General features: G+C 35.7%; 1 long non-coding RNA gene across 1 annotated transcript; it reads right to left on the bottom strand.

Annotated features, from left to right (window-relative positions):
- Positions 1-37,411: 37,411 nt before the first annotated feature.
- LOC143646223 (uncharacterized) lies at positions 37,412-42,379 on the bottom strand. Its single transcript, XR_013157396.1, has 3 exons — positions 42,278-42,379; positions 40,758-40,820; positions 37,412-37,514 (listed from the first exon to the last, which is right to left on the bottom strand). It is a non-coding gene; the product is annotated as an uncharacterized LOC143646223 (long non-coding RNA).
- Positions 42,380-72,089: the final 29,710 nt, after the last annotated feature.

Below are 72,089 nucleotides of genomic sequence, written 5' to 3'. Positions count from 1 at the left end.
ACCATCATTGCATATCAGGGATAGATCCCACTTGATCATGGTGTATAATTCTTTTAATGTGCTCTTGAATTCAGTCAGAATTTTTTTTTTGAGGATTTTGCATCTATATTCATGAGGGATATTGGTTTGTAATTTTATCTTCTGGTTGTATCTTCATCTGTCCTTGGTATTATGCTGATGTTAGCCTTGCAGAATGAGTTAGGGTGTGCCCCCTTCTCTTCAAAATTTTGGAAGTGTTTAAGAAGGATTGAGTAAATTCTTCCTGGATTTACCAGAGCAGCAATCTGGTCCTAGTTTTTCTTTGTTTGGAGGTTACTGATTACTGATTCAATAGCTTTTCTTGTTTTTGACCTGCTGAGAGCTTCTCTTTCTCTTTGAGTCAAGTGTAAATTGTTTGTGTTTCCAGAAAGATGTCCATCTCATCCAGTTTCTCCAATTTTTAGACATAGGATTGTTCATAGTATCTTCTTGCAATCCCTTTATTTCTGTGGGGTTCATATTAATGCCTTTCATTTCTGATTTTAGTTATTGGTGGCTTCTTTCTTCTTTATCTGTCTAGCTAATGTTATAAATTGTATTTCTCTTTTCAGAGTACTTACTTTTGTTTTTTAATTCTCTATTTCATTTATTTCAGCTCTAATCTTTGATATTTTCTTCCTTCTGCCAAATTTGTGTTTAGTTTGCCACCTTTTTCTATTTCCTCCTGTTCTAGTTTGCTAGCTGCTGGAATGCAATATACCAGAAACAAGATGGCTTTTAAAAAAGGGAATTTAATAAGTTGCTAGTTTATAGTTCTAAGGCTGAGAAAATGTCCCAATTAAAACAAGTCTATAGAAATGTCTAATCAAAGGCATCCAGAGAAAGATACCTTGGTTCAAGAAGGCCAATGAAGTTGAGGGTTTCTCTCTCAAGTGGAATGGCACATGGCAAGCACAGTCAGAGTTTCTCTCTTACCTGGAAGGGCACATGGCAAACATGGCATCATCTGCTAGCTTCTCCTGGCTTTTGGTTTCATGAAGCTCCCTGAGAGGGGTTTTCCTTCTTCATCTCCAAAGGTCGCTGGCTAGTGGACTCTGCTTCGTGGTTCTACAGCATTCTTTGCTCTTTCCAAATCTCTTATTCTCCAAAATGTTTCCTCTTTTATAGGACTCTAATAAACCAATCAACACCCACCCATATGGGTGGAGACATGTCATCACCTAATCCAGTTTAACAACCACTCTTGACTAAATCACATCATCCAGGGAGATGATCTGATTACATTTTCAAACATACAGTATTGAATAGGGATTATTCTACCTTTATGAAATGGGATTTTGATTAAAACATGGATTTTCTAGGGGCCATACTTCCTTTCAAACCAGCACACCTCCATATGTGAGTTTATGTCTGTTATTAGAAAACTTTCTTTTTTTTATTGCAAGTATAAAGAGCTATAGATTTTCCTCTCAACACTGCTTTTGCTGCCTGTCATGATCAGCTTCATGTGCCAACTTGGCCAAGTGGTGGTACCTGTTTTTCTGGTTGGGCGAGTGCTGGCCTGTCTGTTGCAATGAGGACATTTCATAGAATTAGATCATGATCATGTCAGCTGCATCCACAGCTGATTCCATTTGTAATCAGCCAAGGGGAGTGTCTTCTGCAATGAGTGATGCTCACTCTAATCACTGGAAGCCTTCTAAGGAGGATTCAGAAGAGACAGGCTCTCTTCCTGCTTCAGCTGGCGAGCCTCTTCTGTGGAGTTCGTCCAGATTCCATCAGAATCCTCGGCTTCACAGCCTGCCCTGTGGATTTCGGACTCTGCGTTCCTGCGGTCACGTGAGACACTTTTATAAATTTTATATTTGTGAGTGTTCCCTGTTGATTCTGTTTCTCTAGAGAACCCTAATGAATACACTGCCTAACATAAGCTTCAGTATGTTATGTTTTCATTTTCTTTGTTCTCAAGATATTTCTTCATCTCCTTTGTGATCTTGTCTTTGATTCGTTGGTTGTTTAAATGTAGGTTGCTTAGTTTCCACTTTTTTTTTAAAATTTTCCTATTCTCCCTCTGTTACTAATTTCTAAGTCATTCCATTGTGGTTGCAGAAGATGCATAGTATGATTCCTATATTTTATAATTTTTTGAGACTTGTCATCTGATTTTGTCATATTATCTCTCCTGGAGAATGATTCATGTTTCCTAGAAATGAACGCGTAGTCTGCTGCTGTGAAGTGAAGTGTTCTACATATGTCTGTTAGGTCAGTTGGTTTGTAGTATCATTCAAGTCTGCAATTTCTTTATTGGTCTTCTGTCTATATGTTCCATCTATTATTGAAAGTGGTATGCTGAAGTCTCCTATTATTAAAATTGCACTTTCTATTCCTCCTTTCAAATCTGTCAATATTTGATTCATATATTCGGGGACTCTGCCTTTAGGTACATATATATTTTTAACTGTTATGTACATTTGTTGAATTGACACCTTTATCACTATATAGTGTCCTTCTTTTTCCATGTAACAGTTTTTCACTTAAAATCTAATTTATTCTATGTTATCATAGCTGCTCCAGGTTTTTCTTTGGTTACTATTTGCGTTTTGCGTGATATATATTTTTTCTATCCTTCACTTTAAAATTACTTGTGACTTTGAATTTAAGGTGAATCTCCTGTAAACAGTTTACATTTGGGTCATGTTTTTTCATTCATTCTGCCAAACTTTACCTTTTGACTGAGAGAGTTTAATATATTTACATTTAAAGTAAGTAAAGATTATGCAGGGCTTTCTTCGGGCATTTTCCTATTTTGTCTTTGTAAGTCTTATACTTCTTTTTTTTTACCTCAATTCTTTTGTAATGCTTACTTTCATATTTATTTCATTTATAAAGTGTATCGTTTTGAGTCTCCCCTCATTTTGCTCTGTGTATATTTTTCAGGTATTATCTTTGTGATTTTTATGGGACTTAAACTAACATCCTAAATATATAAGAATCATATTTTGTTTGATAGCAAATTAAAACATACACTGTTCCTATATCCATAAGATATGCACTGTTCTTATAATCCTATGTCCCTTACCTTTTTGTTGTATATGTTACAGATTCTATCTCTATACATTGCATATTCCACAACCATAGATTTATTATTTCTTTCATGCATTTATATTTTAGAACCTGCAAAATAGGTTACATATCAAATATACAATACATATCAAGTATACAACACAATAGTACTGCACAGTACCATCTAATATTGTATACAAATACAATACAATAGCACTGGCATTTATAATTTCCCATATAGTTATCTTTACTGGAGATATTTATTCATTCATAGGTTTAGGAACTAGGATACCTGACTTTGGACCCCAGCTCTCTTATACCTGTGTAGTTAGTTGAATCATGTACACCCCCCAAAAAGCATATTATTAATCTTAACCCCATTGCCCTGGGTGTAAAATATTTGGAAATAGGACCTTTTGAAGATCTTATTTTACCTTATTTAAGGGTAGGCATCTGTTCTAGTTTGCTAGCTGCCGGAATGCAACACACCAGAGACGAATTGGCTTTTAATAAAAGGGGATTTATTTTGTTGGTTCTTCAGAGGAAAGGCAGCTAACTTTCCACTGAGGTTCTTCCTTACGTGGAAGGCACAGGATGGTCTCTGCTGGTCTTTTCTCCAGGCCCCTGGGTTCCAACAACTTTCCCTGGGGTGACTTCTTTCTGCATCTCCAAAGGCCTGGGCTGAGCCGCTAGTGCTGAGATGAGGAATGCCGAGCTGCTTAGCTGTGCTACATTGCGTTCTCTCATTTAAGCACCAGCCAATTAAGTCAAACGTCACTCATTGCAGCAGACACGCCTCCTAGCCGACTGCAGATGTAATTAGCAACAGATGAGGTTCACGTACCATTGGCTTATGTCCCAGCAACAAGACTAGGTATGCTCACCTGGCCAAGTTGACAACTGAATCCAACTAACACAGCATCTGAATCAGGGTGGGTTTATCCCTTATTACTGGGATCCCTTTTATGTTAAATAGGTGTGGGCAGAGTCTTTCGGAAGGGACAGCACTGGAAGTCGATGGGAATGGGAAGAGAAACAAGAGGAGGACAAGGGCATTGCCATGTGATGGGAGGTAGAGATAGAAGCCAAGGAACCCCAAGAATTTCAAGAAGTTAACACCAATATGCTACAGAATTTGGGGAGAAAGCATAGCCTTGGTAATACCCTGATCTTGGACTTTTAGCTTCTGAAACCATGGAGCATCAATATTTGTTGTGTTAACCGACCCATTGTATGATATTTATCAGACAGCTTAACAAACTAAGAAGAGAATACTCAGCATACTATGGTAGCAAACAAACGAAGTTACTGCCATTATTACCCTCATTTTCAAATTTTTGAACCTGTTAGTAATGTGATCAGGGTTAGGGAAAATAATATCATCTCCATGAGACTAGATATCTGTGTTCCTTGATGTCTTTTAAACACCTAAAACATTGTCTAGCATACATGATGTACTTGATAGCCATTTTGTTGAATGAGTTAAAGAAGGAATAAGTAAATATATTTAAAATATTGGGTATGAGTAAAGAAATAAAAGAGCTAACAACAATTCTTAAGAAGTAATTGGCACAAATGGTTATAGATTCCATTGTAATGTGTTTGGATTTCTTCCTGAAAATTATGAGGACACATTGAATGATTTTAGAATCTGAAAATATATTATCAGATTTTCACTTGGCAATGGTGTAGGGAATGGATGGGAGGCTGAAATAGTAACCAGCATATATTAGATTGTAAATATAATGTAATATATAGGCAGGATCAATTTTTCCTTTGAAAACTCATGTCCTCAAGTAAAATAGGCTAAAAGAAATGTAAACAAGAATCAAAATGTAGGCAGATACTGCATTTCTTCATATTTATTCTCTTCCTACTCATTGGTTCACAGCCTACTTTTTTTTTTTAAAGCCACTGAACTTACAGGATGATGATCATGTTTGACATTACATATGTCATGCTGATACAATCTTACATTATGATAAATGATAAATTGTTTAAGGGAAATTTCATGCTAAACATTTTCATATTTATATGTATGTGACTCATTATTGACAATAAAAATTTGTAATTATTGAGCTGAATTAGCTATCAACACAAGCTTGCATGAACCATTTAACTATCTACTGAGCTATTGTGTCTTCTGTTGCCTATAAAATTATTTCACAACGTTTTATCTTGCCTCACCTATTCTCACAATGTTGCTTTTAATTAAATTTAATTTTTATAATCACATAGACTAGACATTATCACCAACAAAAATGTATTCTTTTCCCATTTTTTTATGTACAACTCTTTAGAATCCACAAATCCATAATTTACCATGACCTTTGAACAACACCAGCATTCAGACAAATGTATTTTTTGCACTAGTTTTGCAAAAAATACATAAGTTATCTTCCACACTCCTGGATTCCGTATGGTTTAAAAAACATTGAACCATGATTTCAATATTTGTGGGAGCCTCAGAAGATGAACAAATCTCTTCAGGCTCTGTCAACTGAAAAGTGGGATTAACATTGAAGGAAAGGGGTATTACATGGTGCTTGGGTTTGCTCCAGCTGTTGGAATGCAAATACCAGAAATGGATTGAATTTCTTAAAAGGGATTTATTAAGTCAAGTTAAAATTCTAAGGGTAGACAAGTGTCCAAATTTAGGGCATCAACAAGAGAATACCTTTTCAGAAGAAAGATAGCTGGTATTTGGGTGCATTTGTCACATGGGAAGCTTCTCCCTGCTTCTGGTTTCAAACAGCTCTCTCAGCTGCTGTGGGTCCTTCTGGCCTCTCCTGGGGTGTTTTCTCTGAATCGTGTCTGTGTATGAGCTTGTTCCAAAACATTTCCATCTTAAGGGACTCCAGTAAGCTAATTAAGACCCACTTCAATGGGTGGGGTCACATCTCCATGGCAACAACCTAATCAAAAGTCCCCACCATACAATCAGCATGCCCCCCAGACGACGGGATGAAAAGAGCACTGCTTTTCTGGGATGCCTAACAGTTTCAAACCAGTACACATGGCATAAAATATAAAAAAGCAGTTTATAAACTCAAACGTGTTCTACAAGGAATTGAAATTAACATAAGGTCTGATTTAATTGTGACAAATGGCCTAACAGATTGACTGAAAAAACTAAGATATGAAGGAGGTCTCCCACCCCCACCAACTATTTTGGGGAAAGTTTTGTTCATTGGAGCTTAATGATAACAGATGAAATTCTAGGTTCCCTGAGCAAATATTTCAATAATCATTTATCTGCATTAGCCACTATATAAATTAATAGAGAATCATTAATAACATTGACATTTTAATTTATTTTTACCATGTTCATCACCCAAATAGCTAACTGTTCGTTACTGAAAATAGTACCAATGATCCTAATCTTTAAATAGTTCATTTCTGTTTCTAAAAGTGATTGTGTAGTTACTGTTTCATTTGATACAAACAACATTATTCTGTGTTAATCTCCCTCTTTGCAAACAAGCTGTTTAAAGAGCATATTATTTATTGTTCAGTTCCCTTTATGGTAAGAGGGCGGATTTGAACCCTGTTATTTTTATTTCCAAATATGTAATTTGTAGGTACAGTCATTTGCCCCTCCCCTCAATATTTATTCTTCTTTGTTTTGTTTGTAACAGAACTTCAGGATTTTAGGCTGGGTATATGACCACTTGGAATAAAAACTGCATTTCAAGCTTTCCTTACAATTAGGTCTAAATGCTGGTCAATGGGAGGAACCACACACATCTTAAAAGAGAGCTACACCCATCTTCTCTCCCTTCTCCTCATTGTTCTATGACGGCTAGAATATGGACATGCTGCCTGGAGCTCAAGCAGCCACCACTGACCATGAGACTCAAGCCACAAAGTTGAAGATGGCGAAATAGCAATATAGATGGAATCTGTATCTGATAATCAATATAGAGTTGCCATCTGGCTCTGGGCAGTTAACCCTAGACAATAAGAGAGAGAAATGCTTCTATATTAAAAAACCAAAAGAAAAAGAAAAAATACTTTGCTTCATATGTTCAACTTTAATTTATTACTTCTTTGTGTCTTTCTAGTAAAGGTAAAAATGCTATTATTAATAATTACATTTCAAAACAGATATTAAAGTCTGTATTGGCTATGGTAATTATTTTCATTTGATGTCAAAATATTTCCTACTTATACATAAATACATATTCCTATTAAGATTGTTCAAGAATAGACTGCTGAATCAGACATGAACAAATATTCCTGTCTTGAGACCTGCTTTCTTGTTCTATTGTCAGGTCCAACACCTGAATTTAACGTGCAGCAATAGACACTGATAATGAAATAGCCAAATGGTTTGTTTTTGCCTTTTAAGTGTCTGGCTTGGGTCTTAACAAAATCAAGATTTTGTTAGGCACAATTTTGATTTTAAAAGCCTTATTCATCAAGCAAATTTGTTTCTGGCATGAGACAGCACATTTCTTTTTTTTTGTTTTACCTCATTTGACTGTAGTAAATTACATTTATATTTCTTGGGGATTATAGCTTAGAAACACTAAAGTTCTTACTTTACAAAAGTTTTCTTCTATAAAGCCCACTCTCCATTTACAACTAAATAAAGCAAGACCCTGGTGATTTAGTCAAGCAAGTAATTCAAAGATAGTAGAATACATGAATGATACTTGATCTTTTTGCAAACCCTGGGCTTGCCATAAACTGCTTTTGTATTATTTCATTCCCTCTGAATGCATTAGTGCAGAGTTTATGCATACAAAGGGTCTAGTGCTGCTCTAGGTATTGGATTTGGATAGATGTTTAGGGAGTAGGGAAGAAAACAAATTTTCTATTTTTGTGGAGTTAGCATTACTGCACAAATTCTTGCATTTTGTCAGGCAGGAAAAGAGAGATAGGTTATCAAAGCCTAGAAGAGCACCATTTCTTATTGTACCTTAAGTGATACATGTGTTCTTTTTCTTAGTACAAATAAGAAAATAGTTTACATACTTGGGATATGCAGTAATGTGAGGCTTCAATGAGCCAAGGGAAGGATCATTATAAACACGAAGTCTTGTGATGGCTGGAAAAGGGAAAATAAGGAAATGCGTCATAATGGCTATCAAATATTGAATACAGAAAGATAGAATTATGAGCTGGGTTTGCTTTCAAATACAGCTATTGAATTGAAGAGAACTTTATGTGTAGCAATGGGGAGTAGGGCATATCAGATAGTCAGTGGTCAGCCTCTGAATATAGCTTTGTATAACATGAAACTGTGTCAGACTTAAAATCATTCTGAGAAACCCCCTTCAATGATAAACACACATGAATATGTGCCTGTACGAAAATGATGAAAACTGCCTTCATTTAGAAAGGCTTGCAACCTGGACATGTACTTGCTCTTTTGCTACTTTCTTAAGAAATAAAATTGATCATTTACAGTAGTTGCATTTTAGTAAGAAAATGTCTCTTTATTTCAAAGCTATCTTTAACCTTAATTTCAAAGCTATTTTAACTATTATTTTGCTCTTTCCTTCAATGAGGTCTTTTATCCCTTAATTCTTATTACCCACAAACCCTCTGACAACCTCACTTCTGTCCTATTCAGTTTGTTCTGTGGTGAAATATTCCATCATGTGCTTTCAAAAATCCACGATTCCCTGGTCTCTTTTTCAGTTCAACATATCTCTCTTGTTCCTCACCCAACTCCAGATACGCCATCCCATCTACTGTGCGGTCCTTTAGAACACAGGGAATATGGGCAAATTGGGATGACTCATTCAAGCATAAATTTGCAGGTTTGATTTCAACAAGGTCCTCTCTACCAGCTTGATGGATATTAAATGTACATGTCACTGCCTCCCAATCAAATTCTCCAGAGAACATGTTCCAAACTCTTTCCTGCTATCTTTGGATTTAAACAGTCCCCCGTTTTACCCTTTGAAGTGACCATTCTTTACTGAAGAACTGTACAATATGGATTTACTTAATTTCCATTCTTTCCCCTTGAAATTTTTCCTTGATCTGATTTGGTCTCACTGTTTTCCATCCTCAGTGCCCAGGGTTTATGGCAGATTAGAAAGTACTTTTCCAGATAGTTTCCTTTCTAAATCTAAGCTATTGTCAAAAAACAACACTATTGACTAAACTAGCTGCATATTTTGAGCTTGAAGATGCGTTGTGTGAAATAATACACCTTATGATTTACGTATGTGTTCAAAAGAATACATATAGACTATGTAAGGTGATCTTATTTATAGTAGCAAAAGACTATAAACAAAATACCATTAACCAAATCCATAAAGAGGACACTGATTGAATATGTTAGAGTATATCCAAAATATAAAATATTTGAAACTGTAAAAAGGAACAAAGAATGTACTGATATGGAATGATCTAGTAGATATACTTTAGATGAAAAAGCAAAGGGAAGACAGTTTATAATTTACAATATTTTGATTAAAAAAGGAGAGAGGTTAAATATTTATTTACATTACACATTTAATGAAAAAATAAACTAAAATATATAAAACTTCTTCCTTATAAAGGGAGAGAAGAATAGATGGTGAAAGACAGGGATGGAATGAAGAGCTTTTGGTTTGCACCTTGCATTAAATTTTTTTGAATTTGAAACCTTTCACATAATTTTAAATAGTCAAGTCAAATGTAAAAACATTCTATAAAAATGGAAAACAAATGGAAATAAATTAACTTAATTGTGTATTAAATTTTTGACAAAACCACACAGCAAAAAAGTTATTTCAAATGTTTTCAGAAGCTCCGCATTTTACCTGTACATGTTATTGAAATATATTATGAAAACAAATGGAACAAAAACAATCTTAAACTTTATTTATGTAGTCTTAACTGTTAATATGTTATTTAAAAATTATCAAAGGTAATATATAGGATAAAGTCATATAAATTTTGTTAAAATAGAAACCAGTATTTTCAGTGTAACGTAACAGAGACAACATAAAGAATCATGTTCTCTTTCCTCTATTACAATTGATTATTTATTAGTCTTAAATCTGAATTAATGTTGGAATAATTTAAAGTAAACTTTATTGAAAAAGTCTAAGCATTATTTAATTTTTATTCAGATTAGTCCAATAAACTATTTGTATAGAGTTATGAAGCACCAATAAATCTGATTTTCTTTACTTTATTTGTCATAATTGATTATTTCTTACAGTGATTGGTATGGATTAATGTGAAATAAGTAGTGATGAACTTCCTTTACTTCTATTACAGTTGTTTGCATTAATTAAAAAATAAGAAGGCTGAAAATATTTCTAATAAGCTTCTTTTTATTAAATCTATAGAAAAGAGAGACTACTTGAGTTGCATTGACTTGAAATGAGGCTTCAAATTTTTGAGCAGCAAATTGAAGTAAATTTGAGCCTGAACTCAAAGTTCCCATTCAAATCAGTCAATCTGTGTTAGTACACATTAATACAAAGTAAAATTTTCATTATGTATGGATGATATCCCTTAGACAAGATCATTTCCAAAAATTAACTATTTGAAATATTTTTAAAAAATATATTGCCCACTTGATAGTTGTGACCTTGTCACTGCAATGCAAAAGGCAAATTGGATGGAACTATTTGCAACAGTCTATTTCCTCAAAACTCCATTGGGAATCCTGGTCCATTTCCTTCAAGTTGAGTGGAGGTTTCTTTCTTCTCCCGTTTATTAGCCCAAATGTCCAAATTGTTACATTAATTTTAGGTTAACATTTTTCTTGATCAACAGTGCTGACTGTATAAGGCCAGGAAGTGTTTGGTATAGAGCTGAGGCCATGGAAATAAACCATAAACCAGCTGGACATACAGGGGAGCACCAGGGAATACAGATTCCTACGGGGGGGAATGGAATAGACAAACAGAAAGAGTAAGGCTAGGAATCATGCAGCTGGAGAGAGAAAAGCACAGATATAAGTAGCTGCTTCTTTTAGACCCTGTGATAGTAGTTGTAGTATTTGTGTGTGTGCTTATTTTACAGGAAAAGCAGAGATGAAATAGAATACAATTTTCCTACATAGAACATTCCTTCCTTTCTCCAGTGTCTATATTTCCCCCCAAAACCCTTTTTATGAATATGCATCTAAGAGGAACATCAGAAAGAATATCTGCTATCAGTTGAGGCTCTTACAGATCAGATCTTTTATACCCCCATCTTATACAGTCTCTGCAATGTTGTCTGCAATTCCAGAAATTCCAGCAGGAGCAGGGAATGATTCTTCCAGGAGTTTCCATGGGTACCTCTTGCCCAACCTCTGCAAATTCTCCACGAGTCTCACTTCTGGGGTCTAAACTTACACTGCAGGTCCCCAATGGTCCTGAAGGGCGTCTCCCACCTCCTATGACTATGCCGACTCTGTGACACTCAGAGAATTCTCTCACCAGTGTCCTAGATATGGACTCCTTTTCTCTCTTGGTTTGTGAGCAATTGAAACCTATGAATGGTTTCTGAGTTCATTTCTGTGTTTAACATAGGAAGGAAATGACATCAATAGGCTATTCCTTAAGCATGCCTGATAAAGTCTGAGACATATCAGTCTTTGTCTCACACTCCCCTCATCTCACCTGAACAAGAAGGACTTGCTGTCACAAGGAAGTCTCTCTTCTATCTCCTATAGCATATGGTTTAGTACTAGCATTTCAGTAAGTAATACTCCTTTGTAATTCCCCGCCTTTATTGAGGGAGAATATGTAACCCAATTTCCATTTCCATTACCAACACATGGTTTCCTATTCACCTGGGAGTAATATGACCATTAGATTTCTCAATGTATACTGTATCTCTGTGTCACTTCCCCAGCATCCTAAAAACCTATTCCTCTCGCTTAGTCTGACATAGGACTGGGCAACTCTTAGTTCACATGCAACATAGAAACATAGGCATTAGAAAATTCCCAAGATTTGTTATTGGTATAGTAAATGAGAAAGAATTAAGGAACAGTGATATAATGATATATAATCTGATTAATTTTCAGAACATGTTACACGGTATAAATTACCTAGAGAGGAAATAAGAGAAGGGATTTATATGGAGGCCAGAGTAGATGGGGAAAACATTCTCTGTACTTAAAATCCTTTGCTAACAGTCACATCAGCATGATAAATCTGAGTAGAATCTGAGAACTGCTGGGGAGATGTCCCTGCTCTTTAGCATACTAATGACTAATTCCAGATCTTTGCTATTTTCAAACTATCAAAGAAGTGTTTTCAGTCACTGGTACATATTATTTAAGTGGGAAATGATACCCTTTCAATTGTGAGAAGATTCATAATTTATCCTACTTGTCATAATCTATATTCACAGATTATTTAAAGAATAGTCAACAGTGAGTTCTTCAGAATATGAGCTTTTCTTCTGCCTTTTAAAATAAATAGATGTGTTTGTACTCATTTGCGCAAATATCACTTGTTCCCTTCTGCTGCCATTTCTGTGACAGCAGTACACAGGGCTGTTCTTTAAGTGATTATATTCTGATGGGAAAGCAGCCAAACAAAAACTGTCAGCTATTTCATATATCCTTTCTAAAGCTATTTAGAAATACAAATTAACATCTAATGTGGGTATCTATAAATATGGGTAAGTGCTATAAATGTGAGTTTTATTTTCTTAGCTTCTCTAAGCTCCTGGCAAGCTTAGACTGAAACCTGCTTGTTGATTTTTTTTTTTCTTAAGTTGAATTGCATAGTTTTATGGCACTGGTATGTGAATTGAATTGTGTTAAATGTAAATGTCCAGTAATTAAAATAAACAAAGCAAAAGGTCATAAGAGAAGACAGATACCCTCCCCCACCCCACCCCCATTTTTAGTTTCTCTTAGAAGAGTTTCACTTTAATTAAATTTTCTTTTGGCTTATGAACTCAGAGAAGACTTTCTACTGAAAAAAATTAGCCAGCTCTGGTCTCATAGCTCAGCTTCTGACAACCCTAATGTCAATTGGAGAATGCCCTGTCTTTGTTCATTTTAGATGTGGGAGAGGCAAGTTTCTGAACAGAGGACAAGTTTCAATGTTCTTTTTATTTGTCATTTTGGTGTTTGAATGGGTGTAATTTATAAATAGCAAATCATTAATATGCACAGTGGCTTAAAGAGCTTTTAAAACCACTTGAGAATGGTATAAAGAGGTTGTTCTTGTTTTCTTGCTGTGACAAAGGAATGAGGGGAAAATATTAGTTACTGGCTTCTTGTAAGAGGCATTGTGTGTCTTTTAATGTACTCTTGGAATGGGTGGGTAGTTCCATTGCAAAGAGAAGTGAAAACCATCATTCCTGTATCAGAGAATAAAACACAATTCTCTAATTTCTAATAAATGATCCTTAAGTGTTTTTCACAAAATTGAATGCCTCCAGGTAAGGTGAGGTAATTAACACTTAATGAGCTATAACATTTACAAGCGGTTTTGTGTACATTCTTAGCATTGTACCGGCCTGCTCAGGTATATATATAATTTATGCTGGGAAAAAAATCAATTACATTTTTGGCTCAATGCTAGAAGATATAACTGTGTCTATGTTAATTATGAGGATGATGCTCTTCTTTTCTACCGGGAAAATTATAGATGTAGCCCAGGGACACTATTAAAGGCTACTTTACCTCTCTCTCTAGGGAATATTTGTGGCTTCTTGGGGGCTCACATTACTTTGTATAGTGTGAGTTTTGATCTAGGCAGCAATGGAAAATTTTCCAAGTTTCCTATCTCTCTGATTTTGAAATGGTTGAAAACCCATGGAATACAGAATTTATCTGAACTCAGGTTATCACCAAATTTTGCTAATTTTGCTTTCCAGTTCTCTCACGTGTTCTTCAAATCAGATCTTAGTCCAATTTGCCATTGTTTCATCTTTTCTTCTCTTTCCAAACTCAAAATAACCTTGTTCCAATCCATTCTCCAGGAGGAAGCCAGATGGGCTTTTCAAATGCAATGATGATCACTGTGCCCTCCCTTCCCCCATGTTCGATCCCTGGACTAAAAGCTTTCAGTGACTTTTTATTGCTCTCAGAACAAAGACCAAAACCGCACAAATCCTACATGGCCTCACAAATGTTCAGTCTCTGGTCTTGAGTCTTCTGTATTGCAGATAGTTCCTCTGCCTATATCTGTGCTCCAGCCACACTGGGCTTCTTTTCGATGTTCTTTAAAGAATTTGTACATTCCACTATCTCTGCTTACCACACTTTTCCTTCTACTTATACTAATCCTTCATTCTTTAGCTCAATTATCAGCTATTCCCCAAATCCCAATTGAGAGCATGTTCTTTAATTAAATGCTGTCCTTCTTGGAAGCACACATCTCAATATGTCATTATTCATTCATCCCCACAATTATTTGATTCAAGTGTACCTATCTAACTTGAATGCTAGAACATAAGTTACAGGGAGAAGAAACCATGCCTGTTTTTGCACTTCATTCTCCTCCTCACACTCACCATACCACGTCTTATACAACAGTAGGAAGCAAGTAAATAGTCATTGAATAAATGATTGAATGAAAGACCATGAATAAATAAATGAGAACTGGAACCAGGGAATTTATGTCCCAGAAGAAGTGGTTAGACAAGGGATCATGTTTAATTTAGTTTTATTAAATGTTGTACATGGAGGCTTATTCTGACATTTCTGAGAAGCAGTACAGCATTAAATAAAGAACTCTGAAGAGCTTGTGTCAGTGGCTGCCCCTGGCAGTGATGCTAAAAGAATGACGCTGAGTTGTTCAGATACCAAAGGGTGAAAAGGTGTTTTAAAAAAGAATTTTCAAAGGAATCTTTGAGCATCAGTGTCCTTTGGAAGACACCTGGTGATTTGGGATGGGATGGATGGAAGTCTGGAGGTAAACTGCTCTGGAAGAAAGAAACAGTACTAGAGGGATGATGGACTGAAAGTATCTCACAGAATAAAGCATTGGAAAACTTGGAGCAGCAGAGCAGTGATGTGGTGGGAGATGTTTCTGAAGAGACAGGCAGTAGACAGACTCTTCTTGAAGTGGCAGGAGAAACAAAGGAGGGAGGTCTCTTGTCCCAATACTCTGAATGGCCTTAGACTAAAACACCTTTGTCAAACAACGTCCAATAGGGTGGGGACTTTGAGAGCATTATTTCTCCCTTGTGTTTCCTCCTTTTTGTTTCTCCCTTTTGTTATCATATCTAAATTTAGCAATTACTACAGAGAGTTAACTCTCAATAGGAAGGAATGGATGATATTGGGAATTTTTTGATGGTGTGAAGTTCCAGAACTGAATTAATTAGAGCCTTTGAGCTAGAACAAGATCTTGGCTGCACAACACTGGAATAAGAATTAAGCAAGCAGGATTATATTCATGAAGAACAGATATTACTGAATTAAAAAAAACAATAACTTAACTTTCTGCTACATGATGCTATTTTTCAAGCCATGATCTCAGATTTTTTTCTCATCCCTTATCCTAAATCTTCTGTAACATATTCTAATCTTTGTCTCAGCAAATAGATGCTTAATGTGGACTTCAGTCTGGAAAAATAAGAAAAGGAAGCACATTAATATATTTTAATGTTAATTCTGTTACAATTCAATTAAAATTTATTGCTCACTTACTATGTGCAGAGAAAAGGGAGAGGTACTGGGGATACGCATATGGATGAAATACTGTCTGTAACAGGATGCAGTGGATAGCCTGGAACCCGAGTAAACAACTGCAGCCCTGAGCCACGGAACAGCAGTGCCCAGGGTAGTCGTTAGGACAGAAAGGGATGCGTACACACCACACAGAGGGTTATGCAGTCAGGATACAAGAGCAGTAGGTTTCCGACAGCAATTTAAATGATTTAGGGCTACTCTGATCCAATTAAATAGCTCCTTAATAGCTAAATATGTATTTAAATATACCAATACCTAGATCTATAAATATATCTTATAGCCAATATTGCTTACATATTATTAAATAAAGTTATATACATTCCCTGAAATCACAGTCATAATATAAATCAGCCCAGTCTTGATACATAGTAAAAATTTAGCGTGGTAAATTAAATTATATATGCCGACAGAAGACATGTTCTTAATCTGAATCCACATTCCTATGGGTGTGAATTTATTTGTAAACAGTACATCTTGAAGATGCTGCTATTAGTTAAACTCTAGTGAACTGAATTAGAGTGGGTCTTAATCCACACTACCAGGGGCCTTATAGAAAGGAGAAATGAGAGGCCAGGAATCAGAGAAAGCCACGGGAGGAGTGAAGCCAGAATTCAGAGGAAACTGGAACGTAAAGACGTGAGGTCAAGGACATCCTTACGTGACATGAGGCAGAGCTGCAAGCCAAAGGTGCAAGCCAAGGATTACGGCAAGCTAGCTCCAGAATACAACAGACTTTGAATAGGAAGCGTGGTTTTGATTTTGGATTTCTAGCCTTCCAAAACAATAAATACCTGTTGTTAAGCCAATGCATTATACGGTACTGGTCATAGCAGCTTGGCAGACTAAGACAAAGTGCGGCTATTGTTGTTATTGTTTTTAATTAAATAAATGGCCAAGTGTATGTATTCTGATATTTTGATGTTAGCTATCTACATACTATTAGGCAGAACTGGACATCAGATGGCAAATTGCAAGCAGCCTAGGTTTGACTACTTGTTGCAGGAAACACATATGATAAGATGTATGATAAGATATGCATAGATGTGGTATTACAAGATGGACAGGGGCCAAAATTATTTCACAAATAGGCAACATCACTTATCAGCTACATTTTGAGAACTAATTTGGTCTTGCATGATGTGTGCGTGTGTGCGTGTGTGTGTTTAACAGCTAAGTTTTTATGTGTGTGGTTTTTTTTTTTTAATATTTGATTAACACTAGTCAGGATTTTAACATTAGCAGCTCTTAAGACTGATTATGCTTTGGACACCTTAGGATGTCAATCCTCTCCTCAGGCAGTCTGATGTATACCAGGGAGCTAAGAGGAAATACCTTGATTATAAAGTTATCCAGGTTATTTTCAAATAATTGCAAGTAAACAGGAAGCAATGAACTGGATCCTCAATATTAAGAAAAATGTATTCCTATTGTTTTGTGATTTGCAAAGTTACTATAGTGATTACTGCTTGTTTATTCAAGTGCTCTTTAATTTATACATGCAAAGTTTTCTTTCTGTTTGATGAGTTTTTTTTTCTTATTTTTGGCCATAACAAGTAATTTGTAGTCAGCCCTTACTATGTAAAGGGGACGTCATGGTGTTATGCAGGGCGAGTCTATCCACCCAGTTCTGTATCTCTTGAAATAGGGAGCACCTGCTGTTAAGTTCAGTGAGCTTATATTTATAATGGGGGGAAGAAGCCTATGAATTTAATGTAAGTGTTGGCTCACCATCTCCCCTATTTGTGGAGAGATGCCTGTCTGTGAGATGATAACGACGTGCCAGGCATGCAGGTTTGTCTATGACAAGAAGAAAGGAAATACAAAACCACATTGAAACACTGTACTTGGCCTTGACTATTTCACCACAAGAATGAAGCATACAATCTTCAAAATACCTAGAAGGTCAATGGGCATGATTAAGGACAAAACTCACAAAAATATTAGCATTCACTACGTGTATTCATTGGAGAAAAATTCTGCTATTAAAACACTTTAAAAAGGCAAAGGGCATTCTGATGAAAATTAAGTTTCTGGTGCCAATCCCTACTGTTCACTCCTAACAAGCTGCTGGGACTAAGATTGCCAAACGTCATGCTTCTCCCTGCCCAATTCTTGAGGCAAACCTCATCATCCTAGAAAAACATTGGGTAGTCCATTTATATTGGTCAGCAGGCATCTGGAGTAGCATGGAAAGCCTGGGGTAGTCCAGAGATTCTTCCATCCCATTCCTGTTTCCCACTCGATTCTTCATCATCCACCTCCATTGGCTATAAGCTGTTTGACTAGGCCCTGGACCTCCAGCCCAGGTTAAGCAGACCCTTACTGCAATTTTGAGTTTTATCCTGAATCCCCCTATGTAAGCCACTTCTACTATAAATAGTACAGCATATTATTTAATTTCTCTGAGTTTCATTCCCCTCTATTATAAAGTTTGTATGACCATTGTACTAAAATTTCCCACTTCATAGGTTGTGAAAAATAAAATAAATAGGATGAAATAATGTGTGTATTGTAGGACATGACACATAATCATTTTTAATACATGATATTTTTTCTCTCACTGAAATGATGTCATGTGGCTCCAACTGAGAAACTACATCCAGCTTTTTCATCACAGCACTCAAAAGAAGGGATTGTTGGGTAATTGAGAGGTCTATTAAAAGATGCTAGTGTCACCGGAGACCCGGGTTAGATTCCCAGTGCCTGCCTATGCAAAAAAACAAACAACAAAACAAAAAAACAAAGAAATGTCACTAATGTCACTTCAGATTGACAACCAAAGGTTTCAATGATTTTGCACCATCATTCTTATGAAGTCCAGACAGAGATATCTTATTCTGAATCTTGCATAGCAGGAAAAATAGATTATACTTTATTGAGAGCATAACCTAATAGTTTGGCTATAAATTGCATATATAGATTAGATAGATAGATAGATAGATAGATAGATAGATAGATAGATAGATAGATAGATAGATAGATAGATAGATAGATAGATAGATAGACAGATGGATAGACAGATAGAAAGAGTGATGCTGAAGGTCCACATGATTCAACTTAAGCTAATGTTGACTTCAAAGAAGTGCACTTCAAAAGCCACGTCTTCCTTCCATCATCTCCAAATTTGAAAAGAGATCTCACTTTCAATTAAAGTTCATGGGGATGCAATTGGTGTCTCCTAATAGTACTTGTCCTACTTTCTCTTCTCCCTTCTCCAACTTTTTACACCTCTTCCACACTCTCAAGAGATCCTTTGTTACAATAACCCAGGAATGCATTCTCTTATTATATTTCCCTTGTCTTGTTCCTTCCTTCTCTTTGTTAAATATATTGGCACTACTGTCTTTTGTTTAATTATTTCTGCCATCCATTCCCTCCTGAGTTCTGCCCACATCTAACCATTCTTCAAGTGTTTATCATCAAAGTCTAGAATCTGATCCATAAAAGACAAATTCTCTCTGAAGTCCCAGGGAAAGGCAGGTATGGGTAAGGATAAGGAGAATATTAGCCTCAGGATTACTCTCGCCAGCTAGCAGACAATGAGGGGCAGGTATTTGTGGAGATAGGGAGGGATGAAGATGTCTGGGAGAGTTGTGACAGCATTACCATGTCAAAAGTTGTTAGTCCTTATATTGACTCAAAATTGTCAAGGCTTTAAAATAGACATTAGTTTATTTTTACAGTTGAAGAAATTGAATTTCACTAATTTATGTAATTTCCCTATGCAAACACAACTCAATTCCATCAGACTCTATGACACTTGCTCTTTCGTTTCATGTGAAATATTCATGATTATGAAATTGTCATTGCACGTCTGCTTCATTTTTATCTGTCTGTTGACTGCTTGTGCATATATCATTATGAGAGCCTTCAAATGGTATTCTCAATCTCCTAGTTAACCTTTCAATACAAGCTCACAAAAATAAAAATTTCACTTATTGTCTGTATTCCAAATTCTGTGGAAGGAAAATAGGATTGGCTAAGCTTGGTTCTCACCTGCAGATCAGTCTTTTGCTGGCTAGAGCTGCTCTTTCTAAGCTAAGTCTGAGGAGGTTGCCACTAAAAATAAATGTAAGTAGAAACAAAGCAATTGGCAACACATGTATAATAGGACAGGAAAGAAGAAATATATTTATAGGAGCCATGTGTCCTTGAGGTCTAAAAGATTTGAATTTGGTTAAGTTTATTTGACTAGTTAAGTATTCCAGGCTTTAGTAGCTGAATTCTGGTGAAACTTTACCATGGCTTTATCTTCTTGGTCACTGAGTATGGGAATGTCTTAGCTTTAATAAAATTTTCCAACAATTCAACAATGGAATCCAGTGGTACAAAATAATGAGAAAGATTACTTGTAGTCTAACTTTTTCAGATGTTATTACTGTCAAGAACTATGAAAAGTCCAAGATTCTGTTCTGCTGCTGTAGTTTCATGGGATGGTGGAAAAATACATGAGGCTCCTGGGTCAGAGACAAAGGACTTTCTCACTCACAGCATTTGCACTGGTCTTCTGAGCTCCAATTCCCATACGGTAATGTGAAGAAGGACAGATGACATCTACACGTGCAGTGATTTGTTCTACAGAAGAGAAATTCTGAATTTCGAGGACTGAACTCTTTAATAATGGGCAGTAAACCACTTGACATTTGTTGCAGAAGGCAATATTATCCATATTATAATGGACTGACACAAACCTGTTCTTTGCTCCAGAGAAGATACTATCACTGTAAGCCAATGTCGTTTGCTAAATACACACTCTTGGATGATAGTGTAGAAAAAAGGTTGTTAATTTCTCTGCTTGCAAGACGTGCAGAAATATGAGATCCATAGAGAATTGTCTCCCAATAGTTAAGATGCTATCAGCTTAAAAGACTTAATGTCTGCTGCCCAAGTCCCACAAGGCTAATTTGAGACCTAAATTCCAAGCCTCCTTACTTCTAACCTAGTTCTCTTTCCACCACTCTGCAGTATCCTTCCTCAGGAACCTAGAGGAAGCGGAAACTAAATTATATATATGAACAAAAGAGAATGTTCCTATAGAATATTTGTAATCTGAAGCACATTTATATAGCAGCATGTTGAAATTTGGTTGAATTCAATGGCACTTTACTTGAAGAGGCTCAAGTTATAATTTCCTCCCGTAATAGAAAGTCTGCTGAGGAAATAATTCTTTATGTTCAAAAGGTTCGATGAAGGAAAATACAGAAAAAGTCCTTAGGATTTCTATCCAGGCTTGAAGTAGGAAACTAGAAGAGAGGTTTTAACATAAAGATGTGAAGATGACAGACACTTTCCAAGTTTTTGAAGTAGTACAACAAATTGTTAAGAATATTCCCAATGAAGTTTTTGGGAAATAGGTGTTAGTTTTGGTAGTCCTCAAACTTTAATATTATTTTTGCGTTACCTACAGGATACAAAATGCATGTATAGTTAATAATACAACTTAAAACCTAAGTATTGAAACATTTTTAAAAAGTGAAAATAGAGATACTACTGAATTTAAGTAATTTGAAATAAAAATGAGATAGGAAAGAAAAGTTTCCATTAGAAAATTTAGGCTTCAAAATTAAATAAGAAAGGGGAAACAAGTAGTGGTTGTTTGAATGTGTGTGTGCGGGTGTGTAATCCTGCAGCTCCCAATCAAATTGTTTTGGATTTGGTGTGACCATTTCTCTTCTTCTATTGGTAAGAATAATTTTATCACGTTGGTTGGATAACATCTCAAAAAGCATCAAAAGCCAGACTTAACCATCAGGTAATAGATAATTAAGCAGTTATTTACCAGCTGGAAATCAAATGCTAAAAGCTTTGTGGTGACTAGTCTCAGGAATTTGGAAGAATCACTTACAGCATCTCAGCTTAGCATAAAGTCAAAGGCTACCCATGGTTAGTGGGACTCAGAGACAAAGAATGTGCTAAGGCGAGGGGTGCAGACCATCCTTACTTTTCCTAGCATTGAGCTTTGACAGGTCTCAAGAAAATGTAGATATACTTTCATGCTTTTAAACTTAATAATCACAATATCCCAGTGAGAAAGATATTACTATTACCATTTGTGGTAGTTAGATTCAATTGTCAACTTGGCCAGGTGAAGGCACCTAGTTCTGTTGCTGCGGACATGAGCCAATGGTATGTGAACCTCATCTGTTGCTCATTACATCCACAGTTGGCTAGGAGGCGTGCCTGCTGCAATGAATGCTGTTTGACTTAATCAGCTGGTGTTTAAATGAGAGAGCACAATGTAGCACAGCCCAAGCAGCTCAGCACACCTCATCTCAATACTCACAGCTCAGCTCAGGCCTTTGGAGATGCAGAAAGAAGTCACCCCGGGGAAAGTTGTTGGAACCCAGAGGTCTGGAGAGAAGCCCAGCAGAGACCATTCTGTGCCTTCCCATGTAAGAAAGAACCTCAGTTGAAAGTTAGCTGCCTTTTCTCTGAAGAACTAACAAAATAAATCCCTTTTTATTAAAAGCCAATCCGTTTCTGGTGTGTTGCTAACAAACTAGAACACCATTGAATGGGCTAAGATCTTAGGTGGTGAGAAAGTATAAGACTTGCTCAGGACCTGAGATTTGAATCCAAATCCAATTCTCCAAATGAAGTCCTTTGTTCATTATATTTCATTTATACAAGGATTGTAGCGTTTTAATAGATTAGAAAATCATGCGATGCCTTTTCTTTCTTAAAATTACGTTTAAGCAAATATCTTGACTCTGCAAAAGGAATGTTCACAAAAAAATTGGTTTTAATAGTGTGACATAGTGTGTGTGTGGCAGAAGGTTTAGCTTTTCCTTTAATTTTTTCAGAAGGTATTGAAAATATTGGTCATCACTGATTTGGTCTGGAAATTAATATGTCATATGATTTAAAATACCTTATGTGCTATGCATTCTGAAATATTGACCAAATGAATGAAAGAATGATAATTGTGATCATCATTCACATGAATGTATTTGCATGTTGTGTTTATGTAGAAATTTGTCTGATTTTTGATGAATCTAAGTCGATTTTAACATATAAAAATGAAAATAATTTGAAGTAATTCCTCAAGGAAAGCTTCAAAATTCCCCCGATACTGTGGTACATGATAATTTGAAATAGGTGTTTACAATACAAACAAAACCCAATTTCAACATCCCAAGTAAAGCTGGAAAAGGTCATGATAAGAAATATGCATGAAAACTTCAAGACTTTTCTTATCTTAAATCTTATGACTTTACTTCTAAGTATTATAATTGGAATGCATGAACACTTTGTTTCATTGAAAGTGCATATAATTATTAGCAAATCTTTAATATTGCTTTGATGTGTTAATATTCAAAAATATTTTTGAAATATTTCAAATATTTATTCAATTTTCAATGTGCATTTATTTATTTTGGGGCAACACACTGTGGTAATTGACAGCATAGGCTTCTAGTCTAACTTAGAGTTCAAATCCTGGCTTCGCCGTCCCCTGGGTAATTTTCATTCTATGTTTCCATTTTCTCATCTGCAAAATGGGAAGAATTAAAGTGCTTACTTCTTTGGGAAGTTGTGAAAATTCCATGGTTCAATATCTGTTAAGTGCTTGGAAAAATAACTGGCTCAAAGACTATTTGTTCTCGTTGTCATCGCTCAAATGAATGCTGGTAGATCATTTTAAATATTAACTGTATATATTATCAGCTAAAGGATGTTTATTTTTGAGATACCCAAAAATATTTCTAATTAAATATGCCTCATCTATCTACCGCTATGCGTGTATATATAGAAAAAGAGATAACTTTTAATAGCATGAAAAAGATCGTTAATATTCTGGGCATAACCGATTTTTAGTTTCTAAAATGGTGAGAATTAAAATATTGCCTGTGGGCATGAAATGCATCTATGGAATCTGTGAACACATTTGTGTGTGGAGCACATGCGTCCTAAAGGGCAGCACCAGGTAAAGCATGGTATGTGATCACTGGTGTTCTCTCACTCTTTATAATCTTGGGAAACTCTTCTCTAGCTAGTTGAAGTTAATAATTCAATGGGTAAAAGGTGTAAGATAAGCTAAGATTGGAGATGCTGTGCACATTAGCCCTTCCGGACTGTGTAGAATTAATCAACTGGTATCAGCTAGTGAAGTTGTATAATCTAGCAGTTCTTTAAACGTTATCTGTGGCTCTTTCGGAGTTCCTGAGACCGTATCAGGAGTCCACGAGATTAAAACTTTTTTCTTAAGATATTCGTGGATATTCTTTGCCTTTTTTCACTGTGCAGGCATTTGCCCCGATGAATCAAAAACAATTGTGGACACAAATTAAGATACCTTAGCATGAGTTCAATCAGAGACACCAAACTGAAATACGAGTTTTACTTTAGAATGTCCTTGATGAATAGCAGATGAAAAGATTCATTAAATCTTGATCTTTCAGTCTTTTTTAGTATTCTGCATGACAAAATGAGAAGTATGTGGAAAGCACTTCTGCTGCATACTTAAGTACGATTGTAGATACCATGAAAATAATTTATATGAATGTTTGAGTCATAAACCACTTTTTTTGGGGGGAGGGGTTCCATTTTTTACTTGGAAAAACAGGTGGCAAACTATGACTACAGACATGGGTGTTTCATGGACACGTCTTAAAAAACGAACTAAGTGAGTCTGCTACTTCAAGAAAGGCAACTGACAATGTTTGTTGTCAGTGATGTTTCAAGCTTTCAAACAAAAGATGGAATTTAAAACATGAACCGCCAACTTATATTTGACACCTTCTAATACTTAAATATTGCTAATAATTTTCTGATGAGATCTGAAGTGATATTAATGAATATAGTTTTTTTTTTTTGACATTGTGTTATGAAATGTGTCAACATTTGGAAGAACTAAATAATTCAGTGTCCCGATATTTTTCAGATGACTAGTGCATGATGTAACAAGATTAGGCTTGGGTAAAAGATCTATTCAAAATGGAAAATAGGCTAATAGTAGCAAATGTTCACTATATCTGAATTTACATCAAATTCAAAGGTCTACATTGAAACTAAGCTTTAAGATACTACCAGAGGTTGGGTTTTGGTATAGTATCAAAGAAAAAGATACACAGTCATCTGAAAAGTCTACTAAAATACTCCTCAGTTTTCCAATTACATATCTATATGAGGCCTTATTTTCTTCATGTAAGATAAAAAAGCGAATCATTGAATCAGATCAAATGTAGAGGCAGTTAAGAAACTCTATCTCTCTCTATTAACCCAGACATTAAATAGATTTTTTAAAATGTGAATAATATAATTCTCCCCAAATATTTTGTTTGGGAAAATACAGTTATTGGGCGGGCCACGGTGGCTCAGCAGGCAGGAATGCTTGCCTGCGATGCCAGAGGACCTGGGTTCGATTCCCGGTGCCTGCCCATGTAAAAAAAAAAAAAAAAGAAAATACAGTTATTGTCTACAAATAATATATCATTTATGAAAAAGGTCCTGAGACCAAAGTATTGAAAAAGCTCTAATTAAATGTGAATCTGTCCTGGAAGCTGGCCCCTCAGTGTGGATGTTGGGTGCCAATAGACTCACAATTTATTCTTTTGATATGATTGTTTTGGGGTTTATAGGACCAATTGAATTATATCCACAGAACATGCTACATGTGAATGGAAAATGTTCCAGAGCCATTCTACTGGCACCTCAGAAATTTCACATTAAAAAAAAGTATATATCTTATTTTTTTTAATCTTGACATCTACCAAAGCAGTCCTCAATATTTACTATGCATTTACATTTGCAAAATACCGGCTCATATAATAGAACGACTTTATCCCTTTTTGTTGTTCTGTACAACAGCCAGATGATTCTAGCATATCATGATGATTCGACTTTAAACCCTATTAAAATATATTGATTAGGGGAAATCTTTAGGAGATCCTTCAATATCAGCAGATATTTATGTTTCCCTTTTTGGGGAAAATTTGATTTGCAGTCAATATTATTTTAAAAAAGCTTCATACTGGGATATGTGGGCTCCTCTTAATAACAGATACATTGTAACTAAAATAAGAAGGGAGAATATGGGATGTTCGGAAAATGTTTGTGAGAATCCCTTTTAGCCAGAAATTAGACTTGCTGTTGTTATCACCGCTAAATTTATCATAAATGAGGTAAGAAGGTGGTGACTGGATGGCATTTCTGGGCAAGTTTTCTGCCCCCAGGGAATTAGCACCCCTTCCCACTCTGAGGCAATCACCTAACCTTGAAACTGTTGCACACAAATCCCTTTTTACTGTTTTCTTCATGCTAATGAGAGCGGGGACCTGGACTGCTTGCTTGTTCAAATAAGTTTTTAAAATTCTGTAGGAAGTAGAATTCTTTCAGATAATATCTAAATGTCTAAGATAAGAAATAAATAAACGGACAGTCAGCCTTCTGCTGAGTCTCTCTTATTGTCCCGAGACCTCCATTTTATTGTAAAGAAAAGACTCAAATTAAGGCATCAACATAGGAAGGAGTCACTTCTAATTTTGTCAAGTCCTAAGACAGCATTACGGTCCACTAAAACATGTATTTTATTTAATTTCTTCAAAAATAAAATTATCCTATTTTGACATCTAAAAGAATATTATTTGTTTTGAGCATGACTAGCTCAAATCCTAAACAAAGGGTGACAAACTTCGAGATTTTTTTTTTTCCTTATGTTTACTAAATCAGATGAATTGATACTGGGAGTTTCTTATAAAATTTCCGCCTTTGAACGTAATTATTTTGTTTTTCTTCTTTGGCACTGTCAAGAAATTTTTAGATAGGAGAACAAAGTTTGACGTCTGTCATTTAGGCACAGCATCCCCAAAAGAATAAAGTTGTATTTCAGATAGGAGGATTTGGGTGTGAGAGAGCCTGGAAGAGAAGAGGGATGCCTCGAATCAGAATGCTTTGGGGGTCTCCCAAGAAGGTCAGATGCCCTGAGTGTGTAATAAGTGGGGGGCACTACAGCTGCCATTATCTTCCCTCTGACAGAGAGCAGCTCACTGACCTGGCATGCTGGCAAATGGAGAGGAAAACTCTGCACCGAGATGTAAATTCCCCACACAGGTCCCTCATGAATACCTTGTCTTCAGGATTCAAGCCAATGACCTGGAAAACAAGGTTCCTCCCCAATCAAAATGACAGTCAGAGCTGGTTTCCTGTTAGGAAGACTATGAGGTGTGTAAAAAAATTATGATTTCTGAGGGGAAAAAATGAGATGTCACACAGGGCAAAATATTACTTTCAAATGGTCCTCCGCAGTTCTTTTGAATGGCAGCTGTTAAAAATTCAATTGTGTGTATGACATGCTGGAATCCAGAATAAAAGTTCTGTTGGGGAGCAGGAATGAATAGAAAATTTTGATTTAAATACTCATTTGAGAATATTTGAATATCTGTCATTCTTTATAGCCTAAAGGTTAATTCTTGAAAAAAATAATTTCCATTAGTAACACAAATTCTAACCTTGTCAAATCTTATGTAATGCATCAGTTCTGAGAGGTATATTCCTGCAAACTGTACTACTAAATATGTAATCCTGGTTTATAGGAAATATTTTCCCCTAGGAGTTTCATTTATCTTATCAATTATTCATTAAGGGAAATTCATTAAGGTATGTTTGCTTTTGTGGGCAACATATAATGATCAACAATTTTTTATGCATTATGGAGAATACCTCAATTATGAAAAATATCTAGAATTAGACATTTCAATGAAAGAGGTTTCTGAAATTTATATGGAAAATATGATCATTCAAAAACATTTTGTTATACAATACTAGATATGCTAAAATGATACCTTATATTTTTGTTATAATTTAGAAAGCACATTTTAAAAAAATATTCTATATCTAAGAATATAATTTTCTTACTTTTCATAATAACATGAAAAACTACAACTCAATTGAAAGCAAATGAATGATTCTGCTACACCATTACCAACATAAAGCAATTAATCATATATCAAATATTGCAAGATATGCATGCAAATTATAGTGCAGCAGCTTTTTTTCCCAAGAACATTTTTAAACTTATGTCCAGTAAGATAAAATTTTGAAAAGAGGTTTTTGGATTTCCAGTTCATGCAGACATATGACAATTTTTTGAGATAAACACTCTTTTAATGCATTTTTATTTTGAAAATTTTTGCTAATGTGGTGATAAGTCAATTTAAAAAAAATCCCCTTTTAAAGATACAAAATCACTATCTGAAAGAGAAAACAAAGATAGAAAAAAATCTTTGGGGAAATGTGACTGGAGATTTTATATATGCATATGCACACATTTTTTTCCCTCTTATTAGCCCATGTGAAATTTCTGTTTTATGAATTATGATGTCTTTTGTCCACATTTTGCATTCAGTGAGATCTGAATATCAGTTGTATTCAGTGTTGTCATGATTTTTTCCCAGAGTGAGGCTTATATCCCAAAAGACTTGCTAATCATTAGAAAGTCTTCAGACTCCAACATCAGTGCTCAGTATGAATAGTTTTGATGTTTTGGAGTTGCTGTGAGCCAGTTTTCAAAAGCTATAGTTTAAATTTGCACACAGAGCTTAGACAGAATGAATATGTTAATGAGCTCCAGCCATAGATTGTACGCTCAAATTATCATCAATTGTGCATGAAATTTTTCCAGGCTGTTTGTTCTGAAAATAAGTACTAAATTATGCATTCAACTTAGGTTCAGGCATAAAAAATAGGTTTTCCCAAATACTTTCAGATGACAATTCTTGTGTGTGCAAGTACTAGGCAATCTTGTTATGGGGCATTTTTGCTTTACTAGATTAAAATCAATTTATAAACTATTGCTTTCAATGTCACTGGTAGTTTTTTTTTTAACCACTCTTAAATTATACCTTGCAATATTAAAATCTACTATTGTTTATAAAAGCTGCTATATATAACTTATTTTCTCTTTAGTATTATTAACTATACCTTCAATTTAAAGAAACAATAAGTAAGTATTTATTTGTAGCAAGCATTGTAATGGCAATAATGAATTCCCCTGGATTTTAACATTAGATTTTTTAAAGGATTTTTAAAGGATTTTATGAAATTAAAACTAAATTCATCTTCTTGATGTCCATAGTTTCAAAGAAACTATTAGTTTCAGAGTAAAAGATAATTTTTTACTTATAGTTATAACAAAATTTCAAATAAAAAGTTTCATTTTTCAAGCATAAAGAGGCAAATCAATGTCATTCTTTCTCTGACCAGAAATAAAAATTCCCTAGCCCAAGATTGATAATAATGATGAACTTATTATTAGATCATAGCCAAATAATAAAAAGTCCAATAGCTGTATCATAGACAAGTCTTCATTCATTGTCACATGGATAAGATTAACATATATTAAATGTTTTTATGTAATAGGGCTAAGGAACCTGAGAATGTGCTTGAAGGAATCTTTTTTGCCTTAACCACTGCCTCAATTCTAGATTTAAGAAAGGGAACTGAGCTTGAAAAAAGAAGTAAATGAACGAGGTCCTTCATTTTCCTGTTTTTGTGCTAGGAAAGAGTGAAGGCCTTGAGTAAAAGTATAAATAGCTGGATATTTTCTCAGACTCAGAACTACAAACCTGTGTAATCACTCCACTATTATCTCAGTTGTCTTTCAATGCATCCAAGAACCCGTGATCTGAGAATGAGCTAGAAAGAATCAGAAGGTTCACAGTCTACATTTGTCATGTGGAGGCCTACAATGGTTCCAGAGAGACTCAGGGTCACATAGACATCAACATTTCCAGATGTTTGTTTATGATTCAGATTATACTTTAAAGCATATTATAGTGGAAATGTCAAGAATGCAACTATTTTTTTTTGTAATAGAAATGAATAGATAAATAAGTAAATACAGTCTTTTCAGTGGTCTAATTTAGTTAGACTCCTGGTAATTGACTGAGTATATGGAAATAGCCCAAACAGCATGTACTAGTTTGAAGCTGTTGCTATGTGGCCCATAAAAGGCCATGTTCTGTTAACCCATCCCTGTGGGGGCAGACTCAGTGTGGGGTGTGGGGTGGGGCCTTTTGAATAGTTTGCTTCCATGGAGATGTGACCCAGAGCCCATTCAAAACAGGTTTTAATCCCTTGGCTGGGGTCCTTTATGAGAGGATCAAAGACAGGTGAAACTCAGAGAGTGCAAGGAAGCTGAGAGTTGAAATCCAGAGAAAAGCCTCTGGAGGAAAAAGAGAGGCACTGAAACCAACCCTGGACAGAAGGACCAATAGATGTCGCCATGTGCTTCCCCATGTGACAGAGGACCTCTGGATGCCAGTAGCCTTTCCTCTGAGAAGGTATCTTCCTCCTGATGTCTTAATTTGGACATCACCATGGGCTTAGATCTGTAAATTTGTAACCTAATAAATGCCCATTGAAGAGGCCAACCCATTTCTGGTATATTGCATTCCAGTGGCTTTAGCAAATAGAAACACAGCCTTAAATCTGCTGATGGTTTTGAAAAGGTATTTCACAAGCTCAAGGACAACATTTGATAGAATTATAAAGTAGGCAAAATTTGTCTTTGGTATAGTCACTTCATAACCTACTCTCCTTTTCCCCATTTTTTTTTTCCTTTCCATGAGAATGACTTGCCATTTGGCTTTCCCTATTCGCTTTTCCTCCTCCAAAATCCATTGCTATCATATCCTTTTCATGACCCAAATATTTATGGATACACATGCACTGGAGTGACTTCCATATCAGTGTACTCTGTGCTATCCTTATCTTTCCCTCAGATTAAAGTTTATTCCAAGGTGGCTCTCTTCATCAAGGACCACTTGGCATAAGAAATTGAAACCCACAACTAATCTAAGCAAATGAGAACGGCCATTTGTCCAAAGACAAGAGAAGAAATTTTAGTCATATTTATATGGACTGGAAAGTGACCTACGATGCCATCTATAATAAAAGCAATTATTTTTTCCATCTGGTTTTCTCTGAGTTTCCAAACTTATACATCTCTGTTCTCCATGCCTCTTTTTTTCTTTATTTTCAGAGTATCTTCTGCTTATTTCTAGGGGATGGCTCATTTTGACTTGCCCCCCAAAATGACCTCTGTACTTAAGGCTACTCACTTTATAAATGTGGTACTGGCATTTGATTGACTCAATCTCTAAGGGTACCAATTATAATATTCTGGGAGAGAGAATCTGATGGGCTTAAGGTAGCTCCTTGAGTTAGTTGTCCAGCCATTGAGCAATGGCTAGAGAGAGAAAGATATTTGGCTACAAACAATGATGAAGAGTGGGGTGGGGGTGGGGTAAATGGAGAAATTTGGCTCGACTTTAAAGGGTATACTGAAATTTATTTGTTTCATTTTTACTGTGCAGATTCTTTTGCAGCGTGCCTTTTTTAGTTAAAGAAGAATAAGGAAAATCAATTAATCCGTGTTAGTGTGCTCAAAAGGTGCTACTTCTTGATAATGTTATCTGCAATTTAATGTCTCTAAAGGGCCTGAATCTACACCTCAAATACTTACAAGGGCTGAACTGGAAATCTCCATTAATGAAAATATCAGAGGGTAAGATAAGTTTCTGTGAAGGAGCTTTTGGGTAACTGGAGAATGCATGCCCAGTTGTAAAGGCATTACAAAACTTAAAAAAAAAAACTATACCCCAAATAAATCAACCAGCTTGGTGGCTAAAGGCAACTCATAGACTCTTGGCTTATAGTTCCTTATCTGGAAACTGTGCAATAATTCAAAGAACGATTCTAATGGTTATGATTGGCATAATAAAAAGTCAGTGGAAAAGGTAGTATTACCTTACAGGATTCCCAAAGTCCAGTGGGAAAAGTTCTGTATTGGGAGATAGAAGACCAGATTCTAGTCCTAATTTTGTCACCTACCAAGATTATGATTTTTTTTTGGGGGGGGTACATGGTCCTGGAATCGAACCTGGGTCTTCTGCATGAAAGGTGAGCATTCTACCGCTGAACCATCAGTGTACCCCTAGATTATTATTTTTAAGATGAGAGTTTCAAACTTCTTAGGGTCAGTTTCCTCACAAAGTAAAAAGGGTGACTGTTTAGTGGGTTTTAAATTAATAGTCTATCAGAATCACATGGGATGGTGTGGATCAAAACAAAAAGGGGAATCCTCAGGTCTTCTGCTCCTAGATCAATAATCTTAAATGTCTAGCAGTGGAACCCAGGAAAATATATTTTCTTATTGTGAAAAATAACATATATATATATATATTAAAAAACAATAAATCTTAAAGCACACTGCAAAAATTAGTTATAGTACAGAGTTTGGTATGGGTTACAGTTCCATAATTTTAGGTTTTTCCTTCTAGCTGCTCCAAGACACTGGAGACTAAAAAGAAATATCAGTGTAATAGTTCAACAGTCATATTCTTACTTGTTAAATCCTTTCTTCCCTGTTATAACTCCACCTTCTTTGATCTTTTCTATCTGTATTTGGACTATGCCCACTCTACTTTTTCATGTTGGAAGGGACTGTCAATAATATGGGTTAGGGGGATGGAACTAGTTGCTGATCAACAGTTTCAAATGTCTAGCAGCGGTGCCCAGGAAAATGTGTTTTTTCAACTTTTTTATTATATAGTATAACATATATACAAAGAAAAGAAATAAAGAAGCAATAGTTTTCAAAGCACTCTTCAACAAGTAGTCACAGGACAGATCCCAGAGTTTGTCATGGGCTACCATTCAATCCTCTTAGATTTTTCCTTCCAACTGCTCTAGAATATAGGAGGCTAGAAGGCTTAAATATTTTTTACCAGCACAATCAACTTTTCTTCTTTCTTTTTTTGTGAAAAATAATATATATATATATATATATATATATATATATATATATATAAACAATAAATTTCAAAACACAGCACCACAATTGGTTGCAGAACAGAAAATGTATTTTTAAAGCCCCAGATGGTATAATATAGTTGTGATGCTGACAGCCATTTAGGAAACTGACCTATCCTATCTTAAAGTTTTAGCAATCTAAGAGACTAGTCTTTTTTCCAAGGGGTTACTAAGCTCAAAACAGCCATATTTGGTAAACCCAGACTTTCCTCAGAACAGATGAACACATCTGCCATTATCTTCTCCTCAAAGGATAATATGATGGATTTCTTTTTTCCTACATGTTAAAGCTTGCCTCAGCTACAGACCCATCAACCTTCTTTTTAGCTATTCCCTCTTGACTCATGATTTTGTCATGCTGTTTTAATTGTACTGTTTTATTTATCTGTGTCTTTACATTATCTAGAATTTCCTACTCCTCTTCAAAAATTTAACTCCTCAGTTTTGAGTCCAAAATGACTTCATATATTATGTCCTACCCCAGCAAAATTGCTCTAAATGTTCAGTCTCATGTACACAATTCTGTTTGCTTCTGTCATACCTTATGCATGGTTATGGCTATATGAAACCATAGAATTTGGTTTACCTTTGGTTTCTCCCATTAAAATTTATTTTCATGAAGTAGAAAGAGCACCTTACGGATTTTTCAGTTCCAAGTGCCCAGCACACTGCCTGAAAAAAATATGCTTGTCTACATAATGAGTGAATTTGTAACCTGAAAGCTGCCACCACCGTTGCCATCATTGGCAGCATAATCGTCATTTTATGTACATAAGAACTTTATATGCTTATTTTCAGTTCTTTTTCCACAAGAATGAGAGGTAGCTGCCTATTGCTACCTATGGGAAATCTGGGTTCTGGGTATAACACAAAATAAATTGTCCTAGGTCAGTATACTGGCAAGAAGCAGAGTCAGAGTTTAAATCTAATCTGACTTTGGAGCCCAAGGTCTTGACGACGAAGATATATTCCCTCCAACATTCACTGCAGCTCTCCTGCAGGCTGGAGTAAAGATTGATTAGGCTGCTTTAAAGTGAGAGTCAGCAAATCATTCACAAAAAGAAGAGGGGTAGAGACTTTGTTGTTTCCCAATCACCACTTATATAGCCTTAAATTTTGTGTTCTTGTCTCTTTTTTCTCTGCAAAGTTGTGTCCATGTACAGGCTCTGACCATGACCAGGGAAAAGTCACCATGACTCAGGTTTATGTAGCAAAAGTCAGGAAGGAAATGGAACTATTCTGCCAATAATACATCAATCTGCTCAAGGAAAACCAAACTAAGCCAAAAAAAGCAAGCAAACATGCAAGCAAATAAAAACTACACCTCATACAACCATCACAGTTCAGTAGCTGACCTAGGGGGAAAAAAGTGAATAATTCTAAACACTTTTTTTCAAAACAGCATTGTATTATAAATATATAAATGGACACATACATTACTACTGAAATTTTCTGCTATTATGATTGCTGGTTAGGGCTCTCCTTTATGTAGTTTTAAAATGCTCTTTGCAGCTGAGACAGGGCTATACTTCTGGTCTCTCCCCCACGGATCCCAGTCTAACTGCCTGAAGTACAGAAATAATTAGAGCAGCAGTAGTAGCAGCTAAAATGTCTTGGAAGGTTGCATTATGTCATGTACTTTACTTGCAGTATGTCATTTAGTCCTTAAAACAACCCTGTGAATAACAAATTAATACTAGTCAAGGCAATTAACAGCAATCTGTAGCTAGTAAATGGAAGAAAAGGGATTCAAATAAAGGACTGCCTGATTCCAATTCCTCAACATTAATGACTACTCTGTCCTTACTCTCATCACTCTACAACATGCCCAATACCTTTGAGTCTGTGCACATCCTATTCCCCGTACCTGGCTTTCCCCATTCAACCTTCGAAACTTGGCCCAAACAAGTAATCTGGGAAGCGTACCTAGTCCGCCCTCCTCAACGCTTTCACACTGTGTCTGCTGCCCTTTTGTTTTGCTTCTTATTTTGCATTGCTTTATTATTTTATTTATGAAATCATATTTTGCACTTTCCTGGTATGTTTTATGTTTAAAGGTAGGGATGGTGTGCTCTCATGGTTCCTGTACCTGTAGTGAGTAGTTTCCTGTGAACATATAAGACATACCAAATGGATAAGTGAATATGCTCAATTGCTGCCTTTTTAGTGCACTTTTATTTTGGGTTAACATCAAACTAACCAAAACCTTGCAGAAATAGGTCTACTCTTCACACAGATTCATCAGATATTAACCATTTGCTAAATATATCATTTTTCCCTACCCTCACTCTCTCTCCTTATATATAATTCTTCCTCTGTCTGCCTCTCTTTCTCTCTCTATACATTTCCTAAATATACACATAAATCACTTCCCCATACATCTCATATATGAAATATATCTCAGACCTATATGAGAGGATGGTATTCAGGCGTATATCTATATATCAAAGCACATGTATGCAAGAGAGGCCACAAGCTGAATAGATGACACCCTTCTGTTCTTAAATACATCGGTGTGGATCTTCTAAGAGCAAAGACATCTTCTTATATAACTTGAATACAATCATCAAAATAAAGAAACTTGATTATGGTATCTTATCTAATTCACAGTCAATATTCAAATATCACAAACTATCCCAGTAATGTCCTTTGTAGCTCTTTTATCCAGACTAGGATCGCTTATTGCCCTCAGTTACAAACTCTTTTTTGTATGCTGTATAGTGGGGGTCACATTTCATTATTTTTCCATGTGACTATCCCTTATTGCAGCACCATTTTTTGCTTTTTTTTTTTGGAGGTAGGGGAGGGAAATGCATGGGCCAGGAATTGAACTCAGGTCTCCTTCAAAGCAGGCTAGAATTCTACCACTGAACAACCCTTGCAGCCACTAAGTTGTCAACTCTCTTTTAAGTTTTCCTTTAATCTGGAATAGTTTCATTCTCTTTTATTTTCTCATTCGTGTTCCTTTGACATACTTTAGAGTATATGCTGGTTATAGAATAACTGATGGCTTTACCTCGTATTTTGCCTGATATTTACTTGCAATTAGATTGAATTTATGCAATTTTTGCAAGATTTTCACTGAAGTCATATTGTATCTATGTAAAGTTCACATCCAGATGTACATCTTTTTTTTACCCCCATATCATTGGTAATATTAACTTTTGATATTTCCTTTAAGGAGGTATTCTTTGAGTTTCTTCACTTTAAAGTGGGTAATTTTGGCCAGGTAGTTAATGAGTTGTGTGTGAGAAAATATTTTGAAACCATGTAAATATCTTATTCTTCCTAAAAAATTCACCCAATATTTTTAGCATCATTTGTTTTTCATTTCTACCTTAATCAATTAATATGATTACTGCACAATGGTGATTTTCTAATTCCATCATAGCCTGTACATTTATTAGCTGGCATTTTAATGTAAGGAAGATGTTTCCCTTCTGCCCATTTATTTTAGTGTGCACTAATTGCTTTCTATTTTATTCAATGGTTGATAACTCATGCTAGTTAGCACTTCTTTTAATCATAAAAATGTTCTATATTTGACTAGTGGGGACCTTTCAAGCTTTTTCTTTGACATGTTCTATTGACAACTTTTTATAGAACTTTAAATAAATTTATTTTTGTTACTTTTCCTTATATAAGATCCAACAAGATTTTGATGTTAAGAGAGAAGAAATCTCTGGGTTGAAGTTGAAGAGTTTCCAGGACTTTAGGAGCTAGACCCAGAGTTACGCTGCAGTTGGCTTGAGAGAGCCAATTGTGGGCATATCTTTTCAGCTACTAAGAACATCATCAAGTTGGTAGCTTGAAATCAGCCACACCATGAAAATTATCAGGGCTCTTTTCCCCCTTGGAGAGTTTATTAAACATTTACCAACACACTGATGACTATATCCAGTGTCAAATTCTTTATCATTTTCTTCTGGCCAATTAACATCCTGAGCAGAAGGAGCTTTTCTTGAAATTCCCAATGTTATAAATTGGTCTTCTGCCTTGAAACAGAGTCCTGGGGAAGAGGATGCCAGAATGAATTGGAGATAAAACAGTGGCTGGAAGAAAATTCCCCCATTGGTTACCCATTCCAAGCATGTAAGAGAGGCATCATAATCCTCGAGTCAGCTGGTAAAAAAGAGGTCATACTGATTCTACGAGTTTAGCTCTCTATGGTTTCAAAGAGGTTGGTGCCTGGAGCTGAAGAGGTCTCTTCTAAATGGACAAATACAATTACCCAGCTTCAATGGACATAGCTGCCATTTTAGGTTCACTGATTCCCTACCCCTCAACCTTGCAGCCTCCACTACATGTCTTTGTCTCACTACAGCCCATCACAGAGAGCTGCCCTAGATAACTACAAGTTAAATATGCTTGGGTGAATGTGTTTTGGAAAGTGGGCTCTATCACATTCTTATCTAAAACGTGTGTGCCCAACTGGAACATTTATTTATCTCAGATTGATAAGCAAGCCTAGGCTTGTTTTCATCAGCTCCAAATTTGCTTTGACACGGGAATGTTGACACAGCCAACCTGGACTTAAATTCGATCACATGCTTTTACCGAAAGGGTGGCCAGCGGTCTAGAATTTCTCTAATGTGACAGGACTTGAATGTACTACAGAACTTTAAATGTAATAACATTTGAAAGGCTTGCTCAGACACTAAGAGGGGTTGTAACATTCTTGAATAGATGCAATTTTTAGTGCTGTGCCAGTTTCAGAAAGGTAACTAGGAATATGGAAACTTTACCCAGTCTCTTAGAAATCATAAAAGACCTTTCTCTTTGAGTCTGTTGCTTTCAAAGACAAATAGAATAGATACAAGTAATTGCTAAACATTTTCCCTCTTTCCTCTATTTTGTGCTATATGAATTGCATTTTCTTTTTCTATGAAGAGCTGCAAAATAAAGATGGAAAAATAATTTTATTAAATTTGCTTTATTATTTCTAAAATTGTTTTCTGAAAAATCTGATTTTGACAACCAGAGGCATATTAAAGGCTGACATCTGCTATTAAGTTGGAATTTTTGATGAGGTTCAAAGACGGATCTTCATGACCTGGAAAATAAATCAAGGTCACCGATTGACTCATGCAAAATCTTTTGCAGTCATTTATAGTACAATGTAATTATAGTAAACTGATGTACAAGCCTGGAAGAGCTGTAACCCAGTCACATTGATACATATGCATTGTACAGTGACTAGATGAAGAGAAAAAAACAATATGGAAATGAAATTGCCTATATTCTTCATTGTGAGGACATTCTAAGTACAGTTCAGCCACCTTAAAGATGAGTTTCTGGATCCCCAGACTTCAGTAATATTCAGGTTGTCTTGTTTTACTATAGCTTTGCTAGTTAGTAGTCACTCATGATTATTATTATTTGCATTTTATAACCTACTTCTATTAATTTACCCACTCTTGGAAATAAGTATTATTTCATAAAGAAATATTCTTTGTGATTGATTATAATAATGAACAAATCTAAATGTACCTTGATATATCTTGAGGAAATATAAATTTGCCAAAGAGAATGGCTGGCGAGCCCCCAGGCTGCACTGTAAATTGTGGGAGAAAAGAATTGTTCATGTTTCTAGAAGCTTCTTCATTTAGAGTCAGTCCAATTAAGTTGATTTTTATTTTTCTAATCAGGAAGTAGTAGTATAAATCTAGAAAGAGAAGCCCTAAATGCCCTACATGTGGTTATGTGAACTGGAGATACAACTTCATGTTTGCAAGATTTCTTCTCTTCGATGGAAAAGGAATGTGTTGATTGGTAGGCAGTGTGCCTGCAGTGTGAAAGGGCTGATAGGGGTTTAATGATGGAAAAAGTGTAGCGAGGAGGCTGCTTAACTTTTTCCATAGTGCTTATCCAGGGCAGCTCCTTCCCCTAGTTATTGTTTGGAGGGAAAAAAAAAGAAATAAAAAAATCAGGGAACATATATCTGTGGCTAAAAAGTATTATGATAACATTCCTGCATCTGAGAAAATGGGACTTAGAAGAGACAGATAAGTGGGGGAGTTTCTTCCTTGGTAACTCCAGGAGTTTCCAACACACTGTTGTCACTCACTTATTCAATAACTATATGCAATGCTTAAAAAATGCCTAGTAATCCTCATAAATTGAATTCCTTTTTATAGGCACCACTGAAACACATGATTGAAAGCAAGCTTTCATGACCATTTAAAAGTGAATTCTTTTGATAAGCATAAAGTTTCATGAATCTTCCTGTCTCAGAGGATTTTACTTTACTCCCTGGGTCTGTGTCTTCTAGAAATTTTCTCCTGTATCCCCTTTGTCCAAGACTGTGTCAAGCTTTTCTTTACCTGCTTAGTAATGTGGAAACAATAGATTTTTAAAAATGACATTATAATATTAGGAATGCCTCAGCATGCCCCAATTTCCCTAGAGAATATTATTTTTCATTCTGGGCATCCTTTCATCTTTTCTTTTAAGCCCCAATTGAGAATCACTTAATTAAGGTAATGTTCTTATGGCTTCTTTTGTAAAAGAAATTATTTTAAAAGAAAAAAAAAACTGCTATCGAATTTATGATGAATAATCTGGATATTTTCAAAGAGAAATTCAGGCTTTTTAAGATCATTTCTGGAAATTACTATCACACAGAAATCCAAGTTACCTTCCATAGTATATTATAACCAAACTCAGAAGTTATGAAAATAGAAAAATATTTTATCTTCTATTTCCCGCTGATTAAAATTGGATGTCTTGTCAAATTTAATTGCAGACTGTAATTTCAAATTTGTGCTTTTCTTTTCAGGATGACTGCTGGTGACTCTATGTCATAAAAGTGATCTAGTCATACTTGCTTGGATAAAGGAGACAGCTTATTTATTTATTTGTTTTTTCAAGGAATTTTGTAATTCACTGAGCATTGCATTGAATGTTGAAATAAAAGAAATATATAAACCAGGAAAATGAAATGAATTCTCATTTGTAAAAATATTTATGTTTGCTTAGTTTTTAATGTAGGATGACCAAAATTTGACTGAAAGGAGCATCGATTGCCAGGTAAGTGGGGAGGCAGACATAGCAACACACTGCAAAAGCAGAATAGATTGCAAAACTAAATCACATCAGCTGCTGCTGGCTAGAATAAATAGGATTGTATCTCTGTGCATTTTCAGTAGTTAATATGCAGATAGAGCACTTTCGTGGAATTAGTTTGGCTGCTGTTCAGCTCCCAGCAATATCAATATTAAATCTCTAGTACAGTTGAATAAGTAGGGGATTAGCATAGTTCCAGATTAATTTTATTATGTACCTTAATGACTGATTTCTTATACTGAAAAGAAAAATACTTTTGAAGTTAGTCTATGTCTTTCAGAGTAATGATTTTACACTAAAAGACATTACAAATTATAGATATTTTATGCATAGAAAGTCTATTTAGGAGCTTTAAGAAAACTTCAAAGACAAGGGATTCCTTTCTGTGTCATCTTAAATAATATGGCTGGATGTTGATATTTGTTACAAATGGCATTTTCTTAATACAATGGACAAATATTAGCCTTGTTAGTTTCCTAAAATAGCACATTTAAAATGTTATTAATTACCCCTTGCTCTCTTTCTGTCTTCATTTTAGAAAAGTAGGTATAATAATAATAATAAAAAAACGAGTTGCTATATATAATGTCCTCTAATTTGCTTGTACTTCCTCTGCAATTTTCCTCCTGAAATTTGGCACAATATACATAAAAATTTAGAGTATCTGCCTCTGGTATTGTAGATTCTGCCAGATAGGACCATCAGTACGAAAAAGAATAAAAAAAGAAGAAAAAATCCTGCCTTTTTGTAGATCACCCTTCACCCATCACAGTGACAAAATAATTGTAGGACCAGTAAGATTAGTGAGCCCGCCTGGGCACAGGACACTGAGTCTGTGACAGAAGCAAGTGTGCTATTAAGAAAGTAGCCACGAAAGGGCATGTTGCTCTGACACCATGTGTGCTGCTTGTGAATATAGAATGCCTTCTTTGACTGAATGTCAGGGCACCAAGATTATCATAATTAGAACATCCGTATATGGCACATTTGTAACTGTTTAAAGTTCCAGCAAGTAAAGATTAGTCACAACTGGAAATCTGCCACAGTGGCTGTGGCTTATAGATACCTCTGAGTTCAGGTGGTAGCGGTAACACCCAGCTAAAGAAAGCACAGTTCTAAGCTCAAAGGACCTATTTGTCTCATGGAAACGTGCTACCAAAATCTGTTTACTCCAAAGGGGTGTTTTGAAAGAACATAAACTCATTGGCTTCAACCCATCTTATTTCCTTACCCAGCAGCAGAAACTATGTCGTTCAGGGAAGCCAGAAAACATTTCTTCCTCTGTGAAAACAGGCTGGAAAGACACATTAATTAATGTGCACTGGAGCTTCAATTAATGGACTAATCACATTATAGAGTGCCTGGGCTTATTCTGTATTTTCAAATGAACCAATACCATGAATGGCCATACTTGGCTATGTGTACCTGGAAGGTCACAATTTTTATGTTTTTTTTTTTTAAATTATGTTTTTAAAAAAGTTCCAGTACATGCTTAATGTATTAAAAGAAAAATCACTGTGCAACTCACCACTTTACCTCTGAAATTAGTTTTTTGGGCACAATTTAAACTGATTTAAAAAAAGAAATAACAGACTAGTCCGTGATTATTTCGTTTAGCAACCCAGGTAAAGATAGGGTTTTCTTTTCCAAGATCTGAAATTACCAAGGAATACTTTTAGCCTATTGTTTAATAATCTAAACCTGTGGGAGAGTTGTAGACACTAAATTCATGCAATTACTTCCTTTAAAAAAAAAACTCCCTCAAATTTTCTTTAATAAAAATGTGAATTAATTTCACTCACTAAACTTATATATATCAGCAGAATTTAAAAGAAGATTATCGAGAGAAACTACCCTTGTTTGCAGTCACTAACTAACTCTTCCAATAAATGTTATTAAACATGTGTATGAGTATTTGAGGAGATGATATCCTGGATGTACTTTGAAAATTTGTGGGGCCCTTCCTTGAGGTCACAATGACTTGGCAGTACCCCGTCACTTAGCACGTGGGACCAACACTGCGCATCCTGCAATGCATGTATTCTCTGTGGAGGACACTGCCGAAACCCTGCCTCATGTAACCCTCCCTTCTTCCCCATGTGAGTCGACATTTTCCACCTCGAACCCCTGCGTGCCTTTTCTTCTCTGGCTGAATGTTTTCTCCAGCGTCACAGGTTGTTTGTCAACCACAAGCACGGGCAGCCGGAAGTGGGGAGTAGTTAAAGGCCCATGGGTTATGGGAATCCATGGACAATTGCTCTAGCTTTCCTATCCTCAGGTAAGACACTTCCACGTGCTTTCTTAGGGGTTACCCGGTAGGACCAGGTCCAATTATCCACAGTGATGACCCACAGATTAACTCACCATTGATTCTCTTTTCTGCCTCTCCTGGCTCTTTCCCCCACTTTCTCTCTTGTGCTTCTTGAGGACCCCCATTTGGTTTCATTTCCTGCACTCTGATCTTGCCTGGTCTCATTGGAGGTTGCCAAACTAAGACAGTCTCTCACAAAGAAACATTTTCCTTAATCACAAGTCTTGAATATCCTGCTAGGTATTCCAGAGAATAAAATTCAAACACATGCACACACACAACAGTCACTTATTTTATATACTATGTGCTATCTAAGTCCAGAATCATACTCCTATTTACCTAGAATGTACTTTTACATTACTTAATATACATTAATTTTTTTAGGAATGCAACTATGGAGGAAAAGGAAAGATTTTCTTTCATTTGGTTTCAGTCCTCACCAAGAAGTTTTTCACATTTTGGAGAATCATGTCACCAACGGTGGTACTGCTCATGGGGTTTTAGTTCCCCTGATGATAAAGTGAATCCATTTGCATTTATGATGTTGCAGTCACAGTGAGTCTGTGTCCAGCAGCAAGCGACTGTTGTGTTATGTCATCCTGGTAGTCAGGCCCAATCATTTACATATTAAAATATAGATTTCATGTAATTACTTTTGCTTTTTTTCTCATTTACCTTACAATTAGGAAATTATATTGATTTTGGAAATCATTTGTGTAGGTATACTGTCTATTAATACATTTAAGATATTAAAGGACATATTGTCAATTATTTGTAACATAAAGAAGGTGTTATAGCACCTTCTTTATGTTAATAGTAAAATAAACTATTTTAGTGCTGCCAGTACAGAAGTGAAAAAAACAATGTTCCTGCTCTCATGAAGTTTATTTTCAACTGACTCTGGTATATACATTTTATTCCTTAGTAACATAAAAAGATTGTGGTTGTGTGATTAGTTTGTTGTCATTGTTATTAGGATGTGACGGTGGCCTGGATTAATCTGACTGCAACTAACAGATTTTAATCCGTGGCACTGTGGTAACATCGTCATAGCTCTGTGTCAGCCATTTCCTCCTCTACGTCTGTGTTTGAAATAAGCTTAAAGAGAATTTTTTTCTTGTAAGAGTTCCTGAAGATCAAAGTGAATAAAAGTTCTAAACAAACCCAGTATGAAAAGTACTTCTATTGATACATGATATATGCACAAGGTAATAAAAATAAAAATACAGAGGGGTAAATTTGCTGAAGTTGACTACTTTTGCTCCTTCTCTTGGTGATACTTCTTATGCTGAGCTCTCACTGAATCCACTAATATATTATTCATTATTATTTTTTTAAAATACTATATGGGGAGGTCACATTTCATTATTTTTCCACGTGGGTATTTCATTATTGCAGCACCATTTGTTGAATTTTTGTTTGTTTGTTTTTGGGGAAGTGCGTGGACCAAGAATTGAACCTGGGTCTCCTGCATGGGAAAAAAAAAGCCTGAAAAGAAGTTTTGAGGATCTCTGTTATTTAATATTTGGACAGAAGGGAATGAGTGTTCAAAACAACCCGAAAAGGTGTAGCCAGAGAGGTAGCAGGAAACCACAGGGTGTGTAAGACAGGAGCCAAGGGAAGAAGGTGCTTCAAGAAAGATTAAGTGTCAAATGCTGCTGAGGGGGCAAGACGACAAGTAAAAAATACCTGCTTGCTTCGGTAACAGGCAAGTCAGAAAGAACTAGCAAATTTTAGCTCTACCATTGCTTATTTACTCAGCAAACTGGGTCAAGTTACTTAAAATTCCTCCATCTGTATAGTCTAGATAATATTATTGACTTCACCTGACTATTGTCGGGATTAAATGTGCTAATGTTTGTCTAAAGCCAAGTTTAATGAATGGAAACTTTAGCAAGGGTGGTGCAGGACGCTGGTTAGGTTTCAACGCCTCTATAACCTCCTTGACACTTAATGGAACCCAGAGAAACCAAATCGTTGATTCTTACTTTAAAAGAAAGGTGGCAAATCCATGCAGTATAAAGTGATTCCTAAAACAATTCCAGTAGTTGAAGATGCAATCATGGTTGTTGTAGAACCTAATTAGAGTTAATCGTGATTATTGAACATCATCTGGGAATGCTAGGATCTACATTTAGGTATTTTCCAGGTGTTACCCCTTGCTATTTGTCTTAAGTTACTGTATCTGTTTTTTACAGTTTTTCTTGTCTTCTTTTCTCCTGGGATTGTAACAATATTTCCTTTCTACACAAGTTCTAATTTGCCACTTTAATGTGGGATGAGGCCACTGCCTCACCAACCCCCTCCACATAGTATGGTTTAAGTTTGAGTAGTGGGTAGTGCCTTTATGCAAACTTACAGTGGTGACTTACATTTAATTAAATGGATTTCATAGTAACCAGGCAAATTTGCTATCTCTTCTGGTTGATGCTGACACCATTTTCCAAGCCTTCGAAATAGGTACAGATCACATAGTTGACCTCAGTCTTTACTGTATCTAAGCATCATATGGGAAGCTTGTTAAAAATTCTAAATCTCAGCCTCCACCATGAGAGTTTCTGGTTCAGTGAGTGTTGTTAGACACTCAAGAAATCTTAATTATTAGAAAAGGCACCAACATGATTTTGGCATATATTGAGTCATTAGCACAGAAGGTATAGTAACTTAAAATCATGACCTGTCTAACCAGATACGTTGGATTTGCATCCCAGCTCTGTCACTTTCTAGTTGGAAGATTTTAGGCATCTTACTTGATTTTGAGTTTCTGCATATGTAAAACGGGACTTATAATAGTAGTAATATCATAGGCTTATTGTGATAATTAAATGAGTTAATCATATAAAGTACTTAGCATAGTGCCTGGCACATATTAAATGCTTGACAAGTTGAATTCCTTGGAATACAAAGTCCAAGACAAGGGCTTGGGTGCAGTTTTTAATTTGGTTGTAGGAAATCAAATTGAGGGATAAAGAGAGTGAGAGAGGGAAGGGAGAAACACCAAGAAAGGATGAGTTAATGATGACGGCCTCCTGAGAAATGATACAGAAAACAATGCAGAATTGTTCCACTGGAGAAAGGAGAAGCTGGGAAATTTATCCACCAGCTCCTGCTCCCCACTGGTTGGAAGTTGCCACCAAGGAGGTGTTAGCTTACTCTCACTTCTGGGCTAAGCCTGTGCATGGCAGATCTGTCTTCTTTGGCTTCAGAGAAAGCCCCCAGGCTGCAGAAGCACCACTGGCACTCTTAATAGGGGCTGTGGCATTGTGAATGGAAATGTCAACCAGAACTGAGTTGAAATCAGGGAAGCTGGTTTTATATGACAGGATTCATCACAAGCATCTGTTGGAATGGGTAAATCCAAACAATACACTCTATGCTCAATAAATACTAGTCATTATTATCAGGCACCTGTCGAGCTCTTTACATGCTTATTTCATTAACTTTCATGAAACACCTTTTGAGGTATTACTCTACCCATTTACGGAAACTGAGAATCAGAGAGATTGCATAAAATTAAACTGTACCAGATGACATTAACAAAGAGACAGTCATATTTTAAAATGAAATTGTCTTTTGCTATGGCTATCTGCCTTAGTAGGCATAAAACATTAACAGTGGTAAGAGAGAAAAAGTAAATAACCCTAGATTTCAAGGTCTTGAAGTACTAATAACGAAAGTAGCTTTTTATACTTTAGGAGACCAAGAGTTAAATTTTTAACATATTGATTTATGAAACATTAGAAATAAAGCCAGTTTGGATTCTTACTCTTTACTGCCAAATCTTAATGATTTATGGATTAGGTTGTGTTTACTTGACCTAAGTTTTGTTTTCTTTGTTTTTTTTCCCCTTGATTCCTCCTACCTCTTGGGATTTCACTATCAAATAGTTCCTCTATTTAAGTTCTGGTTGTGAAATCCAGGCCAGTATCTTCTATCTTAGTTTGGTGGAGAGGAATTTGAAGTTTATAGTTATGACTGGATGAATTATTTAGCCAACTAAGCATTGAATCATAGAATTTCAGAATTAAATATTGCTTTAAAATTCATCTATTTGATTTAATTCCTATTGGAAGAGTTGACTTCTGTCAAAACATTCAACACCACAGCCTAAAAGTAATGATAAAAGTTCATTTGAAGCTAATGGAAGCCAGAAAAGTACAAAAATAACCTTGCAGTCATTAACAGTTAATGATTTTTTTTCAGTTATTGGTAAAAAATATTTTTGTTATGGCCATATTGAAAAATGAGAATTGATATAATAAAAGAAATCTTGTGATGATGGATTGTCTTGAATTACAACCATTTACTTGAGGTTGTGCCACATGGCTCGGTGGCAGAATTCTCACGTGCCATGTCGGAGACCCGGATTCAATTCCTGGTGCCTGCCCATGCCAAACAGCAACAAAAACAGCAACAAAAAAGATTTACTTGAAAAAGACAGCTTAATGTCTAATTAATGTCATGAAACTATACAATGCAGTATATTCTTTGAAAGGCATTTCCATATTCCACCACCGAAATTGAAACAATTCCCCAGAAGGCCAATTTTTCAAAGAGACTATTTTGCAAAGATTTGGAATGTGAAATCACTGATATGCTGAGGAGTGATTTTGAAGTGGGACCTGGTGCTGTGCCAGCACTTGGGCTGAGCAGACCAGCTGTGCAAGTTGTTCTGTTGGAAAGAATCCCTACTGAGAGAGTAGCCTGCATGTGTTCCTCAATTTCCTGAATTATCATATCCTTATAATCAGCTCCTGAGCCATGACGCCATTATGAAGACTGAAATACTGGTTTCAGGAGAGTTTCTAGGAGAAGTAGTCTGAAGTGGAATATTTTATTCAGCCTTTTATCATTCAATGCACGCCCATGTGTGTGTGTGTGTGTGTGTGCATTGATACATATATGTATATACACATAGATTTTTATGTTTGCTTTTAGCTGAGCCATGAGCCACTTATGTTAATTTGTCATAATGAGGTTTCATAACCCAGATGGTCTTCAAGTAGTTAAGTAAGAAATATTATCTCACTTAAGAAGGCTGAATCAGGCAAAATATATCTGGATTGTATATACATTGAGGGAAAACAGTATCATGCCTTGCAGACACACTGCAGGGTCCAAAATAATGGATACACTTTTAATTGAAAATGACAATTGTTCTAGTTTGCTAGCTGCCAGAATGCAATATACCAGAAATGGAATGGCTTTTAAAAAAGGGGAATTTAATAAGCTGCTAATTTATAGTTCTAAGTCCAAGTAAATGTCCCAATTAAAACAAGTCTATAGAAATGTCCAGTCTAAGGCATCCAGAGAAAGATACCTTGGTTCAAGAAGGCTGATGAAGCTCAGGGTTCCTCTCTCAAGTGAGAAGGCACATGGTGAACACAGTCAGGGCTTCTCTCTCATCTGGAAGGGCACATGGCAAACACAGCATCATCTGCTAGTTTCTTTTCCTGGCTTCCTGCTTCATGAAGCTCCCTGGGAGACATTTTCCTTCTTCATCTCCAAAGGTCGCTGGCTGGTGGACTCTGCTTCTCGTGGCTAGGTCATTCTCTGCTCTCTCAGAAATCTCTCTCATTCTCCAAAATGTTTCCTTTTTTATAGAACTTCAGAAACTTACCAAGACCCACCCCAATGGGTGGAGCCATGGTGTCACCTAATACAGTTTAACAACCACTCTTGATTAAATCACATCTCCAGGGAGATGATCTGATTACAGTTTCAAGCATACGGTATTGAATAGGGATTATTCTGCCTTTATGAAATGGGATTTTGATTAAAACATGGCTTTTCTAAGGGACATACATCCTTTTAAACTAGCACAACAATGATATTCTTTTCAGAGTTTTGTGAATAACTTCTCTTTATGTGGGAGTGAATAGATGAAATAAATTGATCCATAATACCAGTACTCCTATGAGGTTCCATTAGTCCTTGTTTATCCTTTAGACATCCTTAAATCTTAGCTGCCATTTTAATCCCATGCAGATTAGCATTGCAATGAGACATTAAGGATTTTTGTAATTAGTGAAATTATAAATTGGGAAAACAATTTTTGTTATTAAGAATACTAATTCGTATTTTATAAAACATTTTGGGTAATATTTTATAGTGCATTAAATAGTATAATTCATTTTACATCTGCCACACTTTTCTATTTCATTATGGGTAATACAAAGCTTATAAACTCATAAGCTTATGAGCTTATAAGCTTTGTATTATATATTGTCTAAAACTCAGGTTTTAGGCATGGATGAGATAGAAGATGGCTTGAAGATATAAACAGAAAAATGGTGTCCAGAAGAGGAGCCCATGTTCAGAGAAAATTATACACTTGGATTAGGGCCTGTGGGATCCAAAATAGTGAAGAGACATTCATGTGGAAAAATCAGCAGGTCACTTTTGCATGCTCTATTGAGCTAAATGCTCAGGTTTCTTTAAGCAAACTAATAATGTATACCTCCTCATGTTGGTAGTGACCCTATGAATTCATTTAAAAGTTCAAATTAATTTAGTTATAAAAATAAAATATGAGCAATATTAAGCAGCAAAGCAGAAGTTCTCAAATGTTCAGGCATTTAGTTTGGCGTGGACAAACCTCTGGAATAAGCATTAAGTCAATTGGATGAAATTATCTGGTTTGAGCTTATCGGCTAGATACTGATGAACTCACAAATCTCTACTATCTCCTGTCAAAATTTCTTTCTATAGCCATTTGGGCTACAACATTCCTTAAAAGCCCACACAGTCCTCAGACTTAATTTGCTAAAAAAAAGTGGACTCATAATTTTTTCCCTTCTAACATCTGATCCTACTGTATTCCCTAAACCAGTGAAATGAATCTCAAATCTATAAGTAAACATCCTAGAAATTGTGTGTTTTCTCAACTTACAGTATTTTTTTTTCAAAGAAAGCAGTCTGAAAGTAATGTTTATCTCAATCCTTTCAGTTTCAGTTGGAAATGTGCTCCAAATAGGGTGATTTTATTGTAATTATTATACTTTATAATTTACCACTTTACCACATATGGTTATTATGGTGTCATGGTCAGGTTCATGTGTCAACTTGGCCAAGTTGTGGTACCTGTTTGTCTGGTTGGGCAAGTGCTGGTCTGTCTGTTGCAATGAGGACATTTCATAGAATTAGATCATGATCATGTCAGCTGCATCCACAACTGATTCCATTTGTAATCAGCCAAAGGGGAGTGTCTTCTGCAATGAGTGACGCTTAATCTAATCACGGGAAGCCTTTTAAGGAGGATTGAAAGGAGACAGGTTCAATTCCTGCTTTGGCTGGCGAGCCTCTCCTGTGGAGTTCCTCCAGACCCTCCATCGGAGTCGTCGGCTTCACAGCCTGCCCTGCGGATTTTGGTTTTGTATTCCCCTGGTCACGTGAGACACTTTTATAAATTTTATATTTGCAAGTGTTCCCTGTTGATTCTGTCCCTCTAGAGAACCCTAACTAATACATATGGTGTTTCTTTTCCCATTTAAAAACAGATGAGTAAAATGTCTTACATTTATCTTCCACTCTAAGATACCCCACCCTTCCAAACAAAAACAACAAAAGTGATCTAAGTTGTTTTTAACTTCTGAGGCCCGAACCATGGGTCAACGATTCATGGATCATGATACGAATAAATTTCCCAAGAAAGACTCCATGATTTTGTCTGCAGCATGTTTAGCATACAAATAATTTCATTTCCTAAGTCATGATATTTGCCACTGGCCTACTAGGAAAGATAGAGAGAGAGAGAAAAAAAATCTCATGTGGTTAATTTATTTAATATGGGTTCTACTCCCATCACTCCTTCTGTGTGTGTTTGAGTATCTTGACAAATTATGAAATGAGACTACACAATCTAAGTGTCAGACTGTTTTGATCCCAGGCAAATTTATAGAAGCCACCACCACAACAGGTCTGCTACTTTCCACTTCAAGCTTCTTTCTAAGCAACACAGCAGATGGAAGAGGCATGGTGTTTGTCAATAGGGAACTCCATCTTATATTACAACTGTTGCAACCACGCCACTGGGAAAAGCCATAGACATGTTCTGAGCCTGGAAACTCCAAAGCCTAAAGGCTCCATTTAAATATTTCATATATAACTTACATTTTCTCTCAATATTGCCTCCTATTTATTACATAACCCCCCTTTCTAGACTCCTCTCCAAACCTTTTCACAAATTGGAGCTAGCTAGAACACATATTATTGCAACGTCCTATTTATTTAATGTGTGTGTGTCTATGTGTTTGTGTGTGTGTGTTTCCTCAACATTATATAAATTCCTGTTAAGATGGTCCCACTGCCTAGCAAATGAAGAGTGATATCTGAGTGGTTAGGCGCCATCTGGACTCCCCACCTTGCATATTTTTGCTGACATCTATTTTGTGTGTGGAAATACAAATTTTTTATAGTTTCTGCCTTTTTTCTTCCTTTCTTTTATCCTCCCCTCCTTCTCTTTCTTCTTTCCTCCTTCCCTCCCACCTTTCTTTCCTTCCTTCTTTCTGTCTTATGTAGTTTTCTTTTCTATCTCTGTTACCCATTCCACAACCTTCCCCAATTCTCCACTTTAACCCAATCATCAGGTTCCCTTTTATAGACTAGAAATAACAAGACCTGACATTTAATATTTTCTCTCTATCAGTACAAAGGTTTTCATCCTTAGGTGTCCGGCACATAATTGGGCTTATATTAAAATGCTTGGAAATAATATGAAATATCTATTTAATTCCGATAAGAGATAACATTCAATTGATTGTCTGATGCTGATAATTTACAGATTTCATGGAAATAAAGAGCACTTTGAGAAGTTTAAGAATCTGCTTAATGTGTCTATAAGTTTATCTCAGAGAAGGAAGGAAAAACCCGTGATGAATATTTAGCTTGTTTTGGCTCTATTAGAACACTGCTTTCACTGGTGGTAGGGGAGAATGGGATATTTAGGAGAACTCACTTCTTCTCATATGGTGAGGACAGGTATTTGTACCCTGGGTTCTGAAGCTGTTGTAGTTTGTGTGGAAAATGGGTGATACATTTCCTTCTGGACAGCAAAATTCATGTGAAATCATAGTCAGTGCTCATGTTAAATGTGTTTGTTGATATTGGATTAGAATTGAGAGACCCAGGGAATCTTAAAATGAAACAACACCTTTTTATCATTAATGCAAAGGAAATAATGTTTTAAATTAGTAATCACTCTATTTCTCTTCTGAAACAATCTATATTTAACCCCTGCTGGGTCAAGGTTAAAACACTGATAAATGATATTCATTTAATTGTATTATTAGTTTAATTTGTGGGGAGTATATGGCTGAAAAATATACAATGCATTTAAAAATATTCTATAATATATCTTGAACATAAAAGTAAAATAGCTAAGAAGTATATTTTAACTTTCATTTTATTTTAGCATTTATGTAATTTATATTAGTATAGTATACATGATAATATATTTGGGGGTATGCATCATATTGGTAAATATTATATATATATAGCAATGTCTAAGATTATTATATATTATATAATTTTATCCATCTCATAAAAATATTATTTAATATCAAATCACCTGCCATCCTTTTTTTTCAAGATTCCATTTAATTTTGGTGTTCAAATAAACTGACCATATGAGTTAAATTAGATAATGAACTACCTAAAATATTAATTTTGCACCAAACAAACATCTCTCCCTTTAGTCTCATTCAGAAGTTGAAGTTTTAAAATATGGACAATATCATCCTTTACCCTGTATTCTGATTTGCCTTAGTCCTATCCAGGTCAGCTTCATCCATATCTCTAGCCAAAGTCTGACTATCTCTTCAACTTTTTAAACAGTTACTGTAGGTGATAATGCTAATTTTCATAGCTTCAGTGCTCTAAGTCAGACTTTCAGGTGCCACATAAATACCCAGAGTTCCAGGGAATGACCAGGTTATACAGAAATGACTCAGTATCTCAGAATTAAGAAGTAAGTTACAACTCCTGAATGTATGTGATGGTTCTAAGAGTTTACAATCCAGGACCCCTTACAACAGGCCCCAACCTGTTAACCAAATTACCTGCCATCCTTCTTAATCTTTCTTCTTGAGGAAACATTTTAACAACATTATTTTCAGATATTATGTATTCAGATGGCATGCATACATTTGATTTTTTGACAGTTCATAAACAATTGAGACAGATGAAAACCTGAAGACATTGATTTGAAATGCAGAAATACTAAAAACATGATGTTGAATCAACTATGGAATATTCCTCAGTGAAAATTGATGACTGATCCTTCTGGTCAATTCCTAAAAAATATTTACACAGCAAAATTATGAACAAATAAAATTAATTATTCAAATGAATTTCAGCTGGGAAAATTTTTTATTCCATTTAAACACATGTAAATGGTTGGAGATACTTCTAATTTTCACAAACAACAAACTTTGGTCTGCATACTGGCTCTTATTAAATGTGTCTGACAAATAACTTTGTATACACTTTTATTCCAGTGTTAATATTACTTAAAATAATGTGTCCTGATTTCATGTAGTGGTTGCTGGCTGTATCCAGTGATATCATAAATGTAAGATAGGCAGAGAGTTAGGGCACAGACTGGACTTTCTTGAGTACAGCAGGATTGCCATCACTGGATATATGAGATTGGGGTAACAAAAACTCTTTCGGGAATATTTGGAGGGAAAATATAACAACCATTTTTAATTTGTTTGTTTCTAAGACAAGTAACAAAATGTGTTATCTCATTTTTAATATGTTACCCAATTATTTCTCAATCCTGGATATACTTTAAATTCTCCTGGTAATTATTATAAAAATGATCAATTCTTAGGTAGTTAAATTCAGAGTAGTTATATTAGAAAGTCTGGGAATGTGTCCTAAACCTGTTTATTTTCTTCTTTTATTTAAGGTTTGCAGATGACTCCAATTTTCATGAAGGATTGAGAGCCCATGGGAAAGTCAATGGAAAAATTGGCTATTAAAATCAGACAAACTGTAGAAATGAAAAAAATAAATAAATAAAATAAAAAAATTCTTAAAAATAATGTAGATACCTAAAATATTCTTGCATCCCATTATACTGGAATATATTTATATATTATTTTTACATACAATGTGTTTGCTGTATGGTTTTGTAAAGTGTTTCAATAAATAAATCCACAGGAATGAAGTCTAAAATAACACTACTTTATGGTGATTATTTTAGAGAAAGCTAGTAAATATTTGTGTTATGGCTAAAATCTATGAATTGATAAATGGAATTACTGCTGTCTGATTTCTGAGGGAATGTAATCTTTTATTCACAAATGGCAACCATCCTCATCGAGGCAATTAGAACTTAAAAATGGGGTTCAGAGAGTTTTTGACAAAATGTTATTTTCTTCTAATGTTTGCTTTACTTTTAATACTCTGTGATAACATTGATAATAAATAAGAACAAAAATATTTGACACACTACTGTGATATCCCCTATATGTTGGAGTCAATGGAAACAGAATTTAATGTCGTATCTCTATGAGAATTGGTTTATAATCTTGCTGTAAAAGAACCAGAATGAAATATTTTACTAGAAATTTTAGGAGGAATATATTTGAACGTGTGGGTATTCCACTGAGCCACAAAGTACACACTTTTCCTCAACAATTAACTTCATTTTCAGTTGTATGAGTGTCATAAGAAAGATGATGCAATGAAAAGAAAATGAACTTTGGTGCTAAACGATGTTGGTTTGGTCCAGTCTCTGCCACTAAGTAAATTGGATGTTCATAATTTAACTTGGGTAAGTCATGGTTTCCATAGGCAATAAATAGAGATAACTAAGCTTAACTTTCAGGGTGACTAAAGTTAGATATAGTGCACACACACAACTCCCTCCCCACCATGCCCAATTCGTCCTTACTAGGGAGGAGGCATTTATCTTCCAACCTTAGCTAATTTTCTGCTCTTTTATATTTTCTAAGTACATTGCAAGGACCTTGTAGACACCCTCAGAATTTGTTCAAAGTATTTTTATTAAATTACAAGGGCTTCATTGTTCTCATACAGAGAGATCCCTGGACTCTCTGCTCCTGTGGCTTCTGCTTCTCAATTTCTTTGCACACTGCCATGTGTGATATTGCTATATTGAGTTCACGTTGGTTCTTTTTTGTTGGTTTATTTTTGTTATTTCTGTTGAATTTGGTAGCTCCGCTAGTCAGGTGCTCGGGAGAAACAAAACCAATGGTATATTTATATATTTGAACACATTTAGATAAAGATCTAGATTTCATTGCAAGGAATGGGATTATGATTGTGGAGATTGGGAATGCCAAAAATCAGTAGGGGAAGTTAGCAGCCTGGGAATTCCAATAAGAGTTGATGTTGAAGTGTTGAGTCCAAAATCTGTAGAGGAGGTCGTCAGGTTAGAAACTCAGAGCAGATGGCAAAGTCCTGAGAAAAGATCTCTTAATTTTCTGGAGCCCTCAGTTTGCTGTTAAGGTTTTCACATTATCAAGTGCCTTTGCTTACAGCCGATTGTAGATGGTAATCTTATCTACAAAATACCTCGAGATATCTACAGCAACATCTATGCCAGTGCTTGAGCAAACAACTGAACACTATAACCCAGTCAAATCGACACATATTACAAATAGTAAATATTTACAAATGCGAACTTTCCCCCTTTTTATTTGTTTTCTTTTTCTGTATTCAGCAAACTATTAATAAGATTGAACTTTTCTTTTTTGTTTTTGTTTTTCCTTGCTATATTGAAGGACAAATGGAAATTACAAAAACCTAATAACTTGAAAAATAAAAGACTATGACAATCAGCCTAATTCATATCAACCCTCTCCTCCAGGAATAACTTGTTCTAATATCAGATTATCTCACATGTACATGTATACAAATAGGAAGATCAAGGGATTAATAGAATAGGTAGAAGGAAAGAATTTTAAAGAATGAGGTCATATTTATAAGTGCTTCTAAAATAAAGTATATTAACATTTTAGTTGAATTTAAGCTAAAGACAAAATTAAAGAAAAACTGAACTAAATTCTATGCTTCAAAAGATGTCTCATTTTGATTTTTTATATCAACGATATTGTGGATTGAAGCTGTATGTACCTCCAGAATGGAATAAATCCAATCCATTCCTGTGGGTGTGGACCCATGGTAAGTAGGACCTTTTAGTGAGTCAACTTCAGTTATGTCTGAACCACCTCATTCAGAATGAGTCTTTATCCTCTTACTGGAGTCCTTTCTAAATGGAATGAATACAGAGAGAGACGAAAACTACCGGAAGCAAGAATCTGAAAGCAACAAAATCCAGAAGTGAGGGAAGAGATCAGCAGAGGCTGTCACATGCCTTGCCATGTGGTTAAGGAGCTGAGGATGCCTGACAGCCAGGCTTTGGGAGGAAAGCCTCATCTTGATGATGCCTTGATTTGGACATTTTACTGGACTCTCACCGTGAGTGATTACGCTGAACCATTTTATGATACCTGCCTTGAGCAGTCTAGGAAAGTAAAACAAAAGGTATATATATTTTTCTAGTTGGGAAGCCACATAAAAGAAGGAGTAATTTTTTTAAACTACATATTTCCTAGTATATAGGACCAGAGAACTTCAAGTGGAGGTTTTGAAGCATATCTTTTCACTGAAGCTTTAGTGCTTTAAAGATTCTTCCACCTTGTAGTTGTTTCTTTGCCAAGTTTCTCATTCCCCCACCTGATGGTTAAAGTTCAAAGTCTTCGATTCCCTCAAAGATTATAGGTGCCCTCACAATAGGTTCAGTTTACATTTTTATTGTCCTGTTCCATCTTCATTTTTAGCCCATGAAAATTTCCCTCAATTTATTTTTTCACCTACATATTTAAAAATATTTGTAATCAATGTGTTTTAGAGCAGGAGAATTTTTCAGAATATTTATCCTGCTCTATTGTGAGAAATAGGATGCCCCATTATATTTTCATCTTAGCCTTTTTTCCCTCCTAGATTTTGTGTCCTGCTTTTGTATAGATTTGTTGAGTCATAAAATTCTACATGTAATCTTGTATCTTCATCATATTTTTCTGCTTTCTGTAGTCAAATAATCTTTATATTCTTAATATAATGATCTTTTCTTTAAGTTCATTTAAAAATGTTTAATTTATTAGGATGAAGTTTACTGGTAATAAAAGAGGTACAAAATTACAGTAGTTTAAAGTAAGTGTTTCCCTCTCTGGTGGACCAGGCTTGGCATGGCAATTGTCTTCCAAAGGATCCTTGTTTTTCTACCTCACCTGTGTACCATTCCTGAGACACGGTGTTTTCCTTCTGCCACAAGAAAGTAGCGATTGCTTTGGCCATCACTTCCAATTATAAGGCATTAAGCAGAGCAAGGAACAAGGCATTTTTTTTAAATGAGAAAAATAAGGTAGAGTTCATAGAAATGGGCAAATGAACTTAGGTTTACATATTATTGGCAAGAATTTATTCATAACTTGTTGCAAGGAAGACAGACAAATGTGTTCTTTATACATGGTCTAGGTAAAAATTAGAATTTTGTTAGTAGAGAAGAAGGGAAAAACATATTTGAAAAGTAACAACTTTCTGTCACATTACTCTTTTGAGAATGGTTGTATCCAAGAGAAAAATCAGTGGACTCGTCATTAGCCCAATTCATGACACTCTTGGCGATTGCTAAAAAGAAATTATTTTCTGAGAGTACAACTTTAATGTGCTCATACTACTGGTCCAGTTTTACTTGTTTAGAGAGCATTTATTATGATTTAGCAGAAAGTAACTGCAATCCTTTCTAGATCTTTCCTGACCGATATTGATTGAATTATTGGACAACATCTCCTACAATCTAGTGTGGTGCTAATTGTACTTCTTCTGTTGTTTCTCCTTCCCCCATGCTACTTAATTTAGTATTATTGGGTACTGGAATATCTGAATATATTTAGAAGAACATCTAAAAACAGATTAGTCGGTGTTAGAACTTTTGCCTGCCATATGGGAGAACTGGGTTCAATTCCTGACCCATGCATTTCCCCCAAAATAAATAAACAAGCAAAGAAACAAACAAACATAAAACTAAAATAACTTAACAAATGGTGCTGCAATAACAGGATACCCACATGGAAAAAGAATATACAAAAAAAAAAAACAAAAACAAACAGATCTAGGGCAGTTAAGAAACAAGTCATTTCTAGCTTGTTGCCTTACCAAGTAAAGGATGTAGCCTACCTTCTTTCAGGACCATGGATATGTTTCATTTAAGAGGACAGACAATATGTCAACATGCATAGCCACAGGTTGAGATTTTCAATTCAAATCTACACATCTTATTGTTAGGTGTGGGTTCATAATTCTTTTCCAACTTCTTATGTAATTGAAACTTTAATGTGTTTTCTTGGGTGTACACTGGGAAAAAAGGAGATATTAGTGGTTAGCCAGATGCCATTCAAAAGGAAATCCTTAATTATCATTATTTAAATAGAAATTTATTAGTGTATATCATCAGGCACAAGGATAAGTGTTTTTTCATAGATTATTTTATGAAATTCTTAAGAACCCCTCTGCAGTAGGCACTATTGCAATGCTATATAAGCAGTGAAGAAACTAGGATATAGAATTTAACTTGCTCAATATCATAGAGCTAGTAAGTGGCTCAACTGATACGATTTCTGCCAGGTTTTATTCCAAAGCCCAGACTCTTTATACCTTTTACTAGACATAACTACTTCCATGATCTACAAAACAATAACGAGAAATTTTCATTTGTCCATCTTGGGTTTTAGAATTATGAAGATGAGCCTGTCATTCTATAACGTCATATAATAGTAGAAGAGAAACCGAACCCTGATGTGTATGCAGCTTCCTGACTCTAAGTGAAGGAAAACAACTTTCAGTTTTGATTAGTCAACTAGAGTCAGCTTAAAGAGAACATCTACACAGGGGGCATTTTTTAATGTACTGTCTGCAAATGATTTAATGCGTTTTCCGTGATTATCTTTGACACTTTGAATAATTAACAAAGACATTTATAATTTTCAAAAGTGCTAGGCCACTCTTTCAGATGGTGAGAAAATTTGAAGGGCTCAAAATTATGACCATCACCTCATTGGTTAGGGACTGTAACCTCTTTGACTTGGGTACTATTTGATAGGAGGAAAAATTTTGTCAAAATATTTCTTCAGATATTTGATTGACCAAGATTATATGAAACTTTATTTTTTTTAATAAATTAAACATATTTGGAAACTTTATTAACCCCTTCAAAAAACCAACATGCAGCTTGCATCTCTATATATCTATGTATCTATGTATCTATCTATCTATCTATCTATCTATCTATCTATATACAGAGAAAGAGAGAGAGAAAGAGAAAAGAGATTTTAGTAATGTGTAAAAATGGCTAATCATTAATTTTTTATTGCTGATAATATTGTTCTCCTGTGTGAATGGCATGAAGGCTGTTCATGTGCTATTATGGACTTACTCTCTTTTATTCAATTCCTTCTGTCTTTATAGGATCAAGAAACTTATCTGTCTTGCTCTCTACTCTATTTCTTACCCTTTGTCCACTCTCTGGCATGTACTATGAATTCAACACATTTTTATTGATTGAATGTTTGAGTTCTACAATCAAAGGTTTATAACATTTTCATAATAATTCCATATTTGCAAAATTTGCATTGATTGATAATTTTTTTGTGAAAAAAAATACTCTCACATGGTTTGAAATTTGTAGGGGATACCACGAAGAATCTTTCTCTTTTCCCTATCTCCAAGACTCCCAATTTCATGTCCTGAACTCAGCCAATGTCATCAGTTTTTATGTATCCTTCAGAAAATTTACATATGCTTCCTTTTTAAATTTTTTTTATTATGATCAGTCCGTTCTACATATGTAATCAGTTACATATGCTTTTAGGGACTATTTTTCACACAAAAATGGTAGCAAGTACTGCTATGTGTAAAAATATTCAATAGTAAAGCAGCAGAGGAACCAAGAATGTCAACTTATTTTATTTTTTGTTTTTGTCTATAGTTAGGGGGAAGAGTTCACAGGAGTACTGTTATCCTATATGGAACTTCTCACTTAATTCCTTTGTTGCTTACTTTGTCATGAGGCCGATAAGAAGCCTGGCCTTGATAACAATTTATTGTGACTCACAGAAGGCCTGAATCATAATATTCCTCTTGGACTGTTTCATCCCTGCAGCCAGTTTTTCTTTAAACTCAGCTCCCCTGTCACCTTTTCTGGAGGTTGTCATTTTCTCAGATCTCAGCTTGAGCTTGCATCCTTCGACTACTGGCTTTCTATTTTTTTTTCTCTAACTTATTTAACTTTCTAGAATAAATGCTTTCAGTTTCTTAGCTAGGCTGGAGAAGATTCCACTACCACTTCTCGCCTTAGTCAAAGCAGGCAGGCGTTGTCAAATACTCTGTGTGACTACGAATCCTCAACCCAGGAGTATAGAAAATTTAAGTTGTCTGGGATGAATCTTGGACCAATGGGGAAGAGTGTCTGCAGAGAAATTTTTCTCTCTTCTTTCCCTGTGTAGGCTGATTTGGCTGATTTGAGAAGCAATAGTTTACGTGGCCTTTTGTTGAGAGTGTCTCTAGAGATAGAGTAATCAGTCTTGCTTGAAAATCAGGTAATTGCTGGTCCAGTAACTTGCCCAGTATTGGATAAAGATAAGTGCAATGGAGACAAAGCAGGGGAAGGTCAGGACTGATATCCTGCAAATACAAATTGGTGCAGTGCCACAGATGCTGTCGTATGCTGTCCAAATCCTTTCTTTATGACTGAGAACTTGTGCTCCACCTGATGAGACTGTTGACAGTTGTTGGGTTTCAACTGACTCTCTCTCTGAGGATTACCCTCAGGAGGAGAGAGCCACCTTACCATGGCAAGCTCCTTTCCCCAGGGCAACCTGTATCCAATAATGATTCATTTGAGAGTATGAAGACTTGGTCCCGTAGACTCATTTGTGGACAACTCCAAAGAGCCATCTCATCTCTCAAGTTTGCTAAGGTTTCTGCTGAGACTTTTGTTGGAACTGTTTTATGGTTCACCTCATCTCTCTGCACATTCTTTTTTCATTCATGTTATCATTGATATTGTGCCTAGAGGCATGCTGTAATCAATTTCCTGCATGCTAGTCTCTGTCTTTGATTCTGTTTCCCAGGGAACCTCAATAAGACATACAACCATATAATTTTCTAGAACATTGAAATTTGTATTATTCCCACACCGTTTGGTTCAGTGTTTTCCTGAGTGCCCTGCCCTGCTGTCATAGTCATGCCAGCAACTGCCCCAGATTCTCCAACCTCATTTATTTTCTAGAAATGCTAGAATTCTGATGGAGCTCAGAGCAGTAAAGTCAAACCAAGATTTGAATGAAAACTTTGACTTCCACATTTGGACTAATTTTAACATATGATATTTAAATGGTGATACCTCCATTTCCACACCCATTTACAATTATGTCAATGCACAACTTAATTCAAGATAGTGCACACTCTATTAGATTTCCACAGCTTCCAGGATGAAAAAGAAAATATTTTATAAAGACTGCTGGTGAAACAAAGAATTATTTACTGAGTCAGAGAGTCTAAACTAAAGAATAATATATGGATGAATCCATAAATGGAAAGACAGATTGATAGATATGTGAAAACAGTTATACTGGTTGTGTTTTTGATGTAAAAGTATGGAATCTTATTTCTCTTTCATGTCATCAACCAATTGCATGGAGTGATTTATGTGAATTATTGCATATACTCTTTGGGTTTAGCTGCTGATATTATGAAGCAGAAAATGGTTCACTTGGCTTTTTACTGGCTCTCTGATCAATGCATACATATATCTAGTCCCATGATCCATTATATGGATAGGTAGAGTAGTAAATGACTCTCTTCGAAAGAGAGTTGGAGAGAGTTGGAAATAGCAGCAGGATTGTTCTATTGCACCTGTAAAATATCCACAACTTGAAGAAAATGTAACAGTGTCTTAAATCACAAGGATGTTTGTTTTTTACCTAAGAAGTACAGAAGTAGAAAACTCCAGACTTGGTGTCATAACTCATATGCTATCCAGCAGTCAAGCTGTATCCATTTTTCTGTCCCATCATCATTTTTTGCTTTTCATCCTTAGGCTTGTTATCTCATGCTCCTCAGATGGCCACCACAGCGCCAGGCATTTTCCTTCAGAGGCATCTCAGCAACTGAGGCAGTGCAGTGGCCAGATGGTGCATGAGTGCTTTTCTAACACATCTTTTTCCTTCATACATAGAATAGTTCCTAGTAACCGTGCAAGGAATTCCCCTTATGTCTTTGTTGGGGAGAATTGGTAATGTGGCCACTTTAGTCCTTTATAGAGGGGTAAATGAAGAAAAAGAGGATTGAGGGATGGATATAGCATATCCAACCAACATCTCTCACACATACCAAAACAGAAGTCAAAGAAGAGAATTGCAGATGGACTGTTATGTACCCCAGAAAAACCATGTTCTTTTAACCCTAATCTAACCTTGTTGGAGTAACCATGTTCTTTTAATCCTGATACAGTATTATAGGGTGATTAGGGTGCTTCCATAGAGATGTAACATAATGTACTGTGGGTGTGACTTTTGATTAGATGAAGATATGACCCACCTACTCAAGTTGGGTCCTAATTCATTTCCTGGAGTCCTTTAAAAGGGAGAAACATTTTGGAGAGAGCTGACACAGATGCAGACATTTGGAGATGCAGTAGAAAATTACAGAAGGACCTAAAGTATCTGCCAGAGCTGACTGAAATCAGGACCCAAAGAGGAGTCCAGCAGATGTTGCCATATACCTTCCCATGAGATGCTAAGTAAGCCAGAACCCAGAGTTTTGCTCAGAAGAAGCCAAGCAAGGGCCCTCAGATGCTTAGAGCCTCTGGAATCAGAAGCACAAAGCAATGAACTGGGAGCAGAGCAAAGACTTCAGACACCAGCCATATGCTTTCCCTGCTGACAAAGAAGTTCCAGACATTATTTAACTTTTCTTTAAAGTCAAGATTTCTTTCTCTGGATGCCTTAGTTTTGACATTTTTAAGTCCTCAGAACTGTAAACTTGTAACTTAATAAATCCCCATTAAAAAAGCCATATATTTCTGGTATACTGCATTCTGGCAGCATTAGCAAACTGAAACAGTTACTCATGGTGGAACTTTTTATATCTTAAAATAGACACTATGTAAATTAAGAAACAATAACAGAAGAGGTAGTAGCTGTGGGCTTCAAACCCTTCAAAATACCTTAAGCCAACTGTAAAGCTAATTTCTAGTAAGATTACCACTTTTCTCAATTTAAAAGACCATAGAGTATGTCTATCCCAGTTTTAGTATTAAAATTACAATTATAAAATGTTCTTTTATAAAAATGATAGTGGAATGAACAAGCTGAGGGGGAAATCAAGAAACGAATCCCATTTACAATTGCAACTAAAAGAATAAAATACCTAGGAATAAATTTAACTAAAGAGACAAAAAACCTATATAAAGAAAGCTACAAAAAACTGCTAAAAGAAATCACAGAAGACCTAAATAGATGGAAGGACATACCATGTTCATGGATTGGAAGACTAAATATAGTTAAGATGTCAATCCTACCTAAATTGATTTACAGATTCAATGCAATACCAATCAAAATCCCAACAACTTATTTTTCAGAAATAGAAAAACCAATAAGCAAATTTATCTGGAAGGGCAGGGTGCCCCGAATTGCTAAAAACATCTTGAAGAAAAAAAACAAAGCTGGAGGTCTTGCACTGCCTGACTTTAAGGCATATTATGAAGCCACAGTGGTAAAAATAGCGGTATTGGCATAAAGATAGATATATCAACCAATGGAATCGCATAGAGTGCTCAGATATAGACCCTCTCATCTATGGACATTTGATCTTTGATAAGGCAGTCAAACCAACTCACCTGGGACAGAACAGTCTCTTCAATAAATGGTGTCTAGAGAACTGGATATCCATATGCAAAAGAATGAAAGAGGACCTGTATCTCACACCCTATACAAAAGTTAACTCAAAATGGGCCAAAGATCTAAACATTAGGTCTAAGACCATAAAACAGTTAGCGGAAAATGTAGGGAGATATCTTATGAAACTTACAATTGGAGGCGGTTTTATGGACCTTAAACCTAAAGCAAGAGCACTGAAGAAGGAAATAAATAAATGGGAACTCCTCAAAATTAAACACTTTTGTGCATCAAAGAACTTCATCAAGAAAATAGAAAGACAGCCTACACAATGGGAAACAGTATTTGGAAATGACATATCAGATAAAGGTCTAGTATCCAGAATTTATAAAGAGATTGTTCAACTCAACAACAAAAAGACAGCCAACCCAATTACAAAATGGGAAAAAGACTTGAACAGACACCTATCAGAAGAGGAAATACAAATGGCCAAAAGGCACATGAAGAGATGCTCAATATCCCTGGCCATTAGAGAAATGCAAATCAAAACCACAATGAGATATCATCTCACACCCACCAGAATGGCTATTATCAACAAAACAGAAAATGACAAGTGCTGGAGAGGATGTGGAGAAAGAGGCACACTTATCCACTGTTGGTGGGAATGTCAAATGGTGCAACCACTGTGAAAGGCAGTTTGGCGGTTCCTCAAAAAGCTGAATATAGAATTGCCATATGACCCAGCAATACCATTGCTGGGAATCTACTCAAAGGAATTAAGGGCAAAGACACAGGTGGACATTTGCACAACAATGTTTATAGAAGCATTATTTACAATTGCAAAGAGATGGAAACAGACAAAATGTCCATCAACAGACGAGTGGCTAAGCAAACTGTGGTATATACATACGATGGAATATTATGCAGCTTTAAGATAGGATAAAATTATGAAGCATGTAATAACATGGATGGACCTAGAGAACATTATGCTGAGTGAGTCTAGCCAAAAACTAAAAGACAAATACTGTATGGTCCCAATGATGTGAACCGACATTCAAGAATAAACTTGGAATATGTCATTGGTACCAGAGTTCAGCAGGAGTTAGAAACAGGGTAAGATAATGGGTAATTGGAGCTGATGGGATACAGACTGTGCAACAGGACTAGATACAAAAACTCAAAAATGGACAGCACAATAATACCTAATTGTAAAGTAATCATGTTAAAACACTGAATGAAGCTGCATCCGAACTATAGGTTTTTGTTTTGTTTTGTTTTGTTTTGTTCTTACTATTATTACTTTTATTTTTTTTTCTCTATATTAACATTCTATATCTTTTTTGGTTGTGTTGCTAGTTCTTCTAAACCGATGCAAATGTACTAAGAAATGATGATCATGCATCTATGTGATGATGTTAAGAATTACTGATTGCATATGTAGAATGGTATGATTTCTAAATGTTGGGTTGGTTTCTTTTTTTCCGTTAATTAATAATAAAAAAAAAAGTTGACAATACTATGCCTGGATTGTTATTGTTATTATTTTTACTTTTTTGTCATTGATATTTACTTTTTTCTTGAACTCTTGGAAGTCTAGGCCTTGGGCGTGACAAGGATTTGCATCTATTGCAGATGGAAATCAAACCTCAAGAGTATAAGAGTAATAACAATAAAATCCATCACTTATTTATTGATTCCACATTTATAGTTATAAAGCTTAGATTTTAAATTATTTAAAATATGTTAAGAATACTGTGTATATGTTGAATCATTATGAGATATTATGGACTTAAGATGCTCGACTCCATGGCATCATAGGAATAATTTGAAATTCCTTGAGCTTAGAATAGATGTTATCTTGATGCAGCTGATGATTTTAAGATAAGGAAGAGCATCCTGGATTTATGATACAATAAGCCCAAATGGGAAGAGAAACGTAACAGTCAGAAATGAAGCAGGATGGTTGATGTCCTTGTAATCTTGATAGCGTCTTCCATGAGACTTCCTGGAAGTAAATTCCTCTGGAATCAGTTTTGACCTGTGGGTCTGGCAACACATTGTGGAAAGTCTGATAAAGCTCTCAGGAGGCCATGGTGCTCTTGTCACCATATTGTCTGAAAGGGCTTTTCACATGTGACAATATTCTGAAGTAGAGACTCTTGACTAATCTTCAGACTATCTTCTTAATCTCATGAACCTATCTATCTGTAAAGAAAAACTTAGGGAGTGCTCCTTAGAATTATTCATATGAGTGGGGAGTGGGTATACTTTTATTATGGGGAACATACAACTGTCATTGTGCAGTGATTAAATTTCGCTTTGAAAAATGATTTCTAGAGATTAAAAGGATTATTCATCTCCGTGGTGATCTGGACAACCATTGTTGACTGTAAACACAAATGTATCAGCCTCACTGACCAGAAAACCTTAGCTTTCACTTCTGTGGCAAATGTTCATATTCCACCTAAGTAAAGAAGAAGCCATATGGAAATGCTGAGTTTACTGCTAAAAACTGCTACTGCCAAAATCAATGCTTTTTGAATTTTATAAAAAGCATTCTGCTCCCATGTTGTACTTCACATATAAGTGAAAGATCTGTGTTGATTAAATTTTAACCTCTTCCTCACAGCTGTGTGCTGAATATCATTTCTCTATGCTCAGTGCAAGTTCTGAAGTGATTGCCTTTTTCCAAGATGCTGTGAGACTAGTTTGGTGATCATAAAATGTGCTGTGTGAATGAGGAGAGAGTGGTCTAACTTATCACCACGCTGCTTCATTGAGAAAACTAGATTCACCTCATCATGGATGTTCACAAAGAAAGCTAATTCAAAGCAACCTCACAATGACACATGGTCTTATTCTGATCATGCAAAGTAAGATCCAAATGATATAAAGAAGAAAAGAAAAATCTCATATTGATGAGAGGCTGGACTTCAGTTTGTGAAAACATGTTACGTATGAATAAAACTGCATCAATCTCCTTACTCTGAAGATATGCATGGAATATAATATTTAGAATGGGCTTTGCTTACTAAAAAGAAGTTGGTAGTTTTATGATGCTATATTGGGCCGGGATGTTACTTCACATCAAATACACATCAATAGTTAGATATCAATAGATAAAGTACAATTTTTAAAAGTAAGTTTCAAATAACAAATAGTTCTAGTCAGCAAAGACTTATAAGGCTTACTAAGACTAGTCTAGTAGCCTTAAGACTGAATGAAATAATCAGTATTAATAATTTTGCTTGTCATCAGGAAACAGCACTTTTAGAAAATTTTATAGTACAAACTTAATCCTCAAGTATTTGGGATAAGAAATACATTTATATCTAAAGAAAAACACATGGTAATAAATTAGTATAACAAGTAAACTTCATTTTTCTTACAGCTGGGCAGCTACAAGCACAAAAGTTGCATCAGGGATTCCATCGGATGAAATAGAGAATTCAAGCTGCAGAGCAGCCAGTAATAGTTCTAGAACTAAATCACTCGGGATATCACTCAGACAGACACTTTGTTCCACCTATACTCTTTTAAATGAACCTTTAATAGGTTCATTTGATAATGGGCTAAAAGAGGAGAAAAGTTCTGAACCCCAGATGCACTGTTCATTCACCTGTGCAAACATCTTTAACTCGACTTCTCTCCAAATGGTTTCCTAGGACTCTTCCCAGTGTACAGCTGCTATGTATAAAACATGAATTATAGCAGAGAACATCCTGCTGTGTTGTGAATCACAGTGTACTAGACCACCCTTTAGCAGGTTGTAGGATGAAAAGAGTAAAATGTCTGCAAATGCCTTGTTCTTTCCCCTTTTCCAGCAGATAAAGTCAATGCATGGCAGCTTCCTGGAAGACTTTATTCTGTATCCAGCTGTACTATATATGACCTGTCCTATTTCTTTTCTATTCTTTGGTATAAAAATAAATAGTAAGAGCATCATTCCTTTCTTGAGGCACTGGAGACCAAATCAATTGCCTAATCAAGTGAAAACAAGACATCTGTGATGTATGGAGGGGTGGGGGCTTTCTCTGGAGATTTTTATAAACTGATTAAGTCAGGGCACTGCTAATTCTCTAACCTGAGCTTCAGATGTTACATTGACAAGGAAGATTAGAATGAAAAGATAATGGTTATGTCACCAGTGTGCAATAAACAATCTGTGAAGAGCCAGCATTCAGAAAGGTTCCCATTACAAATGTAAATGTGAACTTTCGCACCTGGGCTCAGAGAATACTATAAAATGCCTGTATGTCAAGAAAATTCAGAAGGAAAGAAAAGGTGGGGGGAAGAAAAAGGAGTTCTTTTTTCTAATGACATAAGATGTTAACTCCCATGTGTTTATTAAATTTAGGATATGTGGACTTGGTATGATACCAAATCAGTGCTACCTAATCATAGAGTTGTTTTGGAACTAAAAATAAATGATATTTTTAAAGTGCCTTTTGCAATTCAAAAGGAATCTCAAACAAATGGTAGTTGCAAATTGACAGGATAGTGTATGTATGAAACCAAGTTCTAGAGAAAGTGATTTTCAGGGGGAATAAAGTTCCTATCAGAGCTTCTCATAGGACCCAGATTATATATTAGAAGGAATAATGGAATAAATAAGACCTTGGATTTCTGACTCACATACACACCTCTTCATCTATAAGGTCAACACATAACACTGTTTATATGACTTTCTTGAGTAACAAAATTCACTTGCATATTATTTCTATATTTGAAAGTTACTTCTATATTTGGAGCTGCTGTTAATTTTGAAATTATTTTTCTATCTTTTAATCCCACATACCAGATATGGATGAGAGCCATTGTTTTAGGAGAAATATTTTAAATTTGCAGCAAGCAAGAAAATGTTATGCGAATAAAATTGCATTGCAAAGATAACCCACAGACATGATTGCATGCACTCTAAGTAAAGGGAATAATTGAAAGTGAATGCATTTTGTTTTTAGCCTGCACTAATTTGTGATCTTTTCTGGTCATTCGCTATTGAAAGGGAAAAGAAATAGGAAAATTGGAATTGCTATCATGAGATAAAGAACAAATATCAAGATAAATATCATGGAAAAATGATAGCTGTTGTTGAGAACTACAGATATTTGGTTCAGGAAAAAAGAGAATTTATTGAGAGTCTACCATGTGGGGGACGCAAAAAATAATAAGTAATTTTTCCTGAGCCTGAGAACTTTACAACCAGAAGGGAAAGAAGCTGAGTAAACATATAACAGAATGCAAAAAGTGTTCTGACAGAAACACATAAGGTGCTCTGGGAGGACATATGAAAAAATTTTAAAAACTAATATTTGATGAGGAGCAGGAAAGGAGGAGATGATGTTTAATGCTAACTGTGATTATAGAGCAAAGTACTGGAGCAAAGATGATGGGAAAAAATTCAGACAGGCCGAGTAGCATGTGGGAATCCGTGGAAGCACGAGCTGTCATGGATTCTTCAATAGTTCAGGGTGATGGGCTGCCAGAGAGGAGCACATTGAGAAAGAATATGGCTGGACACCTAAGCAGAGGACAGAACATGAAGATCTGCGCTTGTCATGCTGTGTAATTTGGACCTTTTCTTGTGCACTTAAGATTATATATTGATAGGCATAGAGCAAATGCGTAAAAATACTTGTTGAATGAATATGTGACTGTCTTTTTGTGACATCTGGTCAGATGAGTATTTAAGAAAGAGCAGTTTGTTGGCAGTATGGAGATTGCATTAGAGAGATTTGATGCTGTCTGCAGGATGACCAGATAGGAGTCTGTTGTTTGATCTAAGCAAGAATGATTGAACACTTGAACCAAAGAGGGAGCCATGAATAGAAGCCACCGGGCCATCGATTTAATCTGCTTTGTAGGTCAAACTGACAGAATCTGCTGGAGGATTATAAAGAGGATCTCAGAGCCATTTTGTAAACTAGAAAAAAAGATGCTTCTTCTAGGCAGGTGCACCTCCTCAGCTGTGGCAAACAACACGGTTTTCCTCGAAGCACAGGTCTCCTTTGCCTCTGCTCGACTGAACTTATGTGTCAAAACTTTGTTTACTCCCATCATTCTGTCTTTGCAGCCATTTTTCTTTCATTTCATCCCTACTCTGCTATTTTCAGTCCAGGCTAGTAGTGGGTGCTCATACAAACTTTGCAAAAACCTTGTCAGCTTGGGTGCAGTTTAAGCTGGTTCAAACCATCCGACAATAGAACTTTCCACAGATCCAGTGTAACTCCATTTCCAATCCTGACTTCCACTGAAATAGCTGACTGCATCCACATTTATCCAGACCATTTATAGCAAGGGGTTGTCCAGTTAAATCTTCCTGTGGAACCCTGTTCTCTGAGAATTCCCTTCACAAGAATTCAGGAAGGAGCCTGAGAGAGCCACTTATGGTTCTAGTGTTCAAGCACACTCTTTGGATAGGCTGAGAATTCTCAAAATCATTCACTGCTGGTTCCTTTGTGGTCAAGAGTTTAATTTTCAGCTTATTCCTTTCATCTCACATCTTACTATACACTGTGAGAAGACAAGTTGAACTTTCCACACTTAACTTGGAAATCTCCTCAAGTTCATCACTTTTAAGTTCTGCCTTCAATCCAACATCATAACTCAATTTTGCCAAGTTCTCCACCACTTTATAACAACAGTCACCTTTCCTCCAATTCCCATGAACACATCTATCATTTCCATTTAAGGTTTCATTGGAAGTCTCTTTAACATCTATAATTTTACTGTCAGTCTCCTGAAAACAGCTACGATTCTCTATTATATGCCTCAAAATCATTCCAGCCTCTACCTATTAGCTGATTTCAAATCTGTTTCCACATTTTTAGGTATTTCTAATGGCAGCATCCTACTTCTGCTGCCAAAAACTTTTTTGGTTTCCTGGATGCTAAAACAAATATCACACAATGGGTTGGCATAGCTACAGGAATTTATTGGCTCATATTTTCAGAGTCTAGAAGACTTGCTACCTCTTGGGGTAGGTATCTGCTGGCTGACCAGCAATCCTTGGAGTTCTTTGGCTTTGTTGCACAGTCCTGTCACATGGCAATGCAATATGACATCCAATTATTTTCCTTTCTTCTCCGGTTCCATTGACTTCTGGCTTCTGGCTGCTCCCCATGAATTCTATCTCCATCAAATTTCATTCTGCTTATAAAGGACTCCATTAATGTAGATTAAAGTCCAACTTGTTCATTTGGGCTACACCATAGTGGAAGTAATACTTAAGAGATCTTAATTACAATGAGTCTACAACTGCCAGAATGGAAACAAAGAGGAAGAGCATGTCCAAACTGGGGAACACAATTCAATCCACCACATGGGGTCAAGGAAGACCAGGGTCAAAAGGAGTTCAGAGGAATTACCACTTAAGGACCCTTGTGATCTTCCTAGATAAAGAAATATTTAGTGATATGTTGGAGGCAGCAGCTATATTAGAGTGGATTTGGGGTGATGAAGAAAGTTGTCTAACAGAAAGGAGAGATAAGGCAGAGATTAGAAGAGGGTCAAGGGAAGTTTATTTGGTTTGTTTCATTTGAAATGGGAGGTTCAGGTTATTTTATATGCTAAAATTCTCTTTTTTTGTCATTTCTTTCTATTAGCAATATATATTAAAATATCTTGTTTATTGTGATTTATTATTAGTTTTTTTTCAATTTCACCTTTCTACACATTTACATTCCAGACAAATGATAGAAAAACCCCTTCATGTTGGGAAATATAGTAGTCAAATTATAAAATAATTTAGGCAAAACTGTTATTAAGAAGTGAAACCATTTCCCCATAAATTCATGCATTCATAATTCTATTCTACTCATTTATGTAGTTATATGACTTAGGGAGAAAACAACTGTGTAAGGATTCTGTGGTAACCAGCCTCCAAGATGGTGCCTAATGAACCCTACCTTCTGATATTCGTATACTTGTGTTGTCTCCTCTCACATTGTACCAGGATTTGTCTGCATAAACAATGGAATATGGCAAAAGTCTGAATATGTTACTTCTAAAATTAGGTTATAAAAGACTGTGACTCTCATTTTGATACTCTGTCTTTCATGGATCACTCCTTTTGGGGGAAACCACCTAACATGGAAGGAGCAAGGAACTATGGCATGAAATTGAGAACTGTAAAAAACCACCATGAGCGATTTTGGAAGGAGCTCCTCCAGCCCTAGTTGAGCTTTCAGATGACTGCAGCCAGGGTTGACAGCCTGACTACCACTATAAGAAATCTGAGCTAGAACCATCTAATAAACCACTCCTGGATTCTTGACCTTTAGAAACTATATGAAATAAGAAATGATTTGTTTTAAACTGTGATGTTTCAGAATCACCTTGTACACAGTATTAGATATTTAATACAGATATGGAGCATGTCAATTTTGATGTGTTTGTTAATTCCTTTCTTGAGGGAATAAAATATACTATACATTTTATATAATGTAGATACAGCACAAGTGTACATTTTTTTCACTAAACTTACTCCTTAAGACAGAAACAAATTAATTTTTTCTCATAATTCTAAGATTTAGATAATACATTTGAAGAATTAATGCTAGTCTAATCATATCTTCTGTTAGAATCTTAACTAGCACTTCAACAATGGCCCAGAAGTTTGGATCCTTATCTCATATTGGTTATGAGGGACTCTCTCTAGGGTACTGCTTTTTCCAGGTTCTGGAATGGTGCCTCTGCCTTCAGGATGACTGTAGGGCTGAGATGAATGGAGGCAGCTTTAAAATCCTTTTTTAAAAAAGGGAAATCCTTTATCTCTCCTTTTATCTCCCTCTCCTCTTCATGCTAGACTTTCTTCATTTCCTTTTCCCTTCCTTCCATTCTCTGTCTCCTCCCTGCCCTTTCTGGATACTTGCTACTTCCATCAAATTCTTTAATTTTCTGAGTGAAATGAGGACTCCACCCTTGCCATCTTTTTCAGTCTTTTGCATGTAGATGAAATTACTTTGAAGAAAAAACACTCAGTTATTGAATCTGTGGCCCTTTTAGTGAAGAAAACCGTGCCTAGAGGTGGGAATCTGATACTTCACGGGCAGTTTTAAACTTCTAGTTTGAGAATAAAGAAGGGATGAAAGGAAGGAAGGAAGAAAGGTAAGATGGAAGGAAAGAGGGAAGTACTGTATCTATGTAAACATACAGACATACATACATGCACGTATGTTTTTCTATCTATATATTAGTACTCAGAATACCTTTTGGTAAAATATGAGAATATGCAAATATATAACTTAATGTCTTAAATAAATCGTCCATTTAATTTAATTTAAATTTATAGGACAATATAGACTATCTAAAGTTTTTATCA

Source organism: Tamandua tetradactyla, chromosome 9 (assembly GCF_023851605.1).
Source record: "Tamandua tetradactyla isolate mTamTet1 chromosome 9, mTamTet1.pri, whole genome shotgun sequence".
NCBI lineage: Eukaryota > Metazoa > Chordata > Mammalia > Pilosa > Myrmecophagidae > Tamandua > Tamandua tetradactyla.
The sequence above is the reverse complement of the archived record's forward strand: the minus strand, read 5'-3'. Positions and strand labels throughout refer to the sequence as shown.